Source organism: Arvicanthis niloticus, chromosome 13 (genome assembly GCF_011762505.2).
Source record: "Arvicanthis niloticus isolate mArvNil1 chromosome 13, mArvNil1.pat.X, whole genome shotgun sequence".
Lineage (NCBI taxonomy): Eukaryota > Metazoa > Chordata > Mammalia > Rodentia > Muridae > Arvicanthis > Arvicanthis niloticus.
In genome coordinates, this window is record NC_047670.1 from 52,008,758 (window position 1) to 52,079,131 (window position 70,374).

Genomic DNA, 70,374 nt, shown 5'->3' on the forward strand with positions numbered 1-70,374 from the left:
CGGGTAGCCTTGGACTCCCAGCTTGTTCAATCCTCTGTCCCTTCCCCTGGAGTGCTTGCATTGCAGATGTGTGGCATCATGCCCAGCCTCTTCACTGGGCCTCTTTATACTCCCTTCCCCTGAAACAGATCCTCATGTCACCAAGAGAGCCCTAGCACGAAGCCACCGCTTTGTGTCAACAACTGTACCCTAACTTCCCACGGACTGGCCAGGCTGCAGGCAGTCCTTTCCAAATGGCTATCAGAGACCCAGGCTTTGTGGGTCACTTCTGGCTTTTGTTTTGGCAGATGCCACAGCAGGATTATGTCAGGATGTTATGTCTGAAGAAGGTTTCACAAATGCCTAGGAGGGAAAAGAGGGAGCTCACCGGGAATGGATTCATCAGACTATACTAGAGCTTGGTACAGATGGGAAAATCCTGAAAGGAGCTTCCCTGGAGGCTGTGCAGGAGTGTCCTTCCTACTGGGCCACCACCAGCACATGATGCTGTGCTATTCTGGGACTCACGCTTCCACATCTTTCAAAAGGTGCTTTCTGGTTGATGACGTAGCTTGGTTGAATGCATACCTAGAATTCACAAAACCTTGGTTTGTATCTCCTGACATTTCATAAGAAATGAGCTAGAGGTGGCGCACGCCTTTAATCCCAAGACTCGGGGCAGAGGCAGGCGGATCTCTGAGTTTGAGGCCAGCCTGGTCTACAGAGAGAATGCTAGGACTGTAACACACAGAAGCCCTGTCTTGGAAAACCAAACAAATAAAAAAGGTGAGGTGTGGTAGTGCCTACTTGTAATCCCTGCACTCTCAGAAATTGCAGACAGGAGGATCAGAAGTTCATGGTTCCTTAGCTCCCTGGCAAGCTCAAGGCCTGACTGTGGCATGGGAGTCCTTGTCTTTTAAAGGAAGGGCTTTGTGTCAGGCTTACCTCCCATGCTGTTACTTCATTCCCCTTTATTTCATTATTTTTGAGACAGGGTTTCTCCGTGTAGCCCTGGCTGTCCTGGAACTCACTCTGTAGACCAGGCTGGCCTTGAACTCAGAAATCCGCCTGCCTCTGCCTCCCAAGTGCTTCATTCCCCTTTATAATAAATAACTACTAAGGTTGTAGCATTTAAAAAATATTCTTCTTACTTTTAGAAATTCTTGCAGTATTACATTTGTTCCCTCTTCTCTTTCCTCTCTCTAACCCTCCCGTATAACCCCTCACCTCATACTCTTTAAAATTCATGGCCTTTTAAAAAATTATTGTTATATGCACACATGTATATACATATATAGTCCTAATTATGTAACTACAACCTGCTGGATCTCTGTAATGTTACTGATGGTCCTGGGTTCTATAAGAAATCAAGCTGAGAAAACCATGGGGAGCAAGCCAGCAAGCAGCACTCCTACATGGCCTCTGTATCAGCTCCTGCCTCCATGTTCAAGCCCTGACTTGCTTCACTGATGGACTACAGTGTGGGGAGTTTAAGTCAAATAAACCCTTTTTTTCCCCCCAACTTACTTTTTTCCTGGTGTTTCATCATAGCAATAGAAACTCAAACTAAAACAGTCTCCCAGCCTTAGGAGCAGGACTTGTATTGTAAATGTATCCATTGGGATTGGTCTTCTCAACTCTCCATTTTGATTGGTTGTGTTTTTCTGGCATGGTCTTCATTGTTGCAAAGAGACATTTTTTTTTTTTTTTTTTTGATGAAAGAAGAGGACTACACTTACTGGGCTAGACCCTGGAGAGGGATGTGTTGGTTAGAGCACCTGTCTCAAAAACAAAACCAAGAGCAAGATGATGACCAGGATGATGGCTCAGTGGGTAAAGGCCATTCAAGCCTGATGACCTGAGTTAAATTTCCAGAACCCATGTGGAAAGGAGAGACAAACTCCTGCAAACTGTCCTTAAGAAAGGGCACACATTCACCCTTCACACATACAAATACACCCATATAAACATACATAAAGAAATGTAATTAAAAACAACAGCAACAGCCAGATGGTGCCTTTCATCTCAGCACTTGCTGGGCAGAACCAGGAGGAGCTCTGAGTTTGAGGTCAGCCTGTTCTACAGAGTGAATTCCAGGATACCCAGGGCTACACAGAAAAACACTATCTCAAAAATCCAAAACCAAACAACCCTTAAACCAGAATCAAACACAAAACTAACAGCAACAAATCCAGCATGGTGATATGTATCTTTAATCCTAGCACATGGAAGGTAGAGGCAGAAGCAGAGGCAGGCAGGTTTCTAAGAGTTTGAGGACAGGCTGGTCTATGCACTAAGTTCCAGGATAGCTAGGGTCACTTAAGGCAGGGCTACCCTGTGTTGGGGTTCAAGAATTGCCACATAAACAATACGAACATCAATCTCAGTTAAGCTAGAATTTTTTTTTAACATATCCCAAGACTGATCAATCAGGACCACAAAAAGAACTGGGAGTCTAACTGTGGTATCAGTCTGTCCTCAGGACAGGCTTTTTATAGGAAAAACCAGGCTTAAAAGTTCAAAGGCTATCCCTTCCAGTCCACTGCCAATAAACAACAATTTAAGGGGGAGAAAAAGTGCAAAGGCAGTTAAGTGGTATAACATTTTTGGCTAACCAGACAGCTAACTTTTGAGCTTATTGGCCTTAGGGGAAGTAAGAGGGGGAGGTGCAATACATTGAGATAACAGGGTATAGTTGAATCATGACTTTTTGGCTTATTGGTAGCATTCTCCAGTGTCAGCTATGGATAATTTCTTCTGGGAAGTGGAGTCTGAGAACCTGAACTTAATTTCACCTTATGAGCAAAATGGAGACTGTATCCAAAATGGCTACAGTTATGTTAAATAGAGCAGGCTCAACACCCTGCCTTAAAATACTACCATTCATTGTAATATAGCACCTGAGGGTGACCTCTATCTCCACATACACACATATACACATGCATTTACACACACTTGTGCACCTGCACACACATGAACCCCCACAGAGAGAAATGCATATCCCCTCCCCTCAAAAAAAGATCCCCAAACAAGGCTTTTATGAACATTTATTAGTTATAGGTTGAATTTTGTTCTTCAAAAGATATCCTGAAGTCCTAAGATCTCCAGAACCTGAGAGCAAATGGAACACTATTTGGGAGAAAATGGTCTTGGTAAATGAAGTTATTAGAAAGCTTACAAGAAAGTGAAAATTTCACATAAAGACAGAGGCAGAGGGCCAGGCAGTGGTGGCATGGCACATGCCTTTAATTCCAGCATTCAGGAGCAGAGGCAGTCTGATCTCTGAGGCTGGCCTGGTCTAGGGCTACACAGAGAAACCTTATCTCCAAAAAGAAAAGAAAAGAAAAGAAAAAAAAACCCCAAACCAAAACCAACCAAAAAAACCCCAAATCACCCAAAACAAACAATGGAGACAGAGATTGGAGTGATAAATCTAAGCTAAGGAATGTCAAAGATGTTTGGCTGCAAGCTAATGCTGTAAGAGGCTGAAGAACATGGTCCTATTAACACTTAAAGCTTCTGGGACCATTATAGTTCTGTTCTATCACTATATCACCTATGACCAGATTTATTTTGGCTGCTTAGGATATATATATGTACACACACATATATATGTGTGTGTGTATATATATTCACACATACACTTACACACACCGCTTTAATTTCTCATAGTGAATATGTAGGGGTGGGATTGCTGGCTCCTAGGGCACTTGTCCTTTTAAATTGAATTGTTTTCTGTGGTGTTGATGAATATAGGGCTTCAAGATTTCTAGGTAAACCTCTACTGAACTATACCGTTCAGTTCACTCTTGTATATTTAAATTTAAAAGAAGCAGCTGGACCTCTCTTTCAAGTAGCTGTTCAGCTTTACACTCCATAGATCCAAGTGTCAATTACTGCACAGCCTACACAGCACTCGATGTGATCAGTCTGGTTTTTTTGTTTTGTTTTGTTTTTTCGAGACAGGGTTTCTCTGTGTAGTCCTGGCTGTCCTGGAACTCACTCTGTAGACCAGACTGGCCTTGAACTCAGAAATCTGCCTGCCTCTGCCTCCCAAGTGCTGGGATTAAAGGCGTGCACCACAACACCCAACTTCCTCCAATCTTTTTTGATAAAGCAACACACTAAGTTATTCAGGTTGGTCTTGAACTCACCCTGGAGCCCAGATAGCCCTGCCTTGGGTTTGTGATCATCCTGTTCCAGGCTCTTGCGATCACTTGATCACTTACTTATATCACTACGTTTGGATCATTAGCCATTTATATACTTGATGAAATGTCTTTACAAATTTTTGCCTGCATAATTACTCCCCCACTCTATTAGCTTCATTGGGCTATCAATGCATATACCACACAAATTTACCATCTTCCCCTCCCCCCTCGAGAACTTTGGTTTGTTGTTATTGTTTTTTTGTTTGTTTTGTTTTGTTTTTGAGACCGAGTATGTAGGCCTGGCTGTCCTAGAACCCTCTGTGTAGACCTGACTGGCCTTGAACTCAGAAAGCTCCTCATGTTTCTGCATCCCAGAGCTGGAATTAAAGACGTGGCCGCCGCCTGGCCCATCTAAGTATTTTAAAATATGAATTTTGTTGGCATCAACTACAATAATTCTAGCGTGTGTCCCTCACAAGGGACTGCCTGGGCACAGGACAGCAGAAGTCATACATCCAACCCGGAAGCCAACTAAACCATTGCCTTCCGCTTCTGCTTCTGTAAAAGATGTCTGAAGGCAGGCGATCCGGCTGTTTCTGCGCTCGGCTTCGGGAACCACAGAGAGCCTCGGTCGCGCTTTCCTAGAGCGGCCCGGAAGTGTCTCGGGGCACTTCCTGAGACCGGGCCAACTTCCTGCTGCTGCCAGCCACAGCCAGCTACTGCGGATAGGTTCCTCCAGGTGCAGAGGGCGTGAAAGGCTTGGTTCGTATTTGTGAGATTAGGTTTTCCAGAGCTATGATGAGGATTCAGGGTTGAGGGGTCTCGGCTTCGGTGTCTACGTTCACTAATACTATTTACGTGGGACTTACGTGCGCGCTTCTGTTTCTTGGTTCTTTCCCCTGCCAACTGTTAAATCTCTGGGACGCCTCCCTTCTAGACTCAGGCGGGCTCCTCTGCCACACGGTCTCAGCGCCACCTCCCAAGCACATATCCTATTGGTTATCTTTAGTTGGTAGTAATGTGACCGGCTGATGGGAGCCCTCCACATCGACCCCTATTTTTTAGTACATGAAGCTGCTGACTAGGGAGTCACTTGTCTCTCCTTTACCTCTCTAGGCAGCTGTCGTTAGGACCTTCTCTTTGGACCGGTCAAGAAAGGGGAAGAAAGGATGTCTGCTTTGGGGGCTGCAGCTCCGTACTTGCACCATCCAGCTGACAGTTACAGTGGCCGGGTCAGTTTCCTGGGTTCCCAGCCCTCTCCAGAAGTGACGGCAGTGGCTCAGCTCTTGAAGGATTTAGACAGGAGCACCTTTAGAAAGTTGTTGAAACTCGTGGTCGGGGCCCTGCATGGGAAAGACTGCAGAGAAGCTGTGCAGCACCTTGGTGCCAGCGCCAACCTGTCGGAGGAGCGTCTGGCCGTCCTGCTGGCGGGCACACACACCCTGCTCCAGCAGGCTCTCCGGCTGCCCCCTGCCAGTCTGAAGCCAGATGCCTTCCAGGACGAGCTCCAGGAACTTGGCATCCCCCAAGATCTGATTGGAGATTTGGCCAGTTTGGCATTTGGGAGTCAACGCCCTCTTCTCGACTCTGTAGCCCAACAGCAGGCATCCTTGCTGCCTCACGTGTCTTATTTCCGGTGGCGGGTGGATGTGGCCATCTCAACCAGTGCTCAGTCTCGCTCCCTGCAACCGAGTGTTCTCATGCAGCTGAAGCTCACAGACGGATCTGCATACCGCTTCGAAGTACCCATAGCCAAATTCCAGGAGCTGCGGTACAGTGTAGCTTTGGTCCTTAAGGAGATGGCAGAGCTGGAAAAGAAGTGTGAACGAAAACTGCAGGACTGAACCCTGGTACTGTGGGTGCACAGCCCCACTGGTGATGGGGCCAACTCAACTAGGGCCTGCATGTAAGAACGTATTTAAGTGAAAAGACAGCTAGGACTTTCGGGTTTTGTTTTATGAGTAAACAGCTGGGCAGGGTGGAACATTTTATAATCTCAGCACTTGGAAGGCTGAGGCTGGAGAATGGGAAAAAAAAAGCCAGCCTGGGTTTTACATAGTGAGGCTCAGTTTCGAATTAAAGAGGTAAAGCAACTATTAAAAACATGTCATTCTACTAGGGGATTTAACCTACTTGCCCCATCCCCAACTGTTGGCTTGAGGCCATGTGAAGATCTAAGTCCAGACAAAGACCTCTTGCAACATACAACAAGATTTCTCAGCATGACCCGAACCCTGCTCATTTGCTTTCATAAGTCCTGTGCCTTGCTGTGGACATGTTTATTCTTTTGCCCTAAATTCCTGCTTTCAAGAAGCTGACATCCTAGTGGGAAGATAAGAGGGGAGACATTACAAATACTGAATATCCGTTAAGTAATGTTTAATATATATAACATTAAGTACATATTTTAAATATTAAAACATGAGAACAGGGCTGGAGGATTGATTCAGCTGTTAAGAGCACTTGCCTTTGCAGAGGACTTGGGTTCAATTCCCAGCATCCACATGGTGGCTCACAAACTTCTGTAACTCCAGTTGTGGTGGACCAGGGCATCCAACACCAGGACATCCAACACAGGCACAGATGTGGTACTCACACATATATGCAAGCAAACCAGTCAGACGCATAAAATAATAAGTCTAAGACAAACAATAAAACCATGAGTACAACTTGTGACAATTGAATAGAGCCAGGTCAGACGAGGATAAGTGTTTGGAAAGGGGACCATTGTGAGAAGGTTGGTTGATAACAAGGTGATCTTCTTTGAACTTAGGTGTCTCTGCAAACGGGTGGCATTGAGGGATCAACTGGAGCTTGACTGCTAGGACAGTAAAGCTATACAGTGTCAGTGTAGTAACAGTGGAAGGCATCCACTGTATTAGTCCAGTACTTACCTTCCTCTCCATGGGCAGACTGGAACCGCTGGGTATACATATCAAGAGTGTCTTTGGGAGCTAGAGGGTTGAGTCTGTGGTTAAGTGCCCTTGTTGCTTTTTCAGAAGACCTGGGTTTGATTCCCAGCACCCACATGGTGGTTCACAGCTGTTAGTAACTCCATTTTCAGGGGATCCAATCTCTTCTTTTGTCATTCCTGGGCACCAGGCACACGCTTGGTGCAGTCATACAGGCAGAATGTCCATACTCATAAAATAAATCTTTAAAAAAAAAATTGCCTGATGATGTTGGTGCACATCTTTGATGCCAGCACTCTGAAGAGACAGGTGGATCTCTGAGTCTGAGGTCCTCCTGATCTAGAGTGAGTTCCGGGACAGCTAGGACTACACAGAGAAACCCTGTCTATAAATAAGTATATAAGGTGTCTTTGTTCTCTGGAAGGACAGCCCAGCAGAAGATGCCTATACAGGAAGAGTGTGACAGACTGTACACTTGCACATACACTTAAGGAATCCTACAAAACTGTCCTATGGGCCAGTTGGGTGACACATACCCTAGTGGTAGCGGGGCCCTGAGTACAGCCAGAAAGCCAACTATGGTCCTGCAAGGTTCACAAGACAAAGCACTAATAGGTATCCTCCCACAGTCTTTCCTTTATAGGTATCATTCCTTCTGGTTCTCTTCTGGGTTGACCCTGCCCCTGGGTGGCTTGATCTACCACTCTGCAGGTTCTGGATCCCTGCCACCCACAGCTCCACTGCCCTTCTGAAATATGCCATGCACCAGCATCCTGTAGAACTAGAGCCATGACGACAACGGGGTGTCCCTTCCTCTTTTTCAGTGTGTCAGACCACCAACCCATGTCCCTTCCTCTTCAATATGCCAGTTTTAGCCTCTGCTGTCCAAAATCTAGTTCTGACAACAAGCCTCTCTTACCAACTGGGACCCTGACCCTCAGTTACCTCCCTCTCGGGTCTACACCTTTATGGTATCGACTACGTTTCACTCAAGTGAAGACCCTCTGGGGCTCTGTGCTACCAAAGACACACACAGGCCACTTTATTGCTCTGCATTGCTGCTTTCCTTCCCTTTGCTCTCCAGGGTCACTGCCCCCACCCTCCTCCCAATTGCTGAGGCCAAGGATTTTCGGCTTCTCTACCAGACATCTTGAGAACTCCACAGGTGACCTTCCTAAATCCCAATCATTATCTTCTTGTTCTTCTTCTCCTCCCCCACGCCCACCCTACCGAGACTTGTTTTTTGTTGTTGTTGTTGTTGTTTTTGGTTTTTTGTTTTGTTTTGGTAGCCCTGGCTTGTCTTGGAACATGTGTTCTAGCTCAGGTTGGCCTGGAACTCGGCCTGCCCCAGTCTCTCGAGTGCTAGGATTAAAGGCGTGTGCTGCCACTGCCTGGCCTGGAAATCCCAGTTTTCTAGTTGTGCAAAGCACTAGGTTTCCCGTGTCTGCACATCCAATCTCCTCCGGCTACCTCAGAGCACCGTCTGGAGTCCCTCAACTTATACAGAAGTTCTTCCCTGGGTCCAGGTCGGAAGCTCGGATTCTGTGTGGCCCTAGACAAATCTTTCCATCTCCTGAAGCCTCCTCCGCCGTACACCTGCCCTCAATTAGACTTCTGAGTCGATTTCTGCAGAGTCCGCCTCTCAAGGCGACTAGGGTACAAGCCTCTATTGAGCAAGGTGGTAAATACGCAGGACACCTGCCTATGACTACAAGCCCCGAAAGGCATTGCGTTGGGGGAAGGGGCGGGGTTATGGCTCCGCCCCGGAAGATAAGGCTGCTTTGCGCCGTCTATTTCCTCTTTCGGCCTTGCTTGCCGGCAGGTAGGTTGTGTTTTGTCCGCTGTGGGTTTGAAAATATCCACCGCCATCCGCCACCGTTAACTACTCGGTGGTCTGTCATGCGGCCAGGTCCACTCATCCAGGACCAGGAGGGAGGGATGGAGTTGCTTTCGGCCTTCGGGGCTGGCAGGGACCTGTTGGTTTTGGACTCTGAATGTGAGCCGTTTCCAGACTCGCCGCCATGGGCCGTGTGATCCGAGGGCAGAGGAAAGGCGCCGGTTCTGTGTTTCGTGCGCACGTGAAACACCGTAAGGGCGCCGCACGCCTGCGAGCTGTGGACTTCGCGGAGCGACACGGCTACATTAAAGGCATTGTAAAGGTATGAGGCGCCGGCGGGGGCAAGCAGGCGGGCAAGAGGCAGGGTGTCGTGAGCAAACCTTAGACTACAACATGCCACCCTGACCCGTAGGACATCATTCATGACCCTGGCCGCGGCGCTCCCCTCGCGAAAGTCGTCTTTCGAGATCCCTACCGATTCAAGAAGCGGACGGAGCTGTTCATCGCGGCAGAGGGAATCCACACAGGACAGTTTGTGTACTGCGGCAAGAAGGGTGAGCTTTAAGGCTGGGAAGGAAGGGTTGGGCCCCGGTGCGGTGTGGGTTGGCGTTGCTTTTAGCGTTATTAGTATTCGCCATTTCTCTCGACAGCCCAGCTGAATATCGGCAATGTTTTGCCCGTGGGCACTATGCCTGAGGGTACTATCGTGTGCTGTCTGGAGGAGAAGCCTGGGGACAGGGGCAAGCTGGCACGAGCCTCCGGGAACTACGCCACAGTCATCTCCCACAACCCAGAGACCAAGAAGACCCGAGTGAAGCTGCCTTCAGGGTCCAAGAAAGTCATTTCCTCTGCCAACAGAGCTGTTGTTGGTGAGTGCCAGAGGGCAGTGGAGCCCTGAAGACAGGGTGGTCAGCATGTGAACACAGAATACAATTCTGGGTTGAATTGTAGAGTACTACAAACCTACTTTGTGGGGTTTTTTACAGCGTGGGCTGTCGAGATAGTTGATCGGTTAAAAGCACTGGTTGCTCTTCTAGGGAGTACCCAGCTCACAGCTGTGACTCCTGTCCCGGGGATTTAATGTTCTTTTCTGGTCTCTGGGCACTGCATAAATGTGTATGGATACAGACATGAAGGTAAACATGCCTGTATACATAAAATTAGGGTTTTAAAAAGGTTAGAATGCTTGCAACTGTAGATTACACTGTAATCTAGTACACTTCAATCCTGCACTTACGTTTAGTTGGTTCATTTTAGAAAAGATAGGACCAGTGTTGACTTTTAAAAGATGTTCAAGTCAGTGAAAGGGGATGTGACTCGGTTAGTTACTTGGAAGCATCTTAGAATCTGCGAACCTCTTTCTTGCATAGGATAAGTTCAGAGGGCACATGGTCAAAGCATACAGTGTTTGTCGTGGGTTTGTCCATTTGTGTGGGAGGTGTCTTCAGAGGTTGAAGAACCTGTCCTGAGTCTCAGGCACTGAATATTGAGGTGCACCCGCTGGAAGCTTGGGCAGACTCAACAGTGTACTTTAATACAGGCATGGGCCTTGCCCGTCATGGACATGTCAGTTTGCAGAGTGTGTGGGGTTGTAGATTCCTGGCATAGACTGGTGTGACCACAGGGGCTTGTGATGGCATGTCTCAGAGGTGTTCTGTAATTTTTCAGGTGTCGTGGCTGGTGGGGGCAGAATTGACAAGCCTATCTTAAAGGCTGGCCGCGCCTACCACAAGTACAAGGCAAAGAGGAACTGCTGGCCACGTGTGCGGGGTGTGGCCATGAATGTAAGTGACCAAGAGCTGACTGAGTGGGCTTTTCTTGCTGTGCTGGGAGGGTCTGCAGCAGGGAGGTCCTGGGCGGTAGGAACTTCACTGTTCCCTACATAGGTGAGATTACCGTTTCTCTAACCTCACTTCATTCTCTTTCTATAGCCTGTGGAGCATCCCTTTGGAGGTGGTAACCACCAGCACATTGGCAAACCCTCCACTATCCGAAGAGACGCCCCTGCTGGGCGCAAAGTGGGTCTCATTGCTGCCCGCCGGACTGGTCGGCTACGTGGAACCAAAACTGTACAGGAGAAGGAGAACTAGAATTCAGGAGCTAATAAAGTATGTCCTTTGGCTAATATCCTGTGTGAGCCTCTTTTTTTGTGGGGGAATCCCTCCCACAGGGCCTTTTGGTACAGAGAAGTGAAAGGTGCTTGGACTGTAGAAGACTCAAGAACATAGCATGCTGGGCCTGCCATTTGGGTGGATGACTTTGGTTTGGCTGTCCTGGAACTCACTGAAGATGATCAGGCTGGGATTGCCATCATGCCCAATGGGGTAGTGCAGTTTTACGGTGCTGACATGTGCTGTGGACCACAGTTGCTGGGCTCAGTGACAGTACAGATTTTCTCCATGCCTTCTCAACATTCAGTAGAAGCTAAGCCTTAAGCACTTAACTGACTTGGAATTACAGGCTGTCTTGGACACTAGCGTGTGAGTGCAAAGATAGTGGTGGAGGTTTAGCTTGAGATTGCTGTCTGCTGGTCGTAGATTCCAGTGTGCAGTGGGTGCTGACACTTTGGATAAGCATAGGTGCTTATGCTTAAAAGTTGTAGCCCCCAGACTACCTGAAACCATGTTGCCTATCTATCTACATGGAATAGCTAGGAGCTGGCATGTTAGTTTCCTATTCGAGGAGCAGATCACTAAGAACAAGGTCTGTTGGCAGCACTGGGACAATGCAGAGGTCTGAGGCTTACTTCTTCAGGGACAGACTGACAGTGAAGGCAAGCAGGTTTCCATTTTAAAAGAAAAAATGAGCTTTAGACCTTGCCATATCCTGTGGCATCTTGTTCATTGATCACTGATGTAATACCATTCCGCAGGAACCGTTAATGTCTCAAGGCCCTTCCCTGGCAAGTGTACTTGAGTGGCAGATACTTGTATTCCTTGTGGGGTGGTTCTGGAGACACTAGCTCAGGACTATTGGGCTGTATTCCTCCAAAATGTTGCTAAGTGATACCTTCTGCCTGGTGTACACCCTGTCTCTGTCCTGGAGTGTAATCCTTTTTCTCTTGTTGGTATGAATTCCCCCTACCAGTGAGCTACTGGCTCTAATCAGGCCATTATTCCAGGTTCTTATTCAGAGGTCCTCATAGATGACAGGCGTTTATGGGAGGAGGGTATGGGGAAAGCACTAGGTGCGGCTGCTTGGGCTGAGCCACTGCTTTTTCTATTGGTCTTGGCCAAGAAATAGAGCACCTGGCAGTGGTGGCACACGCTTTTGATCCCAGCACTTGAGAGGCAGATTTCTGAGTCTGAGGCCAGCCTGGTCTACAGAGTGAGTTCCAGGACAGCTATGGCTATGCAGAAAAACCCAAAAATAGAGCATACGGGAGGACTTGCTCTACAAGGGCAAACAAGAAACTCCTTTTCAGCTGGGCAGTGGTGGTGGTGCATGCCTTTAATCCCAGCACTCAGAAGTCAGAGGCCAGCCTGGAGACAAACCCTGCTTAGAGGAGGGTTGTGGGGGTGGGCACTTTTCTAGATCAATGGCTGAGTGGGGACCAAAGCTCACTGCCAAATGGACTAATGCTTACGAGGCTTCTACTCCAGGGAAGGGCTTGTTTAGCAGTGTTTGTGGCTTAAAAATGAGCTACTATGAGTTACCAGTCCTGAGCACAGCCTTGATTTTTGAGGGCTCTGTTCTCAACAAAACTCCGTACTCCTAAAGCAGTCTCCATACTGCTATGAGCTTAAGACTTTCAGAAACCTCCCTTGACTCAACTTACTGTGTTCTTGATTGGCTGATCAGAGGTCAGGTGAAGCGAAGTCAGTCAGCTGAGGCATCAGCATTAGGGCTAAGTTTAAGGAAATTTAGATGGTGGACTGGAGCTAGTGAGGTGGCTCAGTGCTTTGCTCTTCCAGAGGTTCTGAGATCAATTTCTGGGGACCTAATGGTAGCTATAAAAGGATCTAATGCCCTCTTCTGGCATGGAGGTGTACATGCAGACAGCTCTCTAAGCTGTCCGAAGTGTCCTAAAAACGTGAAGAGGCCGCAGTTGGATGGAGCATCTGTCCTATGCCTTTTCAAAGTCTAAGAGAGCTGTAGGTCACAAAAGGTTTTGAGGAAAATAGCCATATAAAGGTATTTCTGGGTTCGGGTCTCATACCAACGAACTTGACATAAGCTCAAGGATGGCTTTGCCCCTGATTCTCCTGCCTCCACTTCTCAAGAACAGATGTTACAGGCATGCAGAAGTCATGGTTATGTAGTTCTGGGGATCAACCCCCTGCATCATGCACTCTACCAAAGAAATTATATTACCAGCCCTTAAAACATCTACCTTTGAGTTGACTTGTACATTTATTAGTGTATGTACATACTTGTTTGTGTGCAGGTGCGTACCAAGTGTGGAGGTCAGAGGACAGGATGGAGTTGTTCTGTCTACTGTGTGAGCTCTGGGGGTTGAACTCAGGTTGTCAGGCTTGGTGACAAGCACTTTTACCCACTGAGCCACCTTGTCAGCTCATGAGTCAAAATTTCACTAGAAGTTTAGGACATTCTATCTGATAAATAATAATGATATTATGGCACTATCCACCCTCCCACCCCCAAATTTGGTAAGAGGGACTCTAAATTGAAAGAATGCCTCTGTAAGACTGGCCTGTAGGCAAGTCCATTGGATATTTTCTTGATGAATAATATAGGAGGGCCCAGACCATTGTTGGCAGTACCACCTGAGCAGGTGGTCATGGGTTGTAAAAGAAAAGTTGAGCAAGCCAGTAGGCATTGTTTCTTCATGGCATGTGCTTGAGGCTGTGTTCCTGCAGTCAGGATGGTTGTGATGTGGAAATGTTAGCCATTTAACCCCCTCTTCTCAAGTTACTTCCGTTCATGGTGCTGTTACAGCACTGGCAACCCTAAAGGAGACTGATAATATCGTTGGCCATTTTGGGTGGAGGATGGCGGAAATTCTTTGGGCTAGAAAATCCATTGAGTATTCAGAGCTTACTGAGCTACTGTGGGACTTAGAAGATAAAGATGAGAGCAGCCTAGTAAAGACTACTGGGACCGTCCAATAGTTTTTCCTTTCTTTTTCTTTCTTTCTTTCTTTTTTTTTTTTTTTTTTTTTTTTTTTTTTTTTTGGCGGTTTCTGTTTGGCCCTGGCTTTTCTGGAGCTCACAATGTAGATCAGGCTAGCCTTGAACTTCGAGATCCACCTCCCTCTGGGTGCTGGGATTAAGGGCATGCACCAGGCCTGACACTTTTCTTTGTTGTTTTGAGACAGAATTCTACTATGTAACTCTGGCTGACCTGGAGCTCAATATGTGGACCAAACTGATCCTGAACTCAAGAGATCCACCTGCCTCTGTTTTCTAAGCACTGGGACTAAAGGTGTGCACCATGATGCCCGGTGATTATTTCTAATCAAGAATCTGTGGTTTTTGTTAGCTGAGGGTAAAAAATCAACTTTCCAAGAGACCAGAACCATTAAAGTAAGCCTTTGCTTTGCTAGAACAATCAATATGGGTCAGCTGGGGTTGAAGAATAAGCTGAGGTAAAATCTGGGAAGTGTTTCCTCAGGGTTAGCATGCAGAGCTGTGCTCCAGAGGCAGTCAAGGCTGTACCTTGTGCTGGCAACTGAACTCAGTAATGTGTAAGATTTTTCAAGGAGGTACAGGTCATGAAAGGGTCATGTGGGTTCAAGCTGAGGCTTAGCACTGTGAGATGACATTGATGAAGGTGCAGCCCTAAGGGATCACGGAGAGAAATGAGACTTGGTACTGAGACTCTGGGAAGAGAGTGCAGGAGAGACGTTACTGATGAAGGTGCAGCCCAGTTTGAGTGGAGGCCCCAGCATTTTAGAGATGCTGGTACCATAGGACCAGCAGTGGATCCTAACTTAACTTGTATAAGAAAGCAGACTGAGCAAGCAGCAAGGAGCAAGCCAGTAAACAGCTACTCCATGGCCTGTGGATGAGTGCCTGCCTGGACTTCCTTCAAGGATGGACCCTTTCTTCTTTAAAGGTGGTGTTTTTTTTTTTTTTTTTCCCCCCGAGACAGGGTTTCTCTGTATAGCCTTGGCTGACCTGGAACTCACTCTGTAGACCAGGCTGGCCTCGAACTCAGAAATCCACCTGCCTCTGCCTCCCAAGTGCTGGGATTAAAGGCGTGCACCACCATCGCCTGGCTAGGTGGTGGTGTTTTTATCAGGACAATAGAAACCCTAAAACAGGTACCAAACAGTTTTTTGTTGTTGTTGCTTTGTATACATAAGTTCAAATGTACCTATTTTTCCTTTTTTTAAAGTACAAAACATGTATGGGGTTGCAGAATGGCTCAGCAGTGAAGAACACTGACTGTTCTTCCAGAGGTCCTGAGTTCAATTCCCAGCAGCCACACGGTGGCTCACAACCATCTGTAATGAAGACAGTGACAGTGTACTCATATACATAAAATAAATAATTATTTAAAAAAATATAAACCTGTATTTCCAAACACTTAGAGCTGCCATTTCAGAATATTTGGTAAGAATATTAAAAAAAAAATTTTATTTGTGTGTGTGTGTGTGTGTGTGTGTGTGTGTGCATGTACATCAAATACATTTACGTGCTTGGAACTCCCATGGGAGCCGGAGGACAACTTGTGTGACTTAGTTCTCTCTGTCCACAATATGGGTTCTAGAAAGCAAACCCAAGTCATCTGGCTTTTCCACAGAGCCATCTCTCTGGCCCAAGATCTTTTTTTTTTTTTTAATATCACTTTATCAACATAGCACTTAAGTGTTTTAAAAGGATACCGAAAATGGTCCAACATTCTATATTTAAACACAGTATTAGAATGATCAGATACATTTAGGAACGTCCAGAAGCTATGTAAGAAAAGGAACTCCACTTGAAATGTGAATAGTTCCTATGCCAAATAGACAACGGTAGAATCATGGCTGTCTTTACCAGTATCTACAGTTGTAGGATTACTCTCCAATTAAACTTCAAGATGTTGAGGAAATAAAGTTAGCGTTTGCTGAATGTTTTTCCCCAGGAGGGATATGGGACTCTAACAGAGTCCCCAAGGGAAGGTTCTAGATTTAACAGAATTTCCTCCTGGAGGAAGGCTGTTCAGGTCTTGTGCATGTTCTAAGCGTGGGCTTCTGTCAGCCATGGGTCACAGTTTCTTGTGTACTTTCTGATGCTGGATCAGGTGCCCGTGCTGATTGAAGGCTCGTCCGCACTCGCCACACTCGTAGGGTTTCTCTCCCGTATGGATCCTCTGGTGCTGGATGAGCACCGAGTACTGGCTGAACGCCTTGCCACAGCTGTTGCACTCATAGGGTTTCTCGCCCGTGTGGGTCCTCAGGTGCACGATGAGAGTTGCTTTCAGGCTGAAAGCTTTGCCACACTCTGTGCACTGAAAGGGTTTCTCGCCTGTGTGGATTCTCTCATGCTGGATCAGGGACCTGCGCGCACTGAAAGCATGCCCACATTCGCCACACACGTAGGGTTTTTCTCCAGTGTGGACCCTCTGGTGCTGGATGAGGTGCGAGTGCTGGACAAAGGCCTTCCCGCACTCATAGCATGCGTAGGGCTTCTCCTGCGTGTGGATCCTCTCGTGATTCATGAGGGTGGATCGGTGGCTAAAGGTCTTGCCGCACTCGCTGCACTCGTACGGCTTTTCCCCGGTGTGGACGTTGTGGTGCTGGATGAGCACAGAGCGGTCACTGAAGGCCTTCCCGCACTCGCTGCACGTGTAGGGCTTCTCCCCAGTGTGGACCCGCTGGTGCTGCAGCAGCGTCCTCTTCACACTGAATGTCTTCCCACACTCGCTGCACCCGTGAGGCTTCTCCCCAGTGTGCACCCTCTGGTGGCTGCGCAGGACGGTGCTATGGTTGAAGGCTTTCCCGCACAAGGGACACACATAGGGTCTCTCCCCCGTGTGGATCCGCTGATGCTGGATGAGGTGGGAGAGCTGGGTGAACGCCTTCCCGCATTCCAGACACTCATGAGGCTTTTCTCCCGTGTGGATCTTGTGGTGCTGGGCTAGGTCAGAACTCACTCGAAAGGCTTTCCCACATTCGTTACACTCATAGGGCTTCTCGCCTGTGTGGATCCGCCTGTGCTTACTAAGGACAGAACTCTGGCTGAAGGCCTTCCCGCATACATGGCACACATAGGGCTTCTCACCAGTGTGTATTCGCTGATGCTGGAGGAGATGAGAGCTCCGACCAAAGCACTTTCCACACTCAATGCATATATAGGGTCTCTCTCCACTGGGAGCCATCGGGGGTCGAGCAACTGGTACACTAGGGTTCAAAACGTGGGCATTCTGGGGGCCAGCGGGCTTTGGACTCGGACAGAAGGTCGGCTCTGTTTTGTAAGGATCCTCGACCTTCTTTAACAGTGTTTCCGCCGGCGTCGCTGACGCTTCCTCTGAGATCAGCGGCTGCACACTCAAGTCTGTGTTTTGGTTCTCTTCTTTGGCTTTGCATCCTGAAGCACCAAATATAACACGAAAAGGTTAACACTGGCTGGGGTGGTGGGTGGCCTATGCTGACAATCTCAGAACTTGAGAGGCTAAGGCGAGAGGACTGTGAATTCAGTGCCAGGCTAGGCTACCTGCAAAAAACAATAATCCAACAGGGTGGTGGTGGTGGCGGGGCGCTGGCCTTTAATCCCAGCACTCGGGAGGCACAGGCAGGCAGATCTCTAAATTCGAGGCCAGCCTTGTCTACAGAGCAAGTTCCTGGACAGCCAAGGAAGGCTACACAGAGAAACTCTGAAACCCTGACTTGAAAAACAAACAAAACAAAACACACACACACACACACACACACACACAGAGGCATTTTTAAAAATGAGAAAAGAAAAAACCTAAACAACACAAATCAAAATAAAAACAACAGAAGGTTAATACTACACACAACGTCTGAGTGCAATCCTAATGCTAGCTTGGCTGTAGTCTCTGATGTAAGATCCAAAGGGAATATCTTTCAATAAGTCAAAACCAACAGTGGAAGGGGAAGGAATCATCCTGTCTGGCCGGTGCAGAATGCACACGATAGTGGGAGCACATCCTAGTGTCCCCTGTAGTAAGAACTGGTTTCCATCGGCTGTAGGCATCGGCACCTGCAGTAAAGCAGGACCTGGGGCTGGGAGGGGAAGCCTGAAGCTTCTGAGCAGGTCAGAGGATTCTATCCTGGGACCAATGGCTTCCTATATTGTGTTAGGCTGATGGTCACCTGTGTGGAAGACACTTCAATGTGGAGAATGCACTGTGTAGCCAGCGGTAGGATAGATGCTTAAAGAGACAGATCATGGGAACCTGGTGCCACATTTAGGTTAGAGATGATTTGGGAGGGTGGCAGCATAAACACTAAGGATTTCTGGAAGGGAGAGACGGGCTCTAAGGCGGACCATGTGTGTATGTGGGCACTGGGAATAACCATGTTTCATATCTTGAGTTTACAGGTGTCTTTACATCAAGGGTTCATACGGAGACTGCTACACTGGACCATAGTGTACAGAGGCCCTTGAAATACAAGGCCTAGCAGGGGCTAAGTGTCCCATTCCACATGGTGAAGGGGTTCATCCCTTCAGGTTTCCATGATACAGTCCTGCTGCAGAGGATGGTGGCCTGCCCCACCAGCGCTAGAAGCTCCTGTGCATCCTGTAGCCACCTACAACCTACTGGCCGGGCTCAGGATGCCAGCCTACCCTAAAGCCCTAACTGCTGTTTCCAAGGTCTTAGCTGTGGACTTCCCTGAATGAGTTCTCAAACTTGATTGATTCCTTGGACAGAAAGCCCCACAACAAAGAAGGCATAAGAAGAGATTTCTTACTTTTTAAATTAAATTAAATTAAATTAAATGTGTGTGTGTGTGTGTGTGTGTGTGTGTGTGTGTGTGTTGTAACAGTTCTGGTGAGACAGGAGCTTTAGGTTTATGTCATCTTTTGTTGTGGTGTTCATGGCTGAAGCTAGAATACTGTATGTGGTGAGCAATGACTTCACTACTGAACTACACATCTCAGGCCTAGAAGCTTTATTCTGGTTCAGAACTTGCTATGTACTGGGTATTCTCAAAAACCTAACATGGAGACCTAACACATGAGACACTCAGAGTCTGAGACATCCATGAACAATGCAAAAGGACTTCCTATGATGGAGAGGGATATTCATGAAGGATTTTGTGACTGAAGTGTTTGGAGAAAGATTTCCACAAAGGCATCCAAACAAACATACTTGACTCGCTCTTCGAGGTCAGCAGTATCCGGACAGACATACTAAATACTAACAGTTCCTGTCAAGAGATGGCCACGATCAGACGACAGCTCAGCAGAGCTTCCCCTGAGAAACAGGGATAAAGGGATGGGAACCTTCATCAGATGAGGTCCAGAAATAACATTTGAGGGCACCGGACAGTCAACCCACCCCAGGCCTAATGAACCGGCTCCACCAGACAATCGTCCGTCCCGCCCACCAGACAATCATCCCCGCCCACCAGACAATCGTCCCGCCCACCAGACAATCATCCCCGCCCACCAGACAATCGTCCCGCTACACTTGGCTGCTGCCAACATCAAGCCAGTCAGGTGGTGCTTAGGGATTAACCTGGAGTTCACCAGACCTCCTGGGACTTGACTCCTCCATACTAGACCAAACCTCTCTTTTCATCCTTCCTCTTCTACATCAGCAACTAAGCCCTTGTTCACATCACCAGCCTACCCCACCAAGAGCTACCTATTAATCCAACTGATATGTTTACGAACCAACACCAAGAAGTATGAATCTCAGTATGGCATGCGCCTGCACCGACCATGATAGCTGAGTGTCTGGAATACCTTTGCCCTCATTATATATTGTGTAACTATCAGTATTTTATAATTACCTATTATATGTTAGTTTGTTTTCTTCAGGAGGTAGAAAGCTGGAGCAAAAAAAAAAAAAAAAAAAAAAAAAAAAAAAAACCCAAAACCTCACTTATGTTCTTCAAATTAAGGGAAAAAAAAAATCACAAGCTCTATAGGATCCCTTTTTCTCAAATCCAACGGGGCCTTGGTAGCTGAAGGAAGACAGGAGGCGGAGGTAAGGAAGAAAGATGGGGTCAGGATTTAGAAGGGTGAAGAGGCACAGGTCCAGGGCGCGCCTCCATGGATCTTCCCAGTGCTGATCATGACCAGGACTTCTTTGGAATTAGGTCTGGAAGTGGGGAGGGCAAGGGCTTGCCTGACCCTTTCTTGTCAAAAGGGCAAAGGTTGGAGTCACTAAGGAAAGAAGGCGAATCTGTCATCCCCAGGGCTCTTGTCCCCATGTCTGTGCTTAAAAAAAAAAAAAAATCCATTGCTTGACAGTTCATGTCTGTGATGCAGAAACACTTTCTTTCCTATCTTGATCTTACAGTCTGCAGTTTTGCTAAGTGCATGATTCTGATAGCTCTGGAGTAGATTTCACAGATTTTGACATGTAGCTGACCACAATCCTTGCAAACAGTTTTACTTCATTCTTTATAATCTGGCAGAACTTCTAGCATATCACTCAGCAGAAAGCGTTTAGTTGTCTACTTAAACTTGATGTTAGGTGTAAGTATTTATTTCCTAGATGCTTTTTCTTAGGTTGAACAAGATCTTTCCCATGCCTGGTTTGTCACACTTTAATCAGGGATGAACGCTGGGTCCCCTGCAATGCCTTTTCAATAACTGCGAGTGAACACAGGTTTCTTTTTTATGCTACAACACTGTGAATCATGCTACGCTTTTTTGTTTGTTTGTTTGTTTTGTTTTGTTTTGTTTTTCGAGACAGGGTTTCTCTGTGTATCCCTGGCTGTCCTGGAACTCACTCTGTAGACCAGGCTGGCCTCGAACTCAGAAATCCACCTGCCTCTGCCTCCCAAGTGCTGGGATTAAATGCGTGCGCCACCACTGCCCGGCTTGCTACGCTTTTTAGTAAGACTTTTATTTTGAAATAATGGGGTTTTTTTGTTTGTTTGTTTTGTTTTTCTGTTTTGTTTTGGAGACAGGGTTTCTCTGTGTAACAAGCCCTGGCTGTTTTATATCTCACTCTGTAGACCAGGCTGGCTGAAAACTGACAGAGATCCTCCTGTCCTGACTCTCTGCCACTGGGATTAAAGCATGCGCTACCACTGCCTGGCCCAGTAGGGCTAAATCTTAAGGGGAAAGTGGCCATACTAAACCCTGACGCCAATCAGCCAGCACAGTGCTGCTGTTATCCTTTCCCACTTTGAGGGAAGGGCAGCTTGGCTATGGTTTTCCTGAGACTCTGACATTAGTTGCTGTCAGAGATTCTTCATCTAACATTAGTGTGAGCACAGGCTTTATGGTTGGGCCCATCCACATCATGCCATTTTCCCTATCTATAATCTTTTTATAATTTTTCCCAAGTAACTTTTGTAAAGTTTCATTTCCTTTATGTGTATGACTGTTCTCTGTCTGCATGTATGTCTGTGGACCACTTGTGTGCCCGGTGCTTGTGGAAGCCAGTAGAGGGCACCCCCTGAAACTTGAGTTACAGAAGCTTGTGAACCACCACGTGGGTGCCGGGAATCAAACTCGGGTCCTCTGGAAGAGCAGCCAGTGTTCTTCACCACTAAGTCATCTCTCCATATCCCAAGTAACGTTCTGATGCTATAAATGTTATAATTTTAATATTTATACCTTTGGTTACTGCTGATAACAATACAAGCTATTTTTATTACCTATTGCTAAATTCATGTATAAATACCAATCTCTCTCTCTCTCTTTTTTTTTTTTTTTTTTTTGAGACAGGGTTTCTCTGTGTAGCCCTGGCTGTCCTGGAACTCACTCTGTAGACCAGGCTGGCCTCGAACTCAGAAATCCGATTAAAGGCGTGCGCCACCACCATCCGGCTCTTTTTTTTTTTTTTTTCCTAAGATCAAGATCACATAAACTTCAAACAATACTTTTCTTTCTAATTCATATATATATTCACTTTGCTTTATTTCATACATGGAGCCTCAGTACAATATCTCATGGCTTAGGGGAAGTGAATTCTTTTCGAACTGAGATGAACTTTCATCCCTTCACCTTGAGTATCAGGTTGAGAAACTTCCCTTCTATATTAAGATACCTTGTTGCTTTTTAAACCACCACAGAACCATCAGCACTCAAATCTCTCTCTAATACCTGGGTAGCCACCTATGGTCTTTCTGAGCAGCAACAAAATCCCAGGTGTCTACACAGCTCAGCTACCCAGTCCTTTCTCCTTTTTACTAAGGTTTACCACCCTGTCTATCCATTACCCTACACTTTCTCCTATGGGCTATTGCCTGGCCCACTACCTCCTGGTCTGTGACATTCTGTCAGAGGAAGAGTGACTGACCCTTCCCTGACCAATGCAAGCTTCTTCCATGGGTGGCTCAGTCTGAATTAGTCACACCTTCAGAGAAAACAGGACCAGTTCTCCTTACTCACCTGAGTGGTCACTTCCCAGGCTCAGCTCAGTTCCCTGTCCATCCAGGACCCACGGATCTTCTCCTCGCTCCAGCTGGGAGATCACAACAGGCTTAGATCCTGGAAGTCCTACTCATGAGGAGGGAAGCCCTTGTGTTACACAGTATTACTAAGGTACTCCCTTAATCCATGCTACATGCAGGCATGTGAAAATGAACAACTCCGTTGGAGCTGAACGCTTGGGAGAGAAGCAAACTTCAGGATCAGTTTGGCCCATGTCCCCCTCCTCCCAGAAGCTGCCTCCCCTGGGAAACCCCCACGTGAGTCTAGCACACAAAGATACACAGATGGGGCCTTACCCAGTGAGACTACATTCCCGTAGGTCTCCATCATGACATTTCGGTAGAGACCCCGTTGAGCAGGGCCCAGGCGGGCCCACTCCTCCTGAGACAGAAGAACAGCCACATCCTCAAAGGTCACCTTGGCCTGGAATGACAGGATTGTGAGTAACGGTACAGGTAGTACACGTGACGTGGAGACCGGTGAGGACCCCCTTAGAGCCACATGAGCTGGCTAGGCAGAGGTGAGAGTCAGGATATGTGGTGGTAGTCAGACGGCTTGGGCATAGGAAGACTATAGGAGCTTTGGTTAAGCCACTGAATAAGCTTTTAGGACCACTCACCTGGGGTGCTGCTGGCAGTGGCAGAAGTCCGGCTGCTGCCATCTTGGTTTCTTAGGACTGCAAGGACAACAGAAATCAGGGGATCCCGTGGGGCTGAGAAAGAAGAGAGAACACATTGAGAGTCCTCCAGTCCAACAGATCCTAGCTTCCCAGGTGGCCCTTTGTCATATAAAGTCAATACTAAGGTGAGATCCAAGGAACTGAAGCCACCATAGTCCTGCTTTGTCTCATATAACTGAATATATGAGACTCCATGCTCACACTGGTGTTCTCTAGTACAGAGTCCTGAGCAAACATATGGGTCCTGAGCCTGTCCCATCTAGTAGGCTTAGTCAGGAAATCCCACTTAAAAAATGGTAAGGAGAGCCAGAGGCTATTATATCTTTATGAGTCTGAGGCCAGATTGGTCTACATAGTAAGTTCTAGACCAGGCAGGGCTTTATACCCTATTTTGTTTTGTTTTTAAAGATATGTAGGCGGCTGGAGAGATGGCTCAGTGGTTAAGAGCACTGGCTGCTCTTCCAGAGATCTTAAGTTCAATTCCCAGCAACCACATGGTGGTGGCTCACAACCATCTATAATGGGATCTGATGCCCTCTTCTGGTGCATCTGAAGACAGCAACAGTGTAGTTTTTTTTGTTTTTTATTTTTTTTATTTTTTTTATTTTTTTTTATTTTTAGATTTATTTATTGTATATATGTGAGTACACTTTAGCTGTCTTCAGATACACCAGAAGAGAGCATCAGATCCCATTACAAATGGTTACAAATGGTTGTGAGCCACCATGTGGTTGCTGGGAATTGAACTCAGGATCTCCAGAAGAACAGTCAGTGCTCTTAACTGCTGAACCATTTCTCTAGCTCCCCAGTGTACTCTTATAAAAAAAAATAATAATAATAAATCTTAAAAAAAAAAAAAAAAAGTAGCCTAGAAAGGTAGCTCCGTGGCTCAGCGTTAAGAGCACTTGTCACTCTTGCAGAGGACCCAGGCTTGTGCACCACTCCAGTTCTAGAGGATCTAATGCCTTCTCCTGGCTTCTATGGGCTGTTACACACAGGTGGTACGCATGAACTCACATAAGAACATACACATGAGGACAAATAATTTTTAAAAAATGATAAGGATTTCTAGGCAGAGAACCCATATACCCATTGTTTTCCAAGAGCTTAAAGTTTCAACTTTTTACTCCCTAGACTATCGGGGTTCTTATTGTTGGCTGACCATATGTATGCTGGGGAGCCTGTGAAGGCTCTGGCTGCTGGCTGGCTCACCCTGGCCCTGGCCTTCGATCCTGCCTGCTCACAAGGACAGTATTCTCCAGGGCCCTACATGTTCTATACTCTAGGCATTCCTATGGTTCTCATGGGACCTGTAGGCATTAAGCCAAGCTCCTTCCCAAAGACATACTCCCTCCAGAGTGAGAAGTGGATGGCCCACTCGAGGCCCACACTTCCGGGGGAAACCCCAGGCTCAGGCACTTTAGTCAGGCTTATCCTCTTGCACTCGGACAAGGCGAGGGCTCAACTTCTACACTGGCTACACAAGCCTGAGCAGTGGTTACTATGGGGGAACTGAGTCTGGAGTAACACAGGGTCTGAGACCTGAAAGATGTCTCAAACAGGAAGGGGACACTTGGTGGTGGGTGGGTTTTGGGGGAAAACAAGTGTTTAGCACAACTAAATGGTGGGGGGAGAGGGAGTTCTGAGCACTCCCCCCACAGAGCTGGTCCTGGAGCAGATGAGTTCAGTCTTCTGAAGTGTTGGGGAGCAGTCTACAATAGTGGGACAGGGCCAAGCCTGCAACCAGTGGCGGATGGAACCAGAATTAAACAAAATAAAACAAAACAAAACAAAAAAACAAAAACAAAACTGAGGAACAAGATTATAATACATCTTTTCAGGCATCTAGCTATTTGATGAAGAAATGGAAGCTAAGCACAGTTCCTTTCCTTTGTAATTCTAGCTTCAGAAGGTGGAGGCAGAAGGCTCCGAAGTACAGTAAAGGGCCAGACTGAACTACACAGGGAGACGTTGTCTCAAGGGGAAAAATAAGGGAAGAGAAAGAGGAGAGCACCATGGTATCATGACCAATTGGTGTGTTGGGGGGAAACAGGAAGTCAGGGTTACCTACTGGTGTGTGTGTGTGTGGGGGGGGGGGAGACAGGAAGTCAGGGTTACCCTATCATTTTTTAAATAAAATGTCAGACATTTGCATGAATAGCTTTCAGGAAGCCCAAACTAAGCTGTCTCTGAAGGACGAAGCATGGTGACAAGGAGGGAGAGGCTGACTCCGACATCTCACTCCTCTCAAAGGCCATCTCTCTAAATGTGTGTGCATAGTTTTCTTAAATTTTCACTTGAATGTAACTGGAATCTAAATAAAATTCCTTTAGCATTTACAGGAATAATAGATATGAAGAAGAATCCAGAAGAGTGAGTATGGGCAGTGGAGTCAGATATGTACACTAACACAGGGTTAGTCTACTGAGAACAGGACAGATAGTCACAGGTAGACTCGGGGACCTAAAAGATGACAGGCAGGAGGGCAAGATGGCTCCGTGGATAAAAGTGCCCATTGTCAAGTTTGATGACCGGGGTGTGGTTCCTAGAATCTACATAGTAGGAGAGAACCAGCTTCACACTTGCTATGACATGCATGCTCACATGCAAATGCTCGCACACACACAAAACAACACAAAATATTAGGGCCAGCACAATAGTTCAGTGGGCTTTCCTCCAAGCTGGACAACTTGAGTTCAGTCCTGAGACCCACATGGTGGAAGGATAGAACCAACTCTTACAAGTTGTCTTCTACATGCATGATTGGTCTTCAATCAATCAATCAGTCAATAATAAAACCCAATAGGCTTTAGAATTCAGTTCCTTATTTAGTAATATTTGTATCCAGATGGAATATGATTAAATATAAAGCCCTCAGCCTCCTTCTTTCTGGCCCCCATGTCTGACCCCTGCCACCTCCTGATACACTACCCCTTTCCCAGTCCTCTGGCAGCAGCCAGGTCGGCCTTTCTAGTCCCTCAGTCCCTCTTTTCCATGGGTGCAGATTCACCCCATGTAGTCTTTACCCCTTCTGCTTTTTAGGAGAACATGATGTTCACATGATGTCACCTCCCACTGGACCCTGGAGCAATCCCTGATAGGGATCCCTTTGATCTCCACATGGCGAAATTCAATAATGACACTTTATTGTGGGCAGTAGGCATACTGCCTGTGTGTGGGCACTGCTCTCCCTTAGTGAGTGAGGCCTTCTCAGTGTCTCCCTTCACTGACCTCTTCATTCACTTGGGTGGTATTTCTTCCCATCCTCAGGTTCATGAGAGATTGACCTTCACTAATGAGCAGCTCTGGTTCCGGAACCCTGACAGAGGGACAGGTATTCAGCACATTGTCAGTCCTGACTACCTGGGCAGGGGGCCAGTGATGAGAATACAGAGGACCCACTCAGACCTTCTGACAGGTCTCCAGGCTCTGAGGGCCGACCTAGAAACTGCTGGCTCTTGGTTGGTACAACTTCTGTGACGTCCAGGGAATTTAGGTTTATAACTATTTATTTTTGTAAGCCAAATCAGAAGTCAATCATTTGTTTTGGAATTTCTAAATATCTTGCTGTGGCACAGCCTACATGTTTGTTCTAGAGCAGTGGCTCACAACCTGGCTAGAGCAGTAACCCTTTAATACAGTTCCTCATGTATGAAAGGCTACCTGTGAGCACACAACACTCGAGATTTTCTCTAAGCAAATGGTCATTATCTATCCATCCATCCATCCATCCATCCATCCATCCAATTAATAGCTGTCTGTCTGTCTATCTATCTATCTATCTACCTACCTACCTGTCTATCTAATTAATAGCTTTCCTACACACCAGCGACACTTGGTCCAAGACACAAAAAGAACAAGCACCACAAATCATAGTAATGCTACTTTGTATACTTTATTCACAACATCCATCAACATTTTGTTTTATTTTGCCTTGGCTGTCTTGGAACTCACTCTGTAGACCAGGCTAGCCTCAAACTCAGAGATCCACCTGCCTCTGCCTCCTGAGTGCCAGGGATTAAAGGTGTGTGCCACCACTCTATCCATCAATCAACGTTTTTATGAAAGATGGTAGGGGTTACAGGGTCTCCTAACTAAATATTTTTATATTCATTAGGAAGGCTCAACAAACACAGAGGTACCTCAGAGCTGCTAAGAAAAGAGCCAGCTGAGAAAAGGCGCTTCGGCTGCCACAGGGCCAACCACCTTAATGAGAGTCACATGGGCCTGGGCAGGAACCGCAGCTTAGATTGAGCCAGGAGTGTTGGCACTCACCTGTAACCCCAGCACTTGGGAAGCTGAGGTGGGCAGATTGCTAACATGAGGCTACACAGTTTGAATTCTAAGCCAGTAGATGTAACAGACCTGCATTGGCTCAGGACCCCAAGACCAAGTTCTCAGCACAACGATTTATTTACCCCAGAAGGCAGAGGGCAGGGAATAAGAGACAAAGACAGGAGATAGAGGATGAAGGGGAAGGGAACAAGGGACAGAGAGGAGGAGTGTTTGCTGGGGCAGGGGTGGGGATGGAGTGGGTGGTAAAGGACTGCCTCTGGATAGAGAGGAGACAGTCGTGGCCCATAGGCAAACGGTTTATAAGGGCAAAATGGGAAACCTGAACCAGAACTTGGTGTTTAAATTGAATTGGGCATGCTACTAGGTGAGCCAAAGGGGGCTTTAGAATGCTGAACTTCGATAGCCGGAGCTTGGTAGTCAGCACCAGGAGAAGGAAGTGGCCAAATAAGGGAATAAACCTTGGTGGCTAGCTTTAGGGATGTAGTCTAACAATGTTTAGCATGCCGGAGCCATGTTTACTGCGCAAGCTGGCTAGCCCATTCACTATACACTAAGTTACATAGTAAGATTCTGTCTCAAACAAAAAAACAAACAAAAAACCCAAGCAACCAACCAAAACACAGGAGAAGAGGAGGCAGGGAAGAGCAAACAGCTCAGAACAGTGTTGGGTGCCGACTTTTAGCAGAAAGCAGCTCTCAGCTTTGCAGCCATCTTGAGCCATATACCCTGACATGAGATTTGAATTACAATAGCCTACAACAGCTGAGAACACTCTGATAATCTTGGTTTAGATACCTTGAGATTAAAGGTGTGTGAGATTATAGAGATCAGAGTTAGAGACAAGACCTAAGGGCATGATTAAAGGTGTAACTTAGAGGCGTGGCTTAGAAGTGAGACATATAAAAGGCAGAGACAGAACAGATCAGAATTGAGACGATAGAAGACAGAACCAGAGATCAGAGAATATAGAGGGATCATCAGAGACGAATCTCAGACATTAGGTAGAATCTGCCGTCACCCTCGCTCTTGCTGGAACCTTGACCCACAGACCGGAGCAGCAGCTTGGGCCGGGATACAGTGGCCGCCCAAACGTGGGTCGGCCCGGGCCTCAACATTTTGCCTGGGCTGCAACAGAACAGAAACCGAGCACAGTCCAGTTTGTTTGGGGAGAGACTCAAAATTGCTAGAAAAACAGATGATTAACTAACGCGCTTAAGGTATTTTGCTAAATATTAAAATTAAGTCTTTACACAATCTTCAACAAACTACCAGAAAGTGGGGCCAAGACAAAAGATTTTAAGATTTTTAAAAAGGACAAAGAAGACACATTTAGCTGTACTTGGAGACGGAAACCTGTAATCCCAGCACTGAGGAGGCTGAGGCAGAAGGATCTTAAGAGTTCTGGGTCAGCTGGGGCCACACAGGGATCATGTCTCAAAGGAAATCAAGCAAACACTGTGGAGGAAAGTCTGAGTGAGAAACAGACCAGAAAGGGAATGGAGTTCCAATACACCCGCCTGGACCAGAGAGCATCTTCCCACCCAAAGCTCCATTCTGCCAAATGATGGAACCATAGACAGTCAATTACCTGAAACTGACCATCACTGGCCAGTCTGGCCGTCTACAGCCCATAATATATTCAGGCAGTTCTCTATCTGACATGTTCCCTTGCACTTTGCAGTATACTAAACAAATTTATTTTTGCTTTAAAGACTGGGTTAGTTCACCAAACAAAACCTCATCCACACCTCAAATCCAGCCAAATTAACCAACCAGTAAGAAACCTTATGTAGGCTGGGAAGTGGTGGCACACATCTTTAATCCCAGTACTTGGGAAGCAGAGACAGGTGAGTCTCTGTGAGATCGATGCCAGCCTGGTCTACAGAGCTACTTCTAGGCTAGCTAGGGCTACACAGAGAAACCCTGTCTCAAAAAGCAAGCAACCAACCAAGCAATTGAACAAAAAAAAAACCCTCATGCATATCAAAACCACCTAAAACTCCCAAAATAGGGGCAGAGACGATGGCTGTTCTTTTAGAGACCCCGGGTTCACTACCCAGCATCTACATGGAGGCTCACAGTCATCTGTAACTCCAGTTCTAGGGGATCCAACACCCTCTTCTGGCCTCCTCAGGCACTGTACACATGTACACAAGCAAAACACCCATACACACAAAATAAAATAGATACATCTGAGAACCACAATAACCCTCCCCAAATAGGCCACGGCCTAGGGAAGAATTTAGTGTATGACACAGGTGCATTTTCAAGTAAAGGGAGAGATAAAGTATCTAACAGATAGTGGACAATGTTAGCTATGGGTACGGCTTAGGGGGAGAGAAGTGAAGCTGGACTCTAACTTCATCCTTTATCTAAATAAATACCACACAGAATCAACACTTTACAAGTACCAGACAAAATCAGATTATTTATAAAATAATCTTAAAATAAGGAAGCCCCTTACAACACAGCAAAAAGCCAAAATACTTTAATGGAAAATATTTTGCCCATAAAACAAAACCAACTATAAAATCATTCTAGTTGCAACATAAGTAAGTAAAATCAAAGAAGACACTTTCTCAATGGAGTTAAAAAAAAACACACACACACACACAGGGAAGTGTGTTTTTAACATACAGAAATAGAATACAAGCTGGCCAATCTGAACAGGAATGCAAACAGCTAAAAGACAAATGCAGAGGTTTCAACCTCAGAACTATTAACTGAGAATGGAAATCTAAACATCTGTATAGCAAGAAAGCCCCAGGGACTGGCCGTCTCTATGGTGGCAAGGTGGCTGACTAGCTCTAACCTGTTAACCCCATTCCACTCCTCTGTGTCCCCTACAAGGAAATTCCCAGTGTGCAAAGTAACAGAACTGATGTCCACCCAGCTTTAAACATCTGTGTAGCGGAGCTCAGTGGAGCTTCCCTTTTATGTTAGTAACGAGAATGTCCACATGAACCAGTGGTAGTGCTTGATTCCAATTATTCTAGAAAGATCCATAGAAAACTGCTTCCAGTGTCATTGTGCATTCACTGCCAGGGTGCTAGGCAGAGTAACATTTAAAAGAATTATTGCGGGCGGGGAGATGGTCCAGTGGGGTTTACATCAATGTCCTTTCCTGGCCTTAGAGAATAAAACTGTGTCCGAACTTCACCTCCCAGATGGGGGCGGGGGATTGTTGTATACAATTTTTCTGTGTGTGCGTGTGTACCTACACATCAGCAAGCATATGGAGGCCAGGGGACAATCTTAGGGGCTATTCCTCAGAAGCCTTTCACTATGTCTCATATTGGCCTGGAACTCGCTAAGTAAGTTACAAAGCCCCAGGGACCTGCTTGCCTCCTCCCCAGAGTCCCAGATTCAGGTGTTTAACTGAGCCATAAATGCGGAGGCTGGAGAAATTGCTCAGCGGTTACGAGGATATGTTTTTCTTCCAGGACCGCACTCGATTCCCAGCACCCACATGGAGGCTCACAGCCAGTTCCAGGGAACCCGATGCCCTCTTCTGGCCTCCGTGGGCACAGGGCAAGCACATGATATCCAGATATACATGCAGGTAAAGCACATAAATACATATTAAAAAAATTAAACAAGAAAAGTCACGTTAGAGAAGTTGTCAACCATTAAAAAGGGCCTTTGCAAAGTAACAAGAGAGCATCAGCAGAAAAAATAAAACAAATCCAAGAGCTGGGTTATGTGGAGCAGCAGACACCTTCAGTTTGACAAGAAGTGTCCTTAGCTGCTGAGGATGCTAAAGACCGTGCATGTGACTTAAAACGCTGTATGGTGGCCCTGACTGTAGCCCGAGTTACTGGGGAGGATCGTGCGAACCCAGGACTTCCAGGGCAGTCTGGAACGCGGTTATTTCACCAGACAAAACCTCATTCACAGCCCAAGCCAAACCAAATTAACCAACCAGTAAGAAACCGTACGCACATCAGAACCATCCAAACTCTGGACCAGGCTAGCGGGAGCCACCGCGAGGGGTCCTGGGGAGGGGCCTGGAGGGGCTGAGGGACTGGAGGGTGCGGCCTGGGTCAGCAGCCCGGCCGCAGCCATCCATCGCGGGAAGGGCTGACATACGGGAGGGCGCGGAGCTTGGGTGCGGGTGAAGGAGAGGGTCCTGCGCCGCCGAGAGAGCGCCACTCACCATCTGCCGCAACCTCTCGCCCTGTGGCCGCTGCTTCAGCTCCCTAAGACAAAGGGGCCGTCCCGCCCCGTCTGCGCAGTCGTCAATCTCAGGGGACCCCGCCCCCAGGTCCCCACCCCCCCAGTCCTGGACCGGGACGCCCGAGGGTAGGATGGTCCGTCCGCCTCCAGCTCTTGTAAAGAACTCCAGGTCTGCGCCCCGGGGCCACCGAGAGCCCAGGCCTCCGCGGTGCCTAGAGAGACCGCGTTCTGACCCGGACCGCGCCTGTTCTTTGAGGCAGTAGCGGAAGCGGAGCTCGCAGTCCCTACAAATCCGAGAGCCTCCCCGCCTCGCCCCCTCCCTGCGGCCCCTCTTCTCCTGAGGGCCTTCGGTCACTTCCGCCAAGATCTGTGCTTGCCCTTTAGCGATTTCCCTGGTGGTCAGGCAGCCTGGACCACTGGTCCTGGAACGCATTAGGCTGACTCAGACTGCTTGGGTTTAGTTTACGGTGTAGTATATGTTTAACTTCTTAAGGAACTGCCAGTCCGTCATGTTTCTTCAACACACTCCCCAGACTAGCAGTGTATGACTTATTCCAATCACTGCTTGTATGTGCCCACATTTGGTATAAGCAGTCTTTTAAAAATGAGTTATTCCAGGGCTAGAGGGATACAACAGTCTAGGTGTTTGCCGCACATGCCACAGGCTGAGTTTAATCATTAGTGCCCATGTAAAACGGCTGGGTGTAATAGTGCTTGCTTGTAATCCCAGCACAGGGGAGGCAGAACAAGGCTGATCTATGTAGGGTTCCCTGACCAGGCAGTCTAGAGGCATTGGCAAGCTTCAGGTTCTGTTGAGAAGCCTTTTCAAAAAACAAAACCAAAATACCGTGGTGGATGGCTCCTCAGACTGACCCCTAGCCTCCCTGCACACACATATTCTCGGCTGGAAGTTAAAGTCAGGGACTCGTTTATGTTAAGCATATAGGCATATAGTTTCCCACTTAGTCACACCGGATCCCACCCCTCCATTATGGCTTTAATTTTTATTTCCCTAATTGTATTGGTTACTTGTCTTCTGATCCAAATACGGGCGGGGCATGGGCAGGCTGATCTCTGTGAGTTTAGGGCCAGCCTGGTCTATAGAGCAAGTTCCAGGACAGCCGGGGCTACACAAGAACCATGGTTTTGGTCTGGAGGAGAAAATGTCTGACCGTGGAGATGAGGAGCGAGAAATGTCTCCAGATCTTGTGGGTAAGGGTGGAATCTGTGGTGGAGCAGCCAGGTTTTTGTTTTTGGATTTTTAAAGTGTGTATTCCCCAGAAGCAGCCCATTTTAAAACAAGGCAACAATAAGAAAAATCACAATATAGAGAGGCCATTGATGTCCATGAGACATGAAGCAGAAGGGACGGTATGGGGACCCTAGAGATATTTTGGAGTGTATGAATACATTATGGACACAGTTGAGCTCTCTGGGAAGCATCAGGCATGTCTCTACACGGGTCCAAAACTGCTTGAAAGAACAAAGAGAACTTGGCTAAGGTAGTCTGGTGGCTAATATTCTCTGCTTCTTGAGAAACAAATCTCTGGGCATGTCCGTAAGGGATTGCCTAGATTAGGTTGAGGTGGGCTGACCCTAAATGCGGGCAGCAGCATTTCATGAGTTAGAGTTCTTGACTGAATGAGGAGGACTGAACCGAGTGTGAGCATGCATCACTCTCCTCTCTGTGACCACGGATGCAACGTGACCAGCTGCCTCAACCATACGCACACATCAATCTACCATATTGGACTGTACCTGGCCTTCGAACCACAGGAAACCCTTCTTTAAGTTTGCTTTGCCGTGTGCTTGTCAATGCCAGCTAACAAACAACCATCAGCACAGTGGTTTCTAAGACTAGACCAGAGGTTCTCATAGCTTCACTAGTTACAAAAGCCAAAGGAAAAGCACCCAGGCCTTCTTATCAGATGATCTACATGTGGGCTCACAAAGAGGAGGTAGTCTGAGGTTAATGCCTTCATTAAAACATGGAGTCAGGGAGGCTGGAGAGGAGACTCAGTGGTTAAGAGCATTGGATCTTCCAAAGAAACAGGGTTCAGATCCCAGCATTACCATGTAAATGCACAGCCTCCTGTAACTCCAATTCTAGGGGATCTGCCGCCCTCTTCTGGCCTCTGTGGGTACTGCATGCAGATGGTGTACAGACATGCAGGTAAAACTCATAAACATAAAAGTAATGATTAAAAAAAAAAAAAAAAAAAAGCTGTGGTGGCTAAGTGGGGGTGGCTCAGCATTAAGAGCATTTATATCTCTTCCAGAGAATCTGAGTTTTGATTCCCAGTCAGGCACCTCACAACTGCCTGTAACTTCAACTCCAGCCTTTGGTCTCTGTGGGCACCTGCACTCATGCACTCAATCTCCCTCTCCCCCCTCCCAGTCCCTCCCTCCCTCCCTCCCTCCCTCCCTCCCTCCCTCCCTCCCTCCCTCCTTCCCTCCTTCCCTGTATTACACAATTTAAAGATTGACCTTCTGGGTGGTGGTGGCACACGCCTTTAATCCCTGGCATTTAGGAGGCAGAGGCAGGTGGATCTCTGAGTTTGAGGCCAGCCTGATCTACAGAGTGAGTTCCAGGACAGCCAGGGATATACAGAGAAACCCTGTCTCAAAAAAACAACCAACTAAACCAAGCCAATCAAACAAAACCCACCACCAGTTGAGCCACACTGCTCATGATTAATTGCTGACCCATCCTATTTCACTTAACTGAATTTGAATTTACTTAGTGTCCAGAATTTTATATTCTGAGAAATGAATATTGGGCCTGGAGGGATGGCTCAGTGGTTAACAGCACTGGCTGCTCTTCTAGAGGACCCAGGTTTGACTCCCAGCACCCACATGGTGGCTGAAAACTGTCTGTAACTCAGATTTCAAGTGATCTGTCACTCTCTTCTGGCCTCTGTGGGCACCAGACATGTGGTGGTGCCATCCCTGGGTTGGTGAAAGCAGGCTGAGCACGCCAGCGAGCAGCACCCCTCCATAGCCTCTGCATCGGCTCCTGCCTCCAGGTCCCTGCCCTGTGTCAGCTCCTGCTCTGACTTCCTTCAGAGACAGAATACAGTGTGGAAGTGTAAGCCAATAAACTCTTTCCTCCTCAACTTGCGTTTAGTCATGGTGTTTCATCATATCCCTAGAGACCCTAACTAGGACAGAGTCTCACTTTGCAGTCCAGGCTGGCTTTGAACTCGGCAGTAACCGCTTGCCTCAACCTTTTGAGTGTTGAGACTATGGACATGAACCGCCATGCCCAGCTTCAGAAATCATCACCTTAACCAAGTTATAAAGAGTAAACATCACTGGGGCTAGAGAGAGGTGGTTCAGTAAGTAAAGGTGCTTTCCAAAAGTGTGACACATGTGAGTGAATTCAACCTCCAGAACTCATGGTAGAAGAGAATTGTCTCCCACAAGTTGTCCCGACTCCAACACGTGTGTGCTGTGGTATGTGTATGCCTCCCACCCCAAACAGGTAAATTGTAATGAGTAACATCGCTAGAAAGAAAAACATTTCAGACTTCCTGGTGAAGACACATCTCTTTGGGCGTTCCTACGGAAGTTATCAGGAAACACAGAACAAACCCTAGATGAAGGACACGCTATAGTAACTGGAGGTATACTCCAAACATGCAATGGGGGGTGGGGTGGGAAGAAAGCCTTAACTGATCCAGAGGGGACGGCAAAACAGCTATGTGTGTGTGTGACAGAAGACTGTATCCTGGAACAGGATGAAACATTTCTATTTTGTACACAGAAAAGCAGTGAGGAAACTGTCCAAATATTAATAAAGTTTAGAGATTAATGTATGTCATGAAGCCACTTGCTGACTAACAGTGTGCCATCCTGTTGCTCAGACTAAAAACAAACAAAAGAACGTGATTTAAAAAAAAAAAAAAAAACCAAACTTTAAATGGGGAGCTCTGAATGTGTTTGTGTGTGTTTTTCTGTGTAAAATTACAAAAATTAACAATACAATCATGACAGTCATAGTGGACATGTTGAATAACTCAAAACTTCATGGAAAAGCCTGCGAGTTCTCTGCTGCCTTTCGGTCATAGGCCCCACGTCTTGCGCTTTCCTGTCTGTGGACAGCAACCACTGATAATGGTGACCGCGGCTGTACTGGACACCACATCAAAGCTTGGTTAAACAGAGAAGTTGACATCTGCCCTCTGGCCCGATAGTGGGATTCCCAACTGCAAAGACAGTTACACGAGCTGTTTCTGGACCTTTCTTTGATGTTTGGCTCTCCTTGAGATTCTGAGATTCTAATATTCTGTGAACAAAAATGCCTAAGCTGGGCTTCTACAAACTAGGAAGTATGCATGTACCAGGTCCACTCTGTCATGGTAGAAGTTTGACTAGAGGAAGAGCCCATGTATGTAACAAGGTCTTACTTCTCTGAGAACGTGTTGTGCTGGGGAAGGGGTAGAAAGGGCGAAATACCGTGTGCAGTGGCTCAGGAACCATCCACCATTCTCAGGCAAGCATGCCACACATTGATGAGGCTTCTAGTCACAGAATAGTTCAATTCTTGCAAGAACTTTGAGCCTCTCTTCAAAACTTGACCCTGAGAGCCTGCTATGCTAACAGGTAGTGCACCCTACACTAAAGGGCAGCATCCTATGGCCAAGCTAGGAAAGTCCCTGAAAAGGGCCACAAAGTAAATACTCCAGCACTGTGGAGCATATGGTATCTGTTATGACCGGCAAAAGCTGTTAGAGATTTGAAAGCAAGTGGGCATGGCTGTGTTCTAACAAAGGCTTGTTTACTGAAAGGTTAGTTTATGTCATGTGACACTCTTATATCTACTTAGTAGGTATCTAGGGACCTTTCTGGGGACAGATATGTTGTTCCTGAACTTTCTCCCTGTTCAAAGCCTAGAGGCACAGCTCTGGGAAAATGAAGACGTTAGTGAGCTAATACTTGTGTGCGTGCGTGTTTGTGTGAGTGTGTGTGTTTGTGTGTGTACCTAGAAAGTTTTGGTTTGGAGCAGTTTAAACATCCAGAAATCTTCCTATAGAACAGTTTGCGCAGTTTTGGCATCAGATGTAAACGAAAGGGCACAGTAAAGAAACTGCCAACATGGTAGCTCCATTAGTAGGGATGAGGATTTTACTGTGCATAAGAAAGGGAACGAACTATCGAGAGGCATCTGGAGAAGTCCAGAGCTGAGAGAGAGAGAGAGAGAGAGAGAGAGAGAGAGAGAGAGAGAGAGCAGCCTGGATGTGTCCAGGGCTAGGGAAGTGAGAGAGGGACAGAACAGTGGAGACGGGGACAACAAGAGAGAGAACAAAACACAGAGGCGGGGAGGGAATGAGACCAACAGGAGTTGGGGGGCATAAGAGAGCTAGGGTCGAGGTGAGAAGGGTCAGGAGGCCACATGGGAGCCTTGTAGTGTGTAACAATTGCTGAGAAGGGGCTGAGGGAGCCTGGAGGGTGAACCGGTCTCTCATATGCAGACACAGGTATATGTCAGTGGAGCCATGTGTCCCTTCTGCCAGAGGGAAGGGAGATGACTTGTTTTTGGCAGATGGGAAGCAGCTTCACAAGTTCCTAAAGAATGCTAGCTCTCATCTAAGTGCCAGAAACCCTCCCACAGACCAGTGTGAGCTCAATTCTGGATATTTGGGCTGCCTGACACGAACAGGAAGTACTCCAAAACTGGTGATGGGTACATGTGTGAAAAGATGGCCTGGAACCTGAAGAGGAAGAGATGAGCCATGAAGAAAGTGCTTCTGGGGTCCTGCACAGAAGCTGGAGGACTGTGCTAGAGGCTCTGCAGAACAGAAGGACTCAAGATATGAATGAACTCGGGACTACAGGGAGCTCTGGTGTAAGATGTCGGGTGGGAGGGACAGCACTGCAGTATTACCCCAGGGAAGATGGCAATGGGATCTGAAAACCCCTCACTAGTTCTTATGTAAACAAACTATCAACAATAGACACTGAATCTACGCCCACTCCCGTGACTGAGTGCTAAACAACAAAGGAATTTCTGAGGTTACTTCCAGTCAAAAAGGTCACATTACCTATTTTCACACCCATTGATTACGGTAACAAACTCTGATCACGAAGCCTTTGCCATCTTTTCCTTCTAACTAACAAGAGTCTGTTTTCAAACTATCAAAAAAAAACACAATGCAGTTGAGAGGCCACAAGGTGGCAGCAACAGCAGGAGCGACCTGAAGGGCGTTCCAAAGGCGGGCCCCGGGTTCTGTGGCAGCTCGACCCAGTCATCAGTAAGCTGGCTGCCCGTCTGGGGAGTGGACGGCTGAAACAAAGGCCAGGAGAACCAGAGGGACCATGGCTCTGCTTCACCCCTCCCAGTCTCTGGGCTACTCCTTATGAATCAACTGGTGTTTAGCCAACTTGGAGTGCTGGCTGAAAGCCTTCCCACAAGCAGCGCAGGCGTAGGGCTTCAGTCCAGCGTGAGTCCTTTGGTGCTGGATAAGGACGGATCGCTGGCTGAAGGCTCGGCCACACTCACTGCACTGATAGGGCCTCTCACCTGTGTGGATTATTTGGTGTTGAATGAGGTGTGAGCTCTGGGTGAAGCCCTTGCCACACTCAACACACGTGTAGGGCCTCTCCCCAGTGTGCACTTTCTGGTGGTGAATGAGATTTGAACTTCGGCTGAAGGCTTTGCCACACTGGTTACATTCATGAGGTTTCAACCCGTTATGAATCCTCTGGTGCTGAATAAGGGTTGAGCTCTGGCTGAAGGTTTTCCCACACTCGGCACATTCATACGGCTTTTCCCCAGTGTGGACTCGATGGTGAAGGATGAGGTTGGAGCTCCGACTGAAGGCCTTCCCACACTCGTGGCACTCGTAGGGCTTGTCTCCAGTGTGCACACCCTCATGCTGGATGAGGGCTGAGCTGTGGCCGAAGGCCTTCCCGCAGACACTGCACCTGTACGGCTTCTCTCCTGTGTGAACGATTCGGTGCTTCCTGAGCACGGAACTGTAACTGAAGGCTTTCCCACACACGCTGCACACATGAGGCTTCTCACCGGTGTGAATTCTCCGATGCTGAACGAGGCTAGAACTCTGGCTAAAGGCTTTGCCACAGTCACTGCACGGATACGGCTTCTCTCCGGTGTGAACCCTCTGATGCTTAATGAGGTTTGAGGTGCGGCTGAAGGCCTTGCCACACTCACTACACCCATGGGGTTTCTCTCCATCGTGAACCCTCTGATGCTTCCTGAGGTGTGCACTCTGGCTAAAGGCTTTGCCACACTCACTGCGCTTGGAAGGCTTGTCACGTGTGTGAACCCTGTGGTGTTTGATGAGGTTTGAGCTCCTCCTGAAAGCTTTCCCACACCGGCTGCATACATACGGTTTTTCTTCGGAATGGGTTCTTTGATGTTGGATGAGGTTTGAGCTCCGCCTAAAAGCCTTGCCACATTCACCGCATTCGTAAGACTTCTCGATCATGTGAGACTTTTGGTGATTTTTAAGGCTTGAGTTCTGGCTGAAGGCTTTTCCACATTCGTTACATACATAATACTCACTGTGCTGGTGAACCTGATGCCCGTCAAAGTCTGTATGCCCCGGAAAGACTTTTGTACCCTTGCCACACTGGTAGGCTTGCACAGGTAGGCAGGGTTGCCACTGTTTTTTAAGAATAGAGTTTTGGCTAAAGGACTTTCCACATTCAGAACACATCAAAGACTTCTCTCCAGAGTTGGCTCCCTGATGCTGAGCAAGGTCAAGGTTTCCCCGGGATGCTTCCCCACACTCAGCACATACGAATGGGCTTTCAGTTGTAGGAAGCCCCTCCTGGCCTGTTAGGTCTCTATTGTGTTGAAAGTTCTCTGACGTGTAGTATGGACTTGGCCTCTCTTCTGTAGAGACTTCCTGACCCACTAATGGACTTGGACTCAAACTGAAGTTTTTGTCAAAACCATTACAAACCAGACCTTTCTCCCCTAAGGGGCTCTTCAGAAACATGGTCACTGGTGTGAGGTCTTCCTGCCAGCAGAGGGGCTGGAGCAGGCTCCCAGCTTCAGAGACACTCCAGCTACTTTCCAATAGTTCACTAGTGAACCCTCCAAAAACGTAGGAGGCAGAGAAACATCACCAACAAACGATTGTTGGTATTTCTGCCTGTGATTCCAAATCTTCAGAAATGTGCTCCTTGGGATAAGACTTCTCCTCCTCAGTACTGCAATCTGAAACAACACACGCTAAGTCAAAGAAGGACTGCTGTGACTGGAGCAGGGAACAGACAGACCTACAGAACTGCTGGCCTCACCCCTGTGGAGGAGCAATGGGAGCAGGGAACCCTCGATCTTATGGAAGGACTAGGGGAGCCCCTAGCTGACAAGACTGCACAGGAGCTGGGGACCAGCAAGCGCCGCCTGTCCTTTCTAGGGCTCCACACAGCAAGGACGCACTTTCAGCTTGGCCATCAGTCCTGAGCATCCTTCAGCTGCTCCTTCAGATCACATTCAGCAAATTCTACTGGCTCTACCTAAAAATAGAATAAAGTATAAAATAAATAACATTTAGTGTTATTAATTATATATAATATAAATGTACATATCAAATAAGATATATCATCATATATTATATATTTAATATAGATTAACATATTATTAATAAGTATATAAAATATAAAATAAAAGCACCCAAGCCCAGGTACTCCGTACCTTTCCCCAATGTAAAAGGAAATACCACAGGTACACACACAAAGTTTTGAAAAATTTGCCATGTGTGCATGTCATGATGCCCATGTGGCAGTCACAGGACAATTCACTGAAGTTGGTTCTCCTGATCTCTCTGCTTCAGCTTCCTAAGTGCTGATCGCAGGTTTGTACCTGACATATCTGTGCAGGTCGTGTATTTTTTTTTTTTGTTTGTTTTGTTTTGTTTTTTTGAGACAGGGTTTCTCTGTGTAGTCCTGGCTGTCCTGGAACTCACTCTGTAGACCAGGCTGGTCTCGAACTCAGAAATCCACCTGCCTCTGCCTCCCAAGTGCTGGGATTAAAGGCGTGCGCCACCAACCCCCCGACTCAGGTCGTGTATTTTTTAAAAAAATATTTACTGACTTCATCTGTGCATGTGTGCCTGAGTTTATGTATGTGCACCATGTGTGTGCAGTTGTCCACAGGGGTCAGAAGAGGACACAGGATGCTCTGGAACTGAAGTTCAGGAATCTGGGAGCTGCCTGATGCAGGTGCTGGGACCCAAACCCCAGTGTTCTTACCATTGAGCTATTTCTCCGGCATCTACATACGCTATTTTTAAAACAACCTTTAAGAACTCTGGATACAGTTCAGTGGGAGAACACTCCCTTAGCAAGCACAAGGGCCACTTTCCACCCAAGCACTTAATACAAAACTTCAGGGTGTGTGAGTCAGGCCTGGAATCTAGGGTTGGAGGGCCTATGAGGAAAGACTGTCACACATTCAAGGGAAGGTGGTCTACACGGTGAGTTCAAGGTACCTGGGCTACAGAATGAGGGCCAAACCCCTCAAGTCTGACCGTAGCTTACAGGCTCAAAAGGTCTGTTAGCTGGGTTTGATGACTCTAACTAAGCTGAAATGTCACTGGAGTAGACCAAGAGATATGGGAAGAGGGAAGGAACTTTCTTGTGTGCGCCATTACTTAATGAGTTTTTTATTAGGAAACAACCGTGAGCCCACACAGGGTGTGAGTGCACATGCCTTTAGTATCAGCTCTGGGAGGCAGAGACAGGTGAACCTCTGTGGGCAAGGCCAATCTGGTCTCCATAGCCAGTTCCAGGACAGCCAGGGGCGACATAGCGAGACCCTGTCTCAAAACAACAGCAAAAGAGTGAATCCACTAGCCATGGTGGCACATACCTGTAAACTCAGTACTCAGGAGACACAGGTAGCCAAAAATACAGAGACTCTGCAAACAGACAGACACAACTAAGAGTATTATAGATTTTATTCATTTATTTACATAGGGTCCCAGTATGTGGTTTTGGCTAGCCTCAAATCCACTAAAACCAGATTGACCTTGAACTTAAGAGGTCCACCCACTTCTGCCTCCTCCTGCATGCTGGGATTTTAAAGGTATGTGCCACCATGTCTAAGCAGCTAGTTTTTGTTTGTTTATTTGTTTTAAAGAATGTGTGTATATCAGGGGGCATTTTGCCTGCACATCTACCTGTGTATCACATGTATGGCATACCTGAGAGGTCAGAAGAGGGTGTTGCACCCTCTTGGAACTAGAGCTATAGACTGTTGTTAGCAGTCACGGGGGTGCTAAGGATTGAACCCAGGCCCTCTAGATGAGCAGCCAATGCTCATAACCACTGAGTCATCTCCCCAAGCCTGTAAACTGTGTTTGTTTTAAGACCTTTTAGAACATGATTATCAACCTATGGATCAAGAATCCCTTTGGGGTCCCATATCAAATATTTACAGTATGATTCATAATAGTGGCGAAATTACAGTTATGACAAACAAACAACAAAGGGTGTTCCAGGACAGCCAAGGCTATTATACAGAAAAACCCTGTCTCAACCCCTGCCTCAAATCCCATACCAACTAACCAACCAAAACCCAAAACTACCCTCTCCCCTCAAAATCCAAGGGCTCATGGCAAAGCATGCGCCTAGAAAAATGCTTTCTCTGCAGGGAATCTAGGCTCTGTGTTTTCTTCCCAACACCAGTTTTTGTTGTTGTTTAAGGGTACTCTGTGGACCTCTGGCCCTACGTCTTTACTTTCTCAGTCCCTTCTGCCTCCAGAGACAAGGTCTTATACACTGACAGCAGGTTTTCCGGAATACCATTTTAAGGTGGAAATGTATTTAATGCACCTTCTGCACATCCTAGCTCAGTGACACAGTACAATGTAAAATATGGATTATCTTCATGGAGGTGTGGTTGACTGGTACCTGGGACTTGCCGCTGCCACCTGGAATCAGAGTGTGTAGTATTACATATTGTTCTTTGAGATCAAAATCTAAAATATAGTTTCCATTGAGTGGATTTGTGTGTGTTTGTGCCGCTGTAAACATTTTTAAGCCAAACTGCAGTGTGTTGGTGACTATAAAAACTTGTAGTAATGTCTTTGATTCTCTTGGGTATTTATCTAGGAGTTAACTTTCTGGATCACGTGGCAAGGTTTAAACTTTTGAGGAACTGCCAAATTAGTTCCCACAGTGGTCAAATCATTTTACATCCCACCATAACTACATAAGGCTCCCAGTGTTTCCACATCCTCCTGAATAAATGAACCACTTACCGTGTTTTCCTTTAAGATGTGTATGTTTCTGAGACAGCATTTTGCTATGTAGCCCAGGCTGGCCTCCTCTACATTCTATGTGTTGAGATTACAAGTGTGTACCACCATACTCTCGACTTTGTACATGACTAACACAGTGATCTAATTTCATTCTTTGCGTGGGCCTATCTGCTTGTCCCAATATGTCAAAGGGCTCTTTCCTCTTTAGTTAAAAGGCCTTGGCACCTTCCCTGAAACTCAGTCTATGGAGGCTATGGAGGTGTGTGTTACTTCTAGACTTTGGACTCTCTTTATGTCAGGACCAAATTGTTTTGACTATTGAAGCTTCATAATAAGCTTGAAATTTGAAGGTGTGAGTTTTCCAATTTTGGTTTTTAAGATTGTTTTGGGTGTCCAGGGCCCTTTAAGTACCTTATGAATATGAAAAAATTTTTTGGTAGTTTCTGACACAAAGGCTCCTAGAATTTTAAGAAGAACTGGAGTGAATTTGTACATCATTTTAGGTAGTCTACACATCTTAACACTGTTGTCTTCCAATGTGTGAACACAGTCCATCCATGTGTCTCTCATTCTTTTTGGCAGCTTTCAGTGGACAAGTCTCCTCCCTTCTCGGTTGAGTTTATTCCTAGTGTTCTCCCCTTTAATTGCTACTATATTCAGTGCAGTTACTTTGGTTTTTGTTGTGTTTTGAATAAGGATGGTGTCCACAGACCCACATTAGAATGCTTAGTCACCAGGGAGTGGCACTATTTGAGAAGGATTGGAGGCATGGCCCTGTTGGAGTGGGTGTGACCTTGTTGGAGGAAGTGTGTTGCTGAGGGAAGGCTTTGAGGTCTCAAAAGCCTGTGTCAGGCTCAGTTTCTCTCTTTCTCTCTGCCCATGGATCCAGATTTGGTTCTCAGCCACTGCTCCAGCACCTGGTACCATGCACATGTGCATTCGGCCATGTTCCCTGTCATGATAATGGCCAAGTCTCTGAATCTCTAAGCAAGCCTTCATTTATTTATAAGAGTTGCCTTGGTCATGGTGTCTATTCATAGCAATAGGACAGTGACTAAGAGAGTAGGGGTTTTGTTTTGTTTAGGTTTTAAGACAGAGCCTTTCTATGTAGCCCTGGCTGTTCTGGAACTCTCTCTGCAGAGCAGGCTGGCCTAGAACTCAGAGATCCTCCTGTCTCTGCCTCCTGAGTGCTGGGATTAAAGGCATGCACCATCACCACCCAGCTGGACTTTTTAAATCTCTTTAGATTTTTTATTACTCATGTAAAGAAACTGTTGATCTTTTACTTGCAATCTGTTGCGTTAGCTCTAGTATTTTTTTGTGAATTTCTTTTTTGAGATTTTTTCCCCCTCTCTGTGGCTTTAAAGTCTCATGCAAATAGCTTCACACATTTCTTTCTAATCTATGTGTTTAAAGTTCATTTGCCTAACTCTACTGGTAAGACTCTATTGTAGTGATGAATAGGAGTGGTGAGACAGGAACCTTGTCTTGTTCCTGTGCTCAGGGAAGGTTCTCACCACCGAGGGGGAGGTCAGTTATGACTCTCCTAAGTACTGGTTACCATGGTGAACAGGGCTGTGTCGTTTACAGACTTTCTGGGTATTATTTTCCAAGTGTTGTCTGCAGGAGAGCTAGGATTTGTTAAATGGCTTTCCCACATTGACTTTATCTGTAAATTATACTAGTGGATTTTCCTGTTAGATTATCCTTCCATGCCTGGCTGTATGCTCATGGAATACACTTTAAATACACAATCCGGTTCACCATTATTTCACTGAGTTTTGTATTTCTAACCATAAAGGCTACTAGTTTCTAAGTTTTTCTTATTTCTTTTAAAAAATGGTGCAGGGGATTGAACCCAGCGCCCAGTGTATACTAGTTAAGAGATTTATGATTGAGCTATACCCCCTTTTAAAAAAAAAAAACAAAGAAAGAAAAGAAAAGTTTGGGTAGCAGGACTTGGTGATGCACACATAGCACTCAGGAGGTAGAGTCAGGGGGATCTCTGTGAGTTTGAGGCCAGCCTGGTCTACAGAGTGAGTTCTAGGACAGATAGGGCGACAGAAAAACTCTGTCTCAACAACAACAACAAAAGTTTGGTGAAAATATTTCCACTTTTTTTTTTTTAAAGAATTTATTTATTTTGTACACTGTAGCTGTCTTCAGACACCCATATCAGATCTCATTATGGATGGTTGTGAGCCACCATGTGGTTGCTGGGATTTGAACTCATGACCTCTGGAAGAGCAGTCAGTGCTCTTAACCACTGAGCCATCTCACCAGCCCTCCACTTTCATTTCTGACTTTAGTTGTGTCGTATTTCTTTATTACTCTAAAAGCTTAACAGTTTTCTGGTAATTAACTTTGTTAAATTTAATTCTTTACTTGCCCCCATCTCTGCTGGCATGCTTTATAGTTTCACAAGATTTAAAAGCTAGCTTACCGATTTTTCTTTTCTAAAGCATCATTTGTTACGATTGCACTGTGAATGTGCATGCTCTATGGGAATAAAGTTTACTGTGGAGGCCAAGGACAAGTTAGTGGGGTTGGCTCTCTCCTCTCTCTCACATGGTTTGGGGGGATGGACCTGACGCTGGTAAGCTCTGCACAGCAAGCACCTTTACCAACTGAGCCATCTTGCCAGCCCACTTCCTTCTTTTTTTTCCTCTTAAAATATTTATTTTCATTTCTATGTGTGCTGCATGTGTATAGGTCCCCGTGGAGGCCGGAAGTCAGATGTCCAAGTGTCTGGAGCTGAAGTGACAGACATTGTGGACTGCTTCATGTGGGAGCTGGGAACTGAACTCGGTTGTCTGGAAATATAGCAAGGTACTCTTAAGGACCAAGCCATTTCTCCAGCCCCATTCTTCCTTCTGGATGAAAGCATCTACTGCTACAACCGCATGGCCTTCGCTGCATCTCAGAACTGTCTCAGGTTATTTTCAATCACTTATTTTTAGGCATTGTCTAATTTTCCTTGTGATTTCTTTGTTGACCCACTGGTAGATTTATATCCACAACTCTGTAAAATTGCCAGTTTTCCTGCTGTTATTGACTATAGAAGACATTCATATTATTTCAATAATTTAAAGTTTATTGAGACTTACTTTGTTTTCTGACGTATGGCTTGTGTTCTATGAACACTTGAGTTATGTTTTAGGTGTAGAGTTTTTGTATTTGGGAGTTGGCTGGGCTGCTGTCATAGAGTAACGCAGGGCCAAAAGCTGGTCTCAGTCATAAGAGGACCTGTTTAGTGTGGTTTGAGACTCAATTCCTGGCACCTCCCAGAAACAAAAGAACCCAAACCCACAACAAACCCTTAGAAGGGTAATTTATGAACAATACAAATTTATCTTTCATATTTCTGGAGGTTGATTAAGGTGCCAGTAGATTCCATCTGATGAGGGCTTCTTTTATCTGATGATGGTCTCTTTTATGGTGTTCTTCTGTAGTGTAAGGGCCGGGGCAACCAGGCTTCCTCGGGCCACTTACATAAGGACAACAACCTCATTTACAAAGGTTCTGCCTTTGTCACCCAACCATTTTCTGAAGGCCCCACTTGTTAATACCAGTATATTGGGGGTGAATTTTGGATGATTTTCAAATGAGCATTTTTTAAGAGCAATGAATAGGCATTAAAGAGCAACGTGCAGAGCTAGTGTAGAGTGCTGTCCAAGTCTTGTCTCTCCCTACCTAACTCTAATGTTCTTCCACATGGGTGTTCAATTTTTGACACTGACACATGATGTTATTATTTGCAAATGTGTTGGGTTGCATTAATGACTATTTTGGGATGTATACAGGCTACAGGATGAAGGTTGGACACGGTTAGTAGATACCATATGTTGCTTTTACAACTAGTATACCAAAGTCTTCAATAACAATCATAATAGCCGGGCAGTGGTGGCGCACACCTTTAATCCCAGCACTTGGGGGGCAGAGGCAGGTGGATTTCTGAGTTCGAGGCCAGCCTGGTCTACAGAGTGAGTTCCAGGACAGCCAGGGAAACCCTGTTTCGAAAAACAAAACAAAAAACAAACAAACAAACAAACAAACAAACTTGAATTGCTAAAAGCTAGATTTTTGTATAGTATAATATAAATTTGTTGTTAAATTTCCACTTTTAAGGTTTACTGGTTGTTGTTGTTTGTTTTTGTTTTGCTTTTTGGAGACTGAATATCACTATACAGTCTTGGTTGGTCTGCAGCTGCTATGTAGATCAGGCTGGCTTCGAAACTCCCAGAGGTCTGCCTGCCTCTGCCTCCTGAGTGCTTGGAATAAAGGCATGCACTATTACATCTGTCCTTAATGGTGGAAGAGTACCACAGTCTATATATTTCATGATTTTTTTTCCCCTCAAATTATTTTTACAGGGGCTATTCCTGATGGGATATATTGTTGTGAACAGAAAAAAACATCCTCAGACATTGTGGGCATTTTTTTTTTTCTTTTTGCACTTGCTAGGAATTTAACCTAGTGCCTTCCATATACTAAGCAAACACTGCCAGTGAACTCCATCAGTAGCTTTCCTTAAATAAATAGCATGAACCAAAGTAACACAAAACTTCCCTGGTCTGTGAACTGGCTCTGCCTAGGGGCATTCCTTTGGTGGTTTTTTTTTTTTTTTTTTTTTTTTTTTTTTTTTTTTTTTTTTGGTTTTTCCGAGATCAAGCCCTCACTCTACATTGGGTTCTCCCGTTGCCTTATGTTTGCATCTGAAGATGTGGCTTCTCAGCGTCACGTCTCAGCTGCCATGCCTGCCCCTTACTGCTACGTCTCCCTGGTGTGATACAGTCTTTTATTTCTCTGGAATGGAAGACCAGAATAAATTCTTTGCTGTATAAGTTGCTTTGGGTGTGGTATTTTAATCACAGCAACAGGAAAATAATGAATGCAATTCTCTTTCCTAGTTTCTAGCGTATCCATCCAGATCACTCTAGACTTATGCAAGCATACATACATCTTTTGGTCCTTTTTGTTATCAAGTGTGCTCTCGTTTCAATCATCTCGTCCAGAGGTCATATGCTCAATCTGTGGTAGGCCATGTCTCTTATATTTTTGGTGTGAGCCTAGCCTTTAACGGCTGAGCCATCCCTCCAGCCCGTTAGGCCATGTCTCAATCCCCAGAACCTGTAGATACACTACACCACAGGGCATGGGAGGTTTTGCAGAAGTAATTGGACCCTTGTGTGTCCAATCTATTAACGTTAACCAGTAAAGGCCCTCCGAAGCCAATGCTAGTATCCAGATGCACAGCCACGTTAGGAACCTCCAGGAATTACAGGTTGCTCTGGCCAGAATGAAGAGAAATATAAACCACAAGGTTTATATTTGCCAATGACCCGAATACACTTAGAAGCAATTTTTTTTTTTCTTGGCTAAAGGCTGAGCTAACTCAAAGACTCAACATCACACTACTTCAGCAGGATCCCCACCACCACCATCACCACCCCAATCTCGATAACAGGTACAAAATTCTTCCTTCTTGGAACGGGCTCCACCGATCCACCACCGTTGGGCATCAAGGATAGAACACCAGGAGCGGGGCTAAACCAATGAACCCCCAGGCTGTGTTCTTCTCTAACATCAATTTTAAGTTCCCAGGTCCAGAGCTCCTTCGTCGCATACCTGTCAAGTCGTCCCCGTCCCCCCCCCCCCCCCGACCTCCAGCACAAACCCTCCAGAGGTTCCAACTCTGCCCTAGTTCGAACCAGCGCCGCGTTGTGCGGCCGAATCCGCATCCCGCCGCCTCCACGCTGCACTGGGGACACCAGATGACAGTTCCCAGGCGGAGGCTTCGTCTAGTGAACTCACCTAGGGGGGTCGTACCGGCGATGCTTATAGGAGGGACCATTACCATGGTCTAGCGCCCAAATCAACCGCAACGGACCCTCCAAGTCCCGCCCGACTTCCGGCCTGCGGCCCCGCCCCGTGTCCCTCCGCCTGGCCGCTCTATACCCCAGCGAGTCTGGGGGACTCTGGCGACTCGATGGTTCAAAGCTGCACCCTGTAAACGCCGCCATCCCCTTACTGATATAAGGGGTCATAATGGACCCGAGCACACAAGGAAGTTTCAATTTAGTTAAGAGGATACCATCAGAAGCATATAAGAATTAAACATTTCTAGGCAATGAGAAATTTTAATTCAAAGGCCCCAGGAGTTAAAACAGATTGCTTAAAAAGCAGCATAGTTGATGGGTAGCGCAGCAGCAGAGAGATCGCCAGGCCGCAGCTTCAGTGTCTAACACTGGCAAGATGAAGAGCAAATACTTAAGAACGAATCGGCGATTTGACAGGCAAGTGAACACAAACCCCAAATTCCTTAAGCAGGTAGTTTACTTTTTGTAGGAGTGTTTATAGGACAGTTACAAAACTTAATTGCTTGTTTTATAGACATATTAGATAAAAATTGTTGTTATGTAAAATATTCACACAAGCCTTGTTGGAGTTTCAGGAACACTGACTAGATAACCTTATAAAAATTACCTAGAAATTTGTAGACTATAAAGCAAAGAAAAGTAAACAAGGGGCTGGAGAGATGGCTCAGCAGTTAACGACACTGGCTGCCCTTCCAGGGGTTTTGATTCGTAGCAATCCTGTAGTTCACAACTATGTGTAAATCCAGTCCTGGCAGATTTGCAGTCCTCTGGTCTCCCTGGGCACTAGGCACACAAGTCCTGCATAGACATACAAGCATCCATGCACATAAAATTAAAAAAAAAAAAATCACAATAAAAAACTAAACACTTCTCACATGTGTACTCAAGAGAAAACTGTTTTTGTTAATGAAAACTAAAGTATTTATCCTAAACTAGCTTTTTTTTGGACTAGCAACAACAGACAAATACATAGTCAAGCGCACACGCATGCGCCTAAGCGTGTATATTGTGCTTTGGATGGAACACAGTTGGAAGAATGCCTTGCTGGAATTCACGAAGCGTTCTCCCAGTTAGATCTCCAGAAATTCACAAACTTACCAGTAATCCTAGCATCAAGGAGGGGGAAGCAGGAAGATCAAAAAATGAGCAGAAGGTCAAGGCTATCCTACGTTACATAGTGGGTTTGAGGCCAGCCTAGGACATGAGACCCTATCTCAATCCATCCAATCAGAGGCTGGGGAAATAACCCAGTAGGTAAAATGTAGCCGTGAGAGCCTGAGATGACACCCAGAACCCATGTAAAAGTAGGGTTAGTGACATGCTTGTAATCCCATCGCTGGGGAGGGGGATGGGTGAGGTAAAGACAGCCTTGCTGGCAAGCCATCCTAGCCTAATGGGTTAGCCTACATCCCAGTGAGAAATCCTATCTCAAAAAATAAGGTGGGTGGGTAAGCTAGCTCAATGGGTGAAGCACCTGCCACTATGTCGCAAGACTCAAGTTTCAGCCTAGGATCCAGATGGTGGAGAGGAGTTCGTAAAATTTTCCTATGACCCCCCCCCCCACCTGTGTGCCATGGTTTGTACAGTGTATACACACATATACACACACTCATGCATATACTCACAAATTAAATAATTAATGTAATGAAAATTGTAAAGAGGAGTAAAAATGTAACTATATATTAAAACAAAGTCCATCCCTTCTAAGGCATGATACCTGAGAATGACCTCTGGTCTACACACACAGACAGACACAGAGACACACAGGACACACAGACACGAGAGAGAGAGAGAGAGAGAGAGAGAGAGAGAGAGAGAGAGAGACAGAGAGAGAGAGAGAGAGACAGAGAGAGAGAGACAGAGAGAGAGAGACAGAGAGAGAGAGACAGAGAGAGAGAAAGAGAGAGAGAAATACACCCACTCATCAACCCACCCTCCCACAAACTCTCTACATTACAAACAAAAGATACAAATTATTAGGGAATACATCATTACAAAACACTTGGCATTCTTTCAAAAAATATTTTTTTTATAACTTTACCTTTTTTCTTTAGTGACAGAAGGTACCAAGGAAGAATGTGACCTTTGCATGTTTTTCTTTCTCTAAACAATATAGTATTTTTTTTTTCAGTTTTTTTTCAAGACAGTGTTTCTCTGTATAGTCCTGGCTATCCTGGAACTCACTCTGTAGACCAGACTGGCCTTGAACTCAGAAATCCGCCTGCCTCTGCCTCCCAAGTGCTGGGATTAAAGGCATGTGCCACCACCGCCTGGCAACAATATAGTATTTATATAGAATTTTCATCTTATTAAGTATTTTAAGTGACTTAGAGATTACTGGTAATATACTGGAGGATACACATTATATGCAAACATGATTCATTTTATATAAGAAACTTGAATATCTACAGAGTTTGTTATACTTAGGGTACCTGGAACCAGTCCAGTGGGGATTCTGGACAGTTGTCCAGGGCTGTGCCAAGGAATACTGTTCTACCTTAAAGAAAAAATAACCAGCCACAAAACCCAATATAGCACACGCTGTTACATATAGAATCTTTCTTAAAAAAAAAAAAAAAAAAAAAACATTTATTTATTATATGCCCGCAAGCCAGAAGAGCACACCAGATCACGTTATAGCAAGGGCTTTACCACTAAGCTACATCCTCAGCCCTCAACTTTATGTTGCAACTTCTTTCTCAGGCCGCCACACAACATACCTTATGCTTGTTTGTCTCCAACTTCAACCATATCACGGTTTGGTTGCATTAGGTTATGCAACTTCATGTTTGATTAACGGATCCAATTAAAACAGAACCAAAGTTTTAAACCCAGTATCAGCTCCAGGCTGGAGCAGGGATCAGAGCTTTGGGCCCCACACTTGTCAAGAGTCTCAGAGGAGTCAAAGCTGGCGACAGTGGTACTGCAGTCTCTGGATTCCAGACTGGATCTCTCATTATCTCCCGGGCTTTGTTTTCTGCCTCCATTGCCAGTCCTTTTTTTTTTTTTTTTTAGATTTATTTATTTATTTTATGTATATGAGTACACTGTCACTGTCTTCAGACACACCAGATAACATCTGTTATAGGCATCAGATCCTATAACAGTTGGTTGCAAGCCACCATGTGGTTGCTGGGAATTGAACTCAGGACTTCTGGAAGAGCAGTCAGTGCTCTTAACCGCCGAGCCATCTCTTCAGCCCCACCCATCTCTCCAGCCCCCATTGCCAGTCTTAATGATCTGTTAGTCAACCAAAAATGGGTTGTTTTCTTTGCCCTAGAAATTTTTCTTTCATCTCCAGAAAGCAGCTCAAAACAAAACAGTCCCTGGTTACTGACTAGACTCTTCACCCCCATGCTATCTTTGCTGGCTACTTTGCCTTGGTCATTTAGTACACTTTGGACAGATATCCCCAAAGAGAGGCCATTGGTGAATCCATAGAGGTCAGTTCTTTCCTGTCACTGGGTCCTATAACCAAGCCTCCTCCAGACAGAAATAACTGCAAAACACTTGTGCTCAGCTCCTCAATTTCACGTCTCCTACAAAAGTGGCAGCCATGCTCCTTGCCCATGGACTCAGTACAGAGGATCTGTGTTGAAGGGGTCATGGAAAGAAGTTGAGGGTTGGCACCATGCTCAGTATCAGAGTCCTTGGCCCAGGGAGTGGCACTATTAGGAGGTGTAGCTTTGTTGAAGAGAGCCCAGGAGAAGCTGTTGGTGAAGGCGCAGCCCAACTGCAGCAGGAGACCCCAGCATTTTTTTTTTAAGTTTTTATTTATTTATTTTACATATATGAGTACACTGCAGTTGTCTTCAGGCAAGCCAGAAGAGGGCGTCAGATCTAATTGCAGATGGTTGTGAGCCACCATGTGGTTGCTGGGAATTGAACTCAGGACCTCTGGAAGAGCAGTCAGTGCTCTTAACCACTGAGCCATCTCTCCAGCCTGAGACTCCAGCATTTTGAAGCTGCCAGTACCACAGGAGCGACAGCTGTGTGTGGAGCCAACCTGCGCTTGTGTGACATCTGTGTCAGAGCTGGGTCCCAGGCATCGAGGACTGAGCTTTTTTTTATACCGTTGACCTTCAGTTTTGCTTTGCTTTGAATCTCACTTCCCTGATTATCCTTTCTTGGAATAAGAAACTAATTAACTTGTTTTCTAGTTTTACAGGAACGCACAGTTAGGAGACTCTGGATAATTCACAGAGATTTAGGATTTTTAAACAGACTTTGGATATTTTAATGAGATTGAAAATTTAAGATGTTTCTTTTTTGTTTGTTTGGGGTTTTGTTTGTTTTTGCTTTGTTTTGTTTTTATGAGACAGGGTTTCTCTGTGTAGCCCTATCTGTCTTGGAACTTGCTCTGTAGACCAGGCTGGCCTCGAACTCACAGAGATCCATCTGCTTCTGCCTCCTGAGTGCTGAGATTAAAGAAGGGCCTCACTACTGCTCAGCAATTGCTTAAATCTTTAAAGACTGAAACTTTAAAAAGTTGGAATATTTTATAGAGTGACCTGCCTGAGTTAGAGTTTCTGTTGCTGTGATAAAGGACTGCAGGGGTTTGAATATGGTTGGCTCAGGGTGAAAAGGAATATTAGGAGGTGTGGCCTTGTTGGAGGAAGTGTGTCATTGTGGGAGTGGGCTTTAAGATCCTTGTTCTAAGCCGGGCGGTGGTGGCGCACGCACCAGATGTTCCGCGCGCCTCCCGTGTCCCTTTTCACCCGTGGAAGAGAGACACGAGAGGCAGAATTCGGGTATTACCACAGACGAGGCTTTACTTGTAACAGCAGAAGCGGAAAAGGCGGAAAGACAGGAAGAGGCACAGCTTAAATACACCCTAGAGTGACTTATTCACTTCTGATTGGCTGTTCACTCATTACCCATAATACGCCCCGGGATGGGCAGTGACTTTTGGCGCGTTTTTGCCTCTCGCACTTGCGCAGTTAATTGTTTACTAGTGGGGGGGACACGATGTCCGCGCCATCTTGGAATGGAGGATGTAACCGCGGCTTCCTACATCTCCCCCTGTTTAAGCACGCCTTTAATCCCAGCACTTGGGAGGCAGAGGCGGGCAGATTTCTGAGTTTGAGGCCAGCCTGGTCTACTGAATGAGTTCCAGGACAGCCAAGGCTATACAGAGAAACCCTGTCTCGAAAAACCAAAAAAAAAAAAAAAAAAAAAAAAAATCCTTGTTCTAGCTGCCATTGAGCCAGTCTTCTGTTTGCCTTCAGATGAAGTTGTAGAACTCTCAGCTCCTCCTGCACCATGCCTGCCTGGAAGCTGCAATGCTTCCACCTTGATGATAATGGACTGAACCTCTGAACCTGTAAGCCAGCCCAATTAAATGTTGTCCTTATAAGAGTTGCCTTGGTCATGGTGTCTGTTTACAGCAATGCAAACCCTAAGACAAGGACCACGACCAAAAGTAAATTGGGGGAAAAGAGTTTATTTAATCTTGTACTTCCAAGTAACAGTCCATCACTGAGGAAAAGTCAGGACAGGAACACAAGAAGGGCAGGAACCTGAAGGCAGGAAGTGAGGCAGAAGGCCTGGGGCAGGGGGATGTTGCTAAGTGGCTTTCTCATGGCTCACTCAGCCTATTTCCTTACAGCACCTAGGGCTAACACAGTCAGTGGGGCCATCCCCATCCCACACCAATCATCTAGTGTACCACAGGCTTGCCTACAGGCAAATCTTATGAAGGAATTTTCTCAATTGAGGGTCCCTCTTCCACAACTGACTCTAGTTGTCATAAATCCAGAGCCTCTAAAATATATAAATCTCTTTAAAATTCCGAAGTTTCTCCAAATTCCAGGGTCTCCTAACCATGGGTTCCTATACTATCAAAACACAAGCTAAAAACTTTCTTGTTTCAAGAGAAAGTATAATCCCAGCACTTGGGAGGCAGAGACAGGCGGATTTCTGAGTTTGAGGCCAGCCTGGTCTACTGAGTGAGTTCCAGGACAGCCAAGGCTATACAGAGAAACCCTGTCTCAAAAAATAAAAAACAAAAAACAAAAAACAAGAGAGAGAGAGAGAGAGAGAGAGAGAGAGAGAGAGAGAGAGAGAGAGAGAGAGAAAGTAACCAGGGCAGTTATAATCAAATCAAAGTAAAGGCAGAATTTAAAAGTACAAAAAGTTAGTGCTTAATGGTGGAATCCCCTCTTGATCCTCTGGACTCCAAGAGGCCTTGAAACAGCTCTCCTCTCCTGGTTCTGACAGGCACATCACACGCAGCTCATCTCTTAGAATCAAGATGACTCAGCCCTTAGAAGGTATCCCGTGGTACTGGCATCTCCTGCTGCAACTGGGCTGCACTCTCCCCAATCCAGTGCTCTTCAGGGACTCAAGTCCCGCCACACAGTGCCACACCTCGGCTGGTCTCCATGACCCCTTCAGGCATTCAAAAACAGTACCACCTGGGAGACTCTCTCACTACCAAGTTTGGCAGCCAGCATTAGATGCAGCCTTGTCCACCTCTGAACAATAGTTTCTGGGTGCTAACCCCAAGGAAACACTTCCCAGAAGTCTTTGATTAACTTAGCAAAGCAAAAATTTCATTTTAGTGGTTTTGGTCTCCTTTCCAATTCTTCAGCTCCAGATGACTAGGATTAGATTCTTAAATCAAGATGTCACATAAACAGCCCTGACAGAGTCATTGCTTCCCTCTGAAACTTCACAAGCCAGGCCTCCATCACCCGAAGACAAAGCAAGTCAGTAAGGAACAACCCTCCAGGACTTCTACATCAGTTCCTGCTTTCAGTGATAGAGTATAACCTGAGAATTGTAAAATTAAAAAATACCCTCCCCCAAGATGCTTTTGGTTATGGTATTTTATCACAACAATAGAAACCCTAAGACAGATGCCTTCTGGCTAAATTTATTGCTGTTACTTAGGCATACCAGGCTGATTCTGGGCCCTGGAAAAGCAGGAATTCCAGGGTTTACCCTCTGCAGGAAGAAGCCTGTGCTTGTGTACAGAAACAAAAGAGTCCCAGTGTGTGGTACAGGCCTAACTCAGCAGACAATGGACTAAGAACTGTGCCAACAGCCCTGTAGGGTCAGTGTTTAGGAAGCTAAGGTGCAAAGAGATTAATTTGATTTGATATTTTGAGATCATAAACCACACCAGGTAGGGGGAGAGTTTGACAGAACAGTTCCAGACCTCATTCTGTAAGTTATTTCTTTCTCTTTAAAGAGACTTAGCTGGACATGGCAGTGCATGACTGTAATCCAAGCAAAGAGAAGCCAAGGCAGGGTGGCAAGTTTGAAGCCAGCTTGGGTTACACCTTGAATCAGAGAAACAGCTTTATTGGGGTCTATTGTGGGGCTTTCAAGGACCTGCTTGTGGTTTAACAAGACACGAGACTTCTATATAGTTTAAAGCTGTTGGCCTTTAGCTAGGGCAGACTCAGCTCGGTTCTAACTTAATGTGACTTCTGGTCTGGCCCTGCCACCTAGCTAGCTCATTTCTTTCCTGCTCTGCTTGATTTCTCTTAGGTGTCTGCTTCAATTCTCCTGCCTCTATTTGCATCCCCTGTCTCTCTGCCCGCCCAGAAGTTCCGGCCCCTCACACTTCCTGCCCCAGCTATTGATTATAACCAATCAGCAGTAAGATCACACTACAGCATCTCTTAGGTCACCCAAGGCATTCCTCAATGCTTGACCTTCATCTTTTGGGAAGGTTTGGAAGACAAACATTTACAAAATAGAAAACTTGGGGATGAGCCATAGAAATGGCAATACCAACGTTCTGCCAGCACAGAATTAACAACTGAAAATACAGAGAAACCCCTTAATACAACAGGGGTCTAACTGGCATACAGCTTGTTATAAGTATTTCAGACGTGTGATTTTGCATATTTTGTCATATACTTACTCTTGTGAAAGTGTCACTGTGTTAGTTACGTTTCTGTGGCTTTGATGAAACATGACCAAAAGCAACTTACGGAAGCAAAGCTAATTTGTGTCTATCGTTCCAGAGTAGCAAGAGTCTATTATGGCGTGGAGGCATGGCAGCAAGCGGCAGGGATGGCGGCGGGGATGGCGGCAGGGGTAGGAAGCTTAGAGATCACATCTTCAACTGTAAAGCAGAAACCAAACCTGAAGTGAAGTGTCTGGTGTCCTAGAACTCACTCTATAGACTGGGCTGACCTTGAACTCAGAGATCCGAGGGCTGGGGATTAAAGGCATGCGCCACCACTTTGAGGCTATGAACTCCTATAGTCCACTTCCCGGAACACACTTCCACTAGTGAGACTGCCTCACCCCATAACATTCCCAAACAGCGCCACCATCAGGGACCAAGTATTCACATGCTCCAGCCTTTGGGGGACATTCTCAATCAAACACCCACTTTCCACTCCTCGGCTCCTGTAGTGCTTTAGATGAGATGTCCCCCATACATCTTTGGAGTTTGAATCTTTTGGTCCCAGTTGGTGGCTGTTTGGGAAGGATTAGGAGGTGTGGTCTTGTTGGAGGAGGTGTATGGGCTTAAGGATTTTTAAAGCCTCTTGCCAGCTGCTGTTCCAGCTCCCCTCCCCATCCCACCCCCACTGCCATGCTTTCCCTCTGTCATCCTAAGTTTTGTTCCCTTGGAACTGTAAGCCCAACCAAACTATTTTCTAAGTTGCATTGGTCAGAGTGTTTTGTGGCCATATCGTAAAATAAAATTCATTTAGCCTAACTGTAAACGTTCCTTCCCATTGTCTTTTTCAGTCTCAGCACTGTTTTAAAGGTCCAAAATCCAAAGTCTCTTTTGAGCTTCAAGGTAATCTCTTAACTATAGACCTCCCGAAAAGTCAAAAATAAAATTATATACTTCTAACGTACAAGGGCAAAGTATATATGTCGCCATTCCAAAAGTGTGGAATAGAGGCATAGCGAAGAAATACTGAAACAAAGCAGCATCAGAAGCCCGTAGGAAAAATACAAATTCCTGTAGCTCCAGGTCTGGTATCTGTAGTAACAGGGCTAGACCGCTAAGATAGCTATTGCTATTCTTGGTTGTCAATTTGACAACACATATCTGGAATTATCCTAAAGCTCAAGGGGCTGGGTACACGTGTAAGAAATTTTTCTTGATTTTTCATTTGAGGTGGGAAGATGCACCTTAAATCTGGGCCACGTCTTCGGGGGGCAGCCTATATAAAAGTCATGGAAGAAGGAAGTTCTTCATGCTTGACCCAACTCTCGCTGGAAAGTTCACTCCTTCATTGCCATTAGAGCCTAGTTCTTCAGGATTCTGATGTATACTGGAGACCAACTGAGCCATCTGGCAACGCGGGTGCCCCGCCCTGCCCTGCCGTTGCACCTTGCCCCACCTCTGGGCGTTCCCCCGACCCCACCGGTTCCATTCTCCACCCACCCCACAATCAATCGTCTTGTTTCTTGGCGGCGCACTCTGCTGTGTTCTCCGAGGCCTTTAAGTTCATTCCTGTGCACTCTGTCTACTAAAATTACAAGCACAGCCTGGAGCGCTCTGTCCACCCAAGTGTTTTCTGCCATAAACAACCCCAAACCCCGCGCGCGGTTGCTCTGGGTCCGCTGCGCTAACTGCGGAACCTTGTGTCGTAGACGTGTTTCCAGAGGAGTGAGTTCTCTGTGATATTTAGGACTTACTAGCTTCCGGTGACTTCTCCTGCTAATGGCGGTGAGCTGTGGGAGAAAGCGTGTTTGTGGCAAGGCCATAGGTGGGGAGACCCTGTGAATTTCGTCCTGTCCCACGTTTTTCAGGAGTCAGGGCATCCTGCTCAGGAGGCACCAGCAGCCTCAGGTCGGAGAATTCATCGCGCTCCACGCAGACCCCGGCTCCCTCGCCCAGCTTCCGGTGCGTCGGATCAGCCCCTTTGCAGTTCTGTGCAACCTGCATGTGACTCCGCCACCAAGACACATCCCGTAGGCGACACAGTGTCGATGAAGCAAAAGAAGAAGAAAACCCCGAACAGGGTCTCTGGGACAAAGGGAAACGAAAAGCCCTCCGAGAAACCTGCCCCAGATGAAGCTCCCCCTAGTGCTGAGGCCCAGGTGGGACTCCCTGTGAACTTTCTGGGTGCTAACCCGCCTGCCTGTGTGGGTTAGGTGTGCGGAATTAAGGCGCTCAAGGTACGGGAGTGGGGTCTGCGGGATCCTGTTGCCTATCACAGCCATGTCCTCCTTTCTATCACAGGCGGAGCAGCTGGCGCGGGAGCTGGCCTGGTGTGTGGAACAGCTGGAGCTGGGTCTCAAGACGCAGAGACCCACCCCAAAGCAGAGTGAGGGAGCCTTCTTTGCAGTTAGGGAAATGTAAACCGTGACAGAACTGTGGCCTGATGGTGTTGCCAAGGGGTGGGATTGTTGCTTTTTGTTTATTTGCTTTGTTTTGGTTGGTTTTCGAGACAGGGTTTCACTGTTCAGCCCTGGCTGTACTAAAACTTAGTTCTGGGACCAGGCTGGTCTGGAATTCAGAGGTCCGCCCGCCTCTGCATCCCGAGTGCTGGGATTAAAGGCATGTGCCAGCCCAGCCGAATGGGAATAGTTGCTTTTGTAGTAGGATTATATGGAGGGTGTTTGAAGTCACTAGCTCTTTATTTTTCTTTATCCGCAGAAGAGCAGGCTGTTGGGGCAATCCGAACGTTGCGCAGTGAAAAAACCCCCTTGCCCCGGAAGAGACAGCTGATGCGCTCCTTGTTTGGGGACTACAGGGCTCAGATGGATGCAGAGTGGCGGGAGGCCCTAAGGGCTCTAAAGGCTGGTGAGGAACTCGAAAGTGATTGGTTCTGTACATTTGCTTCAAGGGAGTAAGGAGAGGTTCAGCTCAGCAGGGTTGGTGTGGGAAGAGATGGGCTCAGGGGGGGAAATGTAAGCAGGGAGAAAGTATATACCTCTTAGGGGGACAGAAGTCCTGGAAGGAGGAGGGCCAAGGTCCTCACTTCGTTCTGTTTGGGGGATGGGAAAAAAAACAGCTCATGTGTCTTAGCCTGGGCTCACTTCACTGGCCGCAAAGCCAGGTACCAGTTGGACTTTAGTTCCTGGAACTAAATAATAAATAACTTGGCTATAAATCCTGGATCTGCTATTTAGATTGAAACATTTTTGGTAAGTTACTGCAACTCTGTGAGTCTCATCAGGGAACCACATTGTCTACTTTTTAGTACTGAGAAGTTTGTTAGGAGAGTTGTGTGGGTAATTGTAACTGCATGCATAATGTTAGCTGTTACTCAGTTCTGACTGTCTGCTCCCCCTTCCTACAGCCTCCCATTCGGCCCAGGTACAGCTGGTTGGTGAGGCCACCAGAAAGAAGAGCGGAAGGGTTTGCAGGCCTCGTCCTGCAGGAGGAGCAAAAACCACTCCGGACTTGACCAATGAAGAGTTTCGGTTTAATTTCTTTTAGAGTCTCCTACATGCTGGACTAGTCATCCTCCCCCAGGGTGGTGTGGGGATTTGTCCGGAGTGCAGGCCTTTCCAGGAATTCTCTCAGCAGAGATGGGATTGCTTTGCCCTTCACTGCTGCGTGGACATGAAGCGGCTGGTCGGTGTGAAGCTGCTATGTGGAAACCTTTGACGGAAATGTTCTTCCTGTCAGAAGAGAGACTCGAAGCAGCTGCTGGTGATGAGGAACCGTGGAGAAGCTGTGGACACACTGGGCTCACTTTTGAAAGGATGCCCTGGTCATTTTTTTAGTGCTTTATATATTGCTATACTGCCTTAATAAATCTTTTCTAAAGAAACGGGATGGTGGGTGAGAGTGCTGTCTGTGTCGGAGGAAGCAAGGCGAGGCAGGGCTGCTTGGTCCAGCTCTGATGCCAGGAGTCCTCTGTGGCTGTTACTGTTCCCTAAGCAGGCTGTCATCTTCAGGAAGCCAGTGTGGCTTCTATCAAGCCTTGGTTTTAGGAGCCAAGGAGCTACTTGACCTAACCTGAAATGAGTCTTAGTGGACTGCATTAAAAAAAAAAAAAAAAAAAAAAAAAAAAAAAAGAGCCGGGCGGTGGTGGCGTACACCTTTAATCCCAGCAATTGGGAGGCAGAGGCAGGCAGATTTCTGAGTTCCAGGCCAGCCTGGTCTACAGAGTGAGTTCCAGGACAGCCCAGGGATTTATGTATGTATGTGTGTACATATGTGTGTGTATGTGTGACTAGTATGTATGTGTGTGAGTATGAGCATGCTAGACACATATGTATAAAAGTATCTTTTATTCACTTGATATAATTGTCTCCAGAGGCTTGCCGCCCTCATCTGCTAACCTAGGCCTAGACCTGCAAGCTTCTAGCCTTGTACAGTCTTATCTAGGCCTAGAATGTTTTCAGTGTCTTGAGACTTACGGCTGAATAAGTCACTCTTTCTAGCTCTTTCCGAACTCTGCTGGCTGTCAACTCAGCTGTTCTGATTCAAATGCCTCTCCTAGCTGATGAATTCAATCTGGCTTCTCTCTCTCTCTCTCTCTCTCTGCCTCTTACTTTTTGCTCTGCTTGACCTCAAACTAACTCTGGCAATACATTCTAATCCTCTAGCTCCTTCTCGTTCTCTGGCTCATTTTGTCTTCACCTGTGTCTAGCTTGTTCTCTTTTTGCAATCTGTCTCTGGTAAAACACACACTCTCTCTTTCTCTGCACTGCCCCTCGAGTAACTTCCCTTTTCTCTCTCTTCTAGTGAAGTTGGGCATATCCTAGTCTGTCAAATCTTTAAAAAAATTTTTTTTAAATTTATTTTATGTATATAAGTACACTGTAACTGTCTTCAGATACACCAGAAGGCCACTGGATCTCATTACAGATGGTTGTGAGCCATCATGTGGTTGCTGAGAATTGAACTCAGGACCTCTGAAAGAAACATTCAGTGCTCTTAAACTACTGAGCCATCTCTCCAGACCCCTGTCAAATCTTTCTGGTTTGTCACTTTGTCTGCCACTCAGAAATCACTTTCAAACATTGTGTTTCCTACAAACCACCTTCATTATTTGGGGTTAAAGGTGTGTACTAAAGCTGAGCCACACCACAACTAAAGACAGGTTTTTGCAGTAAGGAACACAGTCTCAGGGTTCACAGTGTGATTGAATGTCCTGCAGCACAGTGGAAGCTCAGTGTCTAGATTTGGTGGCAATTGCCTTTACTCAGCCATTTTGCCAGCCCTGCCAGGGTACTGTACCCACTGCTCCACTGAGTTCAGATCTTCAGGTGAACCAGGAGTGTTCACATCAGTGTAGTCTGCTGGTGTTGCCCAAACTCATATCCTAGACTAGATGCAATGTGGAGTCCAGCTGTGTTTGACCTTTCTGGGTGAGTAGTTTGTGGGCAGTTCAAACTCAGCGTTGTTACAGAACACCTAATTAGGTTCAGGGTCTCCTTGTGCTTTTTAGTCAGTGGTATTTACCGCCTTGTCTAGTTGCTTAGGCCAGAAGCCTATGTCATTGCTTATTGCTATTTTTTCAACACTATTCAATACTTAGTGTTAGGGTAGGTTGAGGGTGAGGTGAGGGTTGGGGTTTAGAGTTTGGGTTCTGGTTGTAGGTCTATAGGGTTAGAGTGTTAAGGTTAACTAAAAGGAGTTTTGGCCTCATTCTGAGGTTAGGATTAGGGTTATGCTTATTGTTAGGATTTATTTAAAAATCTCCCTCCTGTCAAGATAATCTTAATATTGTAATAATAGTTAAAATATTTTTATTTTGCTTGTATGAGTATTTTGCCTACTAGTTTGTATGTCCATCATGTGTTGGTTGGGTTTGTAGCAGACGAGTCTTGGCTTCCCCTGGAACTGGAAGTTACAGATGGTTGTGAGCTACCATATAGGTGCTGGGAGCCGAATCTGGTCCTGTACAAAAGCAGCTGAGCCGTCTCTACAGTTCTACAATTCTAGATTTCAGTACTGGTGTAACTAAACTTCTGGGTGTTCCCTACTTTGAAGCCTATGCCAATGTGGACGGAGGGACTGACAAAGAGGACAGTTTGACCTGTTTCCTCCAAGATCATTCAGATCCCAAGGGACTATGGGGTGCCTCTCAAATGACCTTCAATTTCTGGGCAGTCACCTTCCACCAAATTGTCAAGAGTCAGCAGGAGTGACTAGGACCAGCCAGGATGCCAGAAGTTCGACTCCAGACAAATGAAGCATTGCAGAGCTAGCTATGCAAGCGCCCTGTCACTGTCTGTTGAGTTCTATTTATATTTTCTCCAAACATTACAATGTGTTCTCCCATGGGTCTTGCCTCAGCAAAACACCACATGAGTCTGCATCACATGGCACAATCAGAAACTTCCACTTCATAAATCCTTGTCCAGTTCTTGAGTACAAAGCGAAGGTTAAGAGAAAGACACACCTTGTATTGTTTTTCCTAATCAATTTGCCATTGCTCTTAGATTTAAGGTATTTTCACACGCCTAGCTAGGGAGCATCTAAAGAGGACAGAGGAGCCAGGTGTGAGGGTAGGGACACCCACTTAACAATGAGGTGAGAGCTGCATCATGGCTGAGCAGTCTTGTTCTCCAGGAGGCCCCACCCTGAAAGTATAAGACAGACCATAACCATGGTGAAGCCATGAATGTTATCCTCTGTCATTAGTTAAAACAGAAAGAGCTTCCACAAACTTAGAATTCATTGTGTTAGCCCAGTGAGTTTCAAGTAATTAGGATGTTTCACTGGCAAATTTAATGTCAGTTTATGTTCTAGTCACCTGAATAAAAGTCAATCTCTACCACCACCCCATCCCTTAAATGTAACTAAATTCTGTCTTATGGATCCCAGAGCTCCATTAAGCTGCTAAAACACATGCTTTGAAAATTGAATATGGAATAGCTGCTCTCTGTTTTTCAAGGGAAAAAAATGCACTGTTAAACCTTTCTTTATTCATAATAACCCAGACTCCCCTAAGGAATTGCTCCAAACCCAAAAGGGGGTAGGAGAGAAAGGAAAGGGTAAGGAGCTAGGGAGAGTGGGAGGGTGACAGGAGGTGCGAAGGGGAAGGATGGGAGAGAGGGAGAGGTTGGAGCAACAGGGAGCCAGCCAGCTTTTAGAAGTAGAAGCCCTAGCAACAATGAAAGGAGACTTGGAGCTTACATCTGATTGGCTTACCAGCCAAGAATGTTAAGCTCTGATTGGCTGGTGATGATGTCTCCAACTAGTCAGCCTTTTTCAGGGAAGTAAATTTATCTGGCAAAAAGGACAGGAGGTAGAAGAAGCCAGCAAGAAGACAAGGAAAGAAATCCAGACAGAAGAACAGCAGGTTATTTGTAACGTGGTGGCAGCTGAGACAAATGAAAATAAAGACACCTATTTATGTAACTGCTTACACTTTGCAAAATGGGTTACATATTATCACGGATACTGTCTTCAGAAAAACCTCCAAGGCATTCAGAAGTTAAATAATATCCCCAGGTTACCCAGATGCTAAGAAAAAACCAGCTCAGCTGGGGTTGCTGAGTTCAAACCCAGTTGGCACTATAGATTCTCTGGAAATAACAATTCGGAGTTATTCTGGGGAACAGAGAGCTAATACAGAAAAGACCACCAGCAGCTACATCAGCTACAGCTTAGTGGGAAACGCAGAAAGGGTGAAGGGCTCCCTGACATTCACTACAAAGACCTTGAAAATATATCCCAGGGAACACCTCTGGGCACATTCGGAAGGGGGTCAGTATTGGTATAAAGGAGGCTTATGTCTCGGGTGCTCAGAGTGACCCTGTTTACCTGGGATGGCTCACAGAGCCCTGATGCATAAGTTGGACCCACCCCTTTCTCAGGCTTAGTCAACAGTGTGGCCATTTACTGGTTGTTCTAGCTAAAAACTGGCAAGGTGTTTTTGTCTTAACTCTCCCCACACAGCACCTCAGGACGTCCTGCAGGTGCTAGTTCTAAAACATGTCGTCCAGGTTGCTTATGCAATACACCTAGCCTCTGTTGCCTCCTCTGTAATTGATCCTTAGTAACTGTAATGAATGAGTGAGTGAGTGAGTGAGTGAGTGAATGAATGAATGAATGCAGGGCTCTAGCAGTTCCTGTGTGCCATGTCACCTCTGCTGCAACACCTATGGACAGGGCTCCCATAGGCATCCTGTTATCCTGTTAGCACATCATTCTTTTGGAAGTCGTGATCTCTGATTAACTTTTGTCCTTTAGGAAGTATTGTAGCATTCCTAACATGATTTCAGGAAAAGGAAGGAAAATCCTGTTTAGATTGAGTCTTGAGGGTTGATAACAATGTATAGTTATCACTCATTGGTCATTTAAGTTGTAATTTTTTGATTTACCAACATCTCTGAGAGATGACCATATTCGTAGCAAAATGAATCACTCCATAGGAATTTTAAAGTCATAACTTTAAAATGAATCAGTGTCTTGGTCAAGATAATCCTGCTTTAATTTTGTCCATTTATTTCAATATTCCAATTTTGAATTTTTTTTTAAAAGCTGGCCCATTACAGTTTCTTTTGAAAATGAAAATTGTCATAGTGCCCCCTGGTGGGATAAAAAAGAATTTCCTTTCTTTCTTCCTTCCCCTTCCATTCGGTTTAGCTAGAAAGAACACGTGATTGTGATTGAGCTATGAAAGGATCAACTTTGATATAAATGATATAAATCTAATATAAGTCATATAATTTTCAGGCAGTTTATTCTTGCCTTTGGGGGACTGTAAAAAATACATGCCTCAGAGTATCTGCTTGTAAGCAAGATATATTTATAGCAAGCAGGTGCTGCCGACAACCGGCAAGTGTGTCAAGGACTGTGGTTTGAGGGTCATTAGAATGAATACAGTTCAGATAAAGGTGATGGTGGTTACAAGACACACAGCTTTAGTGTCAACCGTCATGATTGGAACTGAGGAGCAGAACTTGGTTGCTAAGTAGAGATCCATTTGCTAGGACCTTTGTCAGAATCCATCATTAGAGACCATAAGATCATGATCCATCTGTCAAAATGGCCTTCAGGACTAGTTTCTATACCAGGTCATGATGCCAGCATTTCTTTGTAGAGCACCATTATCTTCACATGAGGATGAAGTGAGGGCTTTTTGAGGCAGTCTGACCCAAACACCAGAAGGGTCCTGCTAAGAAAGCAGAATATAGGGTCAGCCAAGCTGAGAAAGATGTCAATAATATACTCAGTCCCTAGGGTCTTAAGAAGAGGAAAGTGATATCTCTCTTTCTCTCTCTCTCTCTCTCTCTCTCTCTCTCTCTCTCTCTCTCTCTCTCTCTCTCTCTGGTTTGTTTATTGTGTATGCAGGGTTCTCCCTGCATATATGTCTGCTCGCCAGAAGAGGGCACCAGATTTCATAATAGGTAGTTGTGAGCCACCATGTGGTTGCTGGGAATTGAACTTAGGACCTCTGGAAGAGCACCCAGTGCTCTGAACCTCTGAGCCATCTTTCAAGCCTAAATTGGTATTTTTCTGAGTAGATTAGTTTTCGAATTTGTTCATCTGAATGCACTAAATAAAATTCATTTAAAAACTAAAAGGAAATAAATGAGCATTTAAACATCCGCCAACAAACATAAACATATCCTCAATTTTAGTGATTGTTTTTAAATTTCCTACAAGCTGTAGCATAGTTGCATACGGGCATGTAGTCAGTGGTTGCTTTACAAATTTATCTTTGAATTTGGTGAACCTCAAAAAGAAAATCAAACAACAGCGGGGCAGTGGTGATGCACACCTTTAATCCTAGCACTTGGGAGGCACAGGCATGGGGACATTTTTAAGTGCCAGACTAGCTTAATCTACAGAGTTGTAGGGCTGTTACATAGAGAAAACCTGTCTCGAAAAAACAAATACAACTAAGAAAGAACCAAAACTCCCCAAAACAAACAAAATAAAAAAACAAAACCAATAAAGTCCACAAACGAACAAACAGTATCAACAACAAAACAATGAAAAGTTTCCTTAAAGCCCTGTTCTCAAAGGAGCAGCCCTGGTCCCCAGGGTGTGCTCTAAAAGTTTCCAAGGTCCAGGTGTTTGGAGCCTGTCAGGTGTCTGAATGGGCCAGGTGTGCTGAGCTTGTCTCAGGGGTCTGAATGGGCCAGGTGTGCTGAGCTTGTCTCAGGGGTCTGAATGGGCCAGGTGTGCTGAGCTTGTCTCAGGTGTCTGAATGGGCCAGGTGTGTGGAGCCTGTCAGGTGTCTGAATGGGCCAGGTGTGCTGAGCTTGTCTCAGGGGTCTGAATGGGCCAGGTGTGCTGAGCTTGTCTCAGGGGTCTGAATGGGCCAGGTGTGCTGAGCTTGTCTCAGGTGTCTGAGTGACTGTGGCGTGAGACTAATCTTCAGGGGATAAGGATGTAAAGGGCAGTTTCACCATGCTGGCTTTGAATGTTCCACCAGCCATTCACACAGACAAAAACCTCAATTCAGTTTTACTTTAAAACAAAACAGAACAAACAAAAATCCAATTATTTCCCTCATTATTCTCAGCAGTGCTGGTGCCCTGTAACTGAGGGAAGACTGACATTGCTTCACAAGCATCAGCACTGTGAAAGGTTTAGTGTGAGAGCGTGGGCCTTGCATGGTGTCTGGAGAGCTCTGAGAAGCACAACTCTGGTATTTTTATTGGTAATGTCCCAATTCAAAGTGAGTCCACGATTAGGTGTGCCTGACCTTTGTTGGGATCCAAGAGTCACCCACAAACCACACAAACACTGATCTCAGTCAGACAGGGATGGTTTATTGAACATACACTGCAGGCTTATATTTTCCAAAATCTACTTTTAATAAGGGTTCTTAAATGCCTCCCTTCTAGCCCACCACCCACCAGAGGTACTGGAAAGGAAAGGTTAATAGGGCAAAGGAGGATGTGGACCTGTTTAGAAATAGTTCTTTGGAGAGAATTCAATCTGGATTGTCATGATATTAGCAGTTCAGTTCACTCCAGTCAGCAGTGGCAGGGGCTCAGATCCACTCGCAAACACCATTCACGAAACAGCAATGGCAGTTCAATACAGAAGAAACTGCAAGGCTCTGCCAATCGACCCGAGTCTGCAGAAGTGGCAAGAAGCTGCTGAAACACCACCAGAAGTTCTTTGATGGCATTTCTCTCTATGAAGTCACTACAAATGGTGACCAGCAAAGAGTGGCAAGGTGAACCAATGCCACACAGCATCATCCACTGTCTGTTGGGTTGTACTTATCCATTTCCAAACACCATGTGTTCTCTCACGTGTCTGCTCTAGGAAAACATCACATGCCCTTTTCCAGGTAGCTTCCAGAAAAATACCACATGTCTATTTTCAACAAACCATCTCCCCATGTGTCTGCCTCAACAAAACATTCTTTCATAAGACAGTTTCCGACAAGCTGGGCAGTGGTGGCATCCACCTTTAATCCTAGCACTTGGGAGGCAGAGGCAGGCAGATTTTTTTTCCAGCCTGGTCTACAGAGTGAGTTCCAGGACAGCCAGGGCTACACAGAGAAACCCTGTCTCGAAAAACAAACAAACAAAAAAACAAAAACAAAACAAAACAAAAAGACAGTTACCAGAAAAACACATCATGTGACGTGATACAACTGGGTCTCCAAAGAAACCATAAATTTCCACTTCAGCACACCCTAAGACTGATCAATCAGGGCCATAGCTTAGAATTTGGGAGCTGAGGCTACAACCCTGAACATCTTTTTCTGCCAGCTTATAAAGGCCAAAACCACAAAACCCATAATGAGCTCGTGCACAGGTGCAGGAAGTGCTGCTGAGTGGTCAGCTCTGACTCAAGCTATTTTGGCTAGCTAGACAGAACAGTTCTAATTGACCTTCATTCTGATTGGTCTTAAGTGGAGCATACAGTTGTTGAATTTCTTAAGATGAACAAACCTCAGAACATAACAGGGTATGTCATCAGCATGAGTCTTAAAAATAAGCTTAAAATTTATTACAATAAATTATAAGTTTGTGAGTGTGGTGTATGTGTGTGCATGTGACACAGCATACACCTGGAAGTCAGGTGACTGCTTGTGGGAATTAGTTCTGCCCTTCTACTATGTGGGTCCTTGGAACCAACCCTAAGAATTACAATAACTCCCCTTCCGAGAAGACAGTTGGGTACATTTAAAACACCGGAAGGCAGAGGAACGCCAGCACAGCATTTGCTAAAACTATCTTTACGGTAAGAGGCTGTTCAAAAGCCCTGGTGAGCACACAAAGACTCGGGAAACTAAGTCGCCCATGTAGACCTTTCCTGAGTGGCCTCTGAAAGAAAAAGCTTTAACCAAGGGATTACTGATGAGATATTGACAAAGCCCTGATGAATGAATGAATGATAGCTACTGCAGGAGTGCTCTTCATAAATACCCTGGCCTAGAAAGAAAGCCATCGAAGCTGTGTAATCCCTAGTGAGTTCACAGAGCTCAGTGACTCTCATGAATAGTTAATAACAACTTAAAACTCAGCAGAACAGAAGACAGTCTATGGAGTAAGTGGTCTTCTCTACCCCATCTCCAGAGTAAAGCTGAGTGTGACACATGAGATGTCGCCATCAGTTCACAGGAACTTACTGAATCACATATTTAGAATGCACTTAGCGGAGTGGATAACAAGCAGGTTAAATAACCTCTGGCTTCAAGAGGAAAAAATAAAAAGAGAAAATTTATAAAAATACCCTGCTTATATTGAAACTTTATATATACTACAAAATATTCTTTTTATCTCCAGAAAATATAGTAATGATTATAAACACAAACACAAAAGCATATACATGTACACATATGTATACATATGCATATAAATATGCACACACACAAATATGCTCATATAAATATACACATGTTTTCAAGCATAAGCATACACATGAACACAGACATAAGCATATACATGTACACACAAAAATATAATCTACACACATGTACATACACATAAATATCCACATATACATACAAAATTATATATGTACACACAAACTACACATGTACATACACAATTAACATGAACACACATAAACATATATGTACACACATAAACACACACATATACACACATAAATATTTCAAATATACACATGTGCATATACATAACTATATACATGTACATATACAGAAAATATACACATGTACATGCATAATTATCCACATGTATACACAAACACAAATTGTACAAATATGAATATATATGTATATACATAAAATATATGACACACATAAATATATACATGACATATATGATTATATACATATATAAACATGCAAATATACGTGTAAGTAAGCAGACATAAACACACATACTTACATAGATATATGCAATATGCACATACATAAATACATTCTTGTACAAAAATATAGACACATGAATATGCACATGTATATACATAAATATATGCCTGTACACACACATAAATATGCACAAGCACATAAGGTGAATATACATATGTACACACATAAACTTACATATATCCACACATAAAGATACATGTGCACACATAAATATATACATTTTCATGCATATATACAACATAAGTACATACACATACACATTAATAAGTATATGCATGTACACACTGGTAAGAATTTTTAAATACATACACCTGCAAATATACACACACATATAAATATACACATATACACACATAAATGTACATAAATGTACATATACACACAAATGTACACATATGTACACACCTTAAATATTCACATATACATAATGAATATACACATGTAAACATATAAATAGTATATAAATATACACATGTATACTGTCTTAGTTACTGTTTTATTGCTGTGAAGAGACACCACAATCAAGGCAAGTCTTATAAAACAAAAGCATTTAGTTGGGAATTGTTTACAGTTTCAGAGGCTTAATCTATTATCATCATAGCCG

The 70,374-nt window shown here is 45.6% G+C and overlaps 4 protein-coding genes across 5 annotated transcripts; 3 read left to right on the forward strand and 1 right to left on the reverse strand.

Moving 5' to 3' along the window:
• Positions 1 to 4,729: 4,729 nt before the first annotated feature.
• On the forward strand, positions 4,730 to 7,301 carry Commd5 (COMM domain containing 5). Its single transcript, XM_034516067.2, has 2 exons — positions 4,730 to 4,892; positions 5,247 to 7,301. The coding sequence occupies exon 2, from the start codon at positions 5,300 to 5,302 to the stop codon at positions 5,972 to 5,974; it is 675 nt and encodes a 224-aa protein (XP_034371958.1). The 5' UTR covers positions 4,730 to 4,892; positions 5,247 to 5,299; the 3' UTR covers positions 5,975 to 7,301.
• A 1,413-nt stretch (positions 7,302 to 8,714) lies between these two features.
• Positions 8,715 to 11,004, forward strand: Rpl8 (ribosomal protein L8). Its single transcript, XM_034516065.2, has 6 exons — positions 8,715 to 8,864; positions 9,054 to 9,201; positions 9,292 to 9,433; positions 9,530 to 9,748; positions 10,548 to 10,663; positions 10,811 to 11,004. The coding sequence occupies exons 2-6, from the start codon at positions 9,064 to 9,066 to the stop codon at positions 10,967 to 10,969; spliced, it is 774 nt and encodes a 257-aa protein (XP_034371956.1). The 5' UTR covers positions 8,715 to 8,864; positions 9,054 to 9,063; the 3' UTR covers positions 10,970 to 11,004.
• A 4,669-nt stretch (positions 11,005 to 15,673) lies between these two features.
• On the reverse strand, positions 15,674 to 48,656 carry LOC117718479 (uncharacterized). 2 transcript variants are annotated; one of them, XM_034516064.2, is made up of 5 exons: positions 31,486 to 31,618; positions 22,974 to 23,066; positions 22,651 to 22,777; positions 22,313 to 22,420; positions 15,674 to 17,356 (listed from the first exon to the last, which is right to left on the reverse strand). In XM_034516064.2, the coding sequence occupies exons 2-5, from the start codon at positions 23,013 to 23,015 to the stop codon at positions 16,035 to 16,037; spliced, it is 1,599 nt and encodes a 532-aa protein (XP_034371955.1). In that variant the 5' UTR covers positions 23,016 to 23,066; positions 31,486 to 31,618; the 3' UTR covers positions 15,674 to 16,034. The 2 variants fall into 2 exon arrangements, with proteins under 2 accessions (XP_034371955.1, XP_034371954.2); XM_034516063.2 differs by lacking the exons at positions 15,674 to 17,356; positions 22,313 to 22,420; positions 22,651 to 22,777; positions 22,974 to 23,066; positions 31,486 to 31,618 and adding exons at positions 35,040 to 39,693; positions 39,919 to 39,995; positions 48,557 to 48,656.
• A 9,467-nt stretch (positions 48,657 to 58,123) lies between these two features.
• C13H8orf33 (chromosome 13 C8orf33 homolog) lies at positions 58,124 to 60,331 on the forward strand. The gene is made up of 5 exons (XM_034516069.2): positions 58,124 to 58,270; positions 58,354 to 58,644; positions 58,787 to 58,871; positions 59,204 to 59,350; positions 59,850 to 60,331. The coding sequence occupies exons 1-5, from the start codon at positions 58,265 to 58,267 to the stop codon at positions 59,987 to 59,989; spliced, it is 669 nt and encodes a 222-aa protein (XP_034371960.1). The 5' UTR covers positions 58,124 to 58,264; the 3' UTR covers positions 59,990 to 60,331.
• The last annotated feature ends 10,043 nt before the right edge of the window (positions 60,332 to 70,374 follow it).

Excerpts from the sequence above, each read along its gene's own strand:
- Commd5 (XM_034516067.2), top strand. The coding sequence starts at position 5,300 with ATGTCTGCTTTGGGGGCTGCAGCTCCGTACTTGCACCATCCAGCTGAC.
- Rpl8 (XM_034516065.2), top strand. The coding sequence starts at position 9,064 with ATGGGCCGTGTGATCCGAGGGCAGAGGAAAGGCGCCGGTTCTGTGTTT. Across the intron at positions 9,434-9,529 it reads TGTGTACTGCGGCAAGAAGG|CCCAGCTGAATATCGGCAAT; the intron begins GTGAGCTTTAAG and ends TTCTCTCGACAG. Across the intron at positions 9,749-10,547 it reads TGCCAACAGAGCTGTTGTTG|GTGTCGTGGCTGGTGGGGGC; the intron begins GTGAGTGCCAGA and ends GTAATTTTTCAG.
- LOC117718479 (XM_034516063.2), bottom strand. The coding sequence starts at position 39,472 with ATGTTTCTGAAGAGCCCCTTAGGGGAGAAAGGTCTGGTTTGTAATGGT.
- C13H8orf33 (XM_034516069.2), top strand. Across the intron at positions 58,645-58,786 it reads CCCCTAGTGCTGAGGCCCAG|GCGGAGCAGCTGGCGCGGGA; the intron begins GTGGGACTCCCT and ends TTTCTATCACAG. Across the intron at positions 59,351-59,849 it reads CCTAAGGGCTCTAAAGGCTG|CCTCCCATTCGGCCCAGGTA; the intron begins GTGAGGAACTCG and ends CCCTTCCTACAG.